The sequence below is a fragment of the Gopherus evgoodei genome, chromosome 6 (assembly GCF_007399415.2).
Source record: "Gopherus evgoodei ecotype Sinaloan lineage chromosome 6, rGopEvg1_v1.p, whole genome shotgun sequence".
Taxonomy (NCBI): domain Eukaryota; kingdom Metazoa; phylum Chordata; order Testudines; family Testudinidae; genus Gopherus; species Gopherus evgoodei.
This window is the reverse complement of record NC_044327.1, coordinates 70,897,038-70,962,636: the sequence shown is the minus strand read 5'-3', so window position 1 is coordinate 70,962,636 and position 65,599 is coordinate 70,897,038. Positions and strand designations below refer to the sequence as shown.

At 42.4% G+C, this 65,599-nt stretch overlaps 1 protein-coding gene across 4 annotated transcripts; it reads right to left on the bottom strand.

Annotated features, from left to right (window-relative positions):
* Window positions 1-6,113: 6,113 nt before the first annotated feature.
* On the bottom strand, window positions 6,114-31,877 carry NUDT12 (nudix hydrolase 12). Of its 4 annotated transcripts, none has more exons than XM_030566428.1 (7): window positions 31,785-31,877; window positions 28,742-28,955; window positions 23,075-23,655; window positions 21,246-21,413; window positions 15,382-15,495; window positions 12,320-12,519; window positions 6,114-8,864 (listed from the first exon to the last, which is right to left on the bottom strand). In XM_030566428.1, exons 2-7 carry the CDS (start codon window positions 28,945-28,947, stop codon window positions 8,754-8,756), a joined length of 1,380 nt encoding a protein of 459 aa, XP_030422288.1. In that variant the 5' UTR covers window positions 28,948-28,955; window positions 31,785-31,877; the 3' UTR covers window positions 6,114-8,753. The 4 variants fall into 4 exon arrangements, with proteins under 4 accessions (XP_030422288.1, XP_030422287.1, XP_030422289.1 ...); XM_030566427.1 differs by lacking the exon at window positions 31,785-31,877 and adding an exon at window positions 31,279-31,775; XM_030566429.1 differs by lacking the exon at window positions 31,785-31,877 and adding an exon at window positions 31,345-31,775.
* Window positions 31,878-65,599: the final 33,722 nt, after the last annotated feature.

The window sequence follows — 65,599 nt, the reverse complement described above, 5'->3', positions numbered from 1 at the left end:
AGGAAAAAAGATAGAGGAAATTAAAGAAAAATATGGAGGAACAAAGTATAGTGTAATAATATGTAACCAGAGAAGAAACAATGAATCAGTATTAATTTTTTTATAGCAATGAAGAAAAATCCTTTGTAAAATGTTTAACATTCTTTCAGGATAAAAATTAGCTTCAAAGTAGTGTTCATTCTTTTTTGTAATTAATTACAGTTATGTTTTAGATGGCCTAGCTGTAGCCATAATACACACGACAATGTTACATTGAACAGTCCTAATCAATCCTTTAGCTAAAATGTTTCACATTCCAGACACATATAATGCTGGTGACTGCACACTAGTCAACTCTCCCAGCTACCCAAAATGTCATTGCTAAAATCACCTGCCTCTCATCCTTCCTGCCTCTACCATATGAATCTCTTACAAGGCCCTAAATCATTTCTTGTCTTCAAATTCAACATCCTTGTCTTCACATTCGAGGACCTACATAAACGTATCCCTATCTACTTCTCTTTCTCATTGCCTTACATTACCTCTCTCACTCCCTAAGCTCCTCAATATCCTCTCTCTCCTTACTGTTGTGTTCATCTCCTTTTCCAACTCGTCTTTGCTCTTTGGATCATGTTGCCAACTACGTTGGGAACAGTCAGTCACTGCTTGTTTCCCAAGTATCCTCTCTCTCTCTCCTTCTTCCTTCGAAGTCATTCTTAAAACCCACATTGTTCCTGAATACTTCCTATGTTGCTCTCCCCACCCAAAATCAGTGGATCTCTACACCCATTTTTGTTCTGTTGCATCTTGTCTGTATTCAAATTTAAACTCTTTGTGTTAGAGAGCAGATCTTTTCCTTCATCTTATAAAGTGCCAGGTACATTGATCGTACTCTACTACTAACACTGATAACTTTAAGATAACTCTAATTAGGGGCCAATCATTACATCAAGTTATGTAGGCAGAAAGATTCATATCCTTGATAGCTTTCATATTTTCTCATATGCCTCCTTCCACACTGCCTCTTATTCTAGGAATGCTCTTCCAACATCTATCTGTTCACCAAACCATCACTGTCAGCTCATTTAAATCACTCCTAAATACCTATTTCTGCAGGATGGCCTGCAAAAAGAATTTTTTTTATGTTAAATGCACAAACTCTCACACCCAAGAAAAAACACGTACTGCCAAGACATGTAGGACTTAATTAAGTAATTTTTTTTCTTATCTCTTGCCTCTACTGCTCTACAGTTTATTCCCACTTATATTGTATGCGCGCCAAAGAAGAGAAGAGACCTGGCTTTCTTTAAAATATCTTCAGTGGACTGCCTGGAACACTCACTGGTACTATAAAATCACCACAAAAGAAATGGGAGGCAAGACATATGGGTGAGACCTTTGTTCAACAAGATCCTGAAACATTTCACAAAACATGAAAATAATTTGCTCACAGAAATACAGCCTCCACTTAGACAGAACTTGTCAACAATCTGAAGCATCCAACAACACTACGTACTGGTTCAGAACAGGCAATAAACAAGAATAGCATATCCAAATGAAAGTGTAGGTATGGGAATTATTCTCAGACTGAGGTCAGGCCAACACACCATGATTAACACTTCTATCCATATGAAATATCCCATGGGATTTTTAATAGCCAAAGATATTTGGGTCTTGGTTTTCCATCTCACCCAAAACAAGGTACCTCCCACTGCACAGTGCCTCTCAACACCATACTGAATTGCAGGAAAGAGTACTACCTACAGAATTAATAACATCACTTATGTAGCACATAGGGTTTGTCCAGAGGTCCCCCAAACAAATTACTCGAACTTAGCATGGCTAATACTGTAACAAAATGAAAATGGAGTAATCTAATATCAGACTGATAGTGTGAAACAGATTTAGATGGGCAGCTTGGAAGCTGGTCATGCCAAATTGATGGTAGCTTTCATGTAGTCCTTCACACAGAGCCAAATCCCTTCATAGTATTACGAGCTGAAAGCAGAAGTTATTTCAATGTTACAAAGAGGACTTTATTTTAACTGAGAATTAGAAGTAGTTTAAATATAGGCAACATTATATTTAAAATTATACTTGGGCTGTCACTAGGGGGCAGTGACAGGAAAGGGAAAACTTTTTTTTCCTTTTCCTTTTAAGAAAGGAAAAAGACCTAGCTTCAGCTTTCAATTGTTCATCATCTCTGACCAAGCCACTTCTGACATTTTCTGTTGTGAAAGCTAAATATATGCTCTGAGTTCCCTTTACTACTAAGCCAAGCTGACTTTTTCTTAAATTATCTTGAAACTTTGTGGGGAAAAAAAAGATTAAGAAATCATAAATAACAAGGGCACCATGTCTTGCCCATGGCAAGGTGTGGAGACCCATTTTAGCCCTGCATCACAAGACTTAGCCTTTGCATAAATTTGAAAATATACATCTCCCTTCGTTGTATAAAAGAATGAAATCAATAAAGATACCACTTCCCCTCCCCCCAAACCTTCAAACATTCCATAAACAGAGCTCCTGTTGACTTTAATGGGAGTTCTGTACATTGAAGGTTCTGGGATGGGACTACTAACATTTTCCAGTGACCAATATTAGTTCAGAAGAATGACAGATGTTCATAGTACCATTACTGTATATATGCCTTGTAACTGACTTAAAGGGCTTCTGCACTTAGCTTAATTTAAAAAAAAAAAAAGGTTATGTTAAGTTCCTTGCCTTACACCCTCCATTATATTGAATCAATTTTTTTTTGTAAAAGTTCTGTCAGTTTAATACATTTTTCGCTGCATTTCTTTTTTCTGTCTTTTGCCATTTTTGTCCCAGATCTCTTGGCACTATCCTGCTCCCAATGAAATCAATGGAAAGACTCCTAATGGCTTAAATGGGAGAGGATTAGCTCCTTTTGATGAAAATGAGTTTGTCAAAGCTCCTAGGGTATTTGTGGTACTGCACACGTGTTTTATAGTAACTTTTATACTCATTTTTGCTTGGCAGATAATCCTTGATAATAAAGCATGATTCTAGAGAGCTGCCAGGTCAGGCGATGCTTTGGCAGGGCAGAAGGATGTGAAATTATTAGTAGCTGTAGGCTAAATCTTCATCAACTTTAATAAGGGAGAGCATGATTCCTGTAACAGTGGCCTGGTCAGTCAGTCACAAATGGGGCACCCATAGCGTCAGCCAGCTCTGGCTTTGCACACCTAAAATGCTTCAGTGACAGTGAGGCTGTTCTGCAAAATGGGACACATACCTAAAACACATTGTGGCCTCCTGAATGTAGTTACTAATATTATGGGTAAAGGATTGTCTGGTTTATTTGGTTCAGTTGGTTACTCACTAAAAGCTACTGTCTATTTGATTTCCAAACCATTGGTGTCTATTGTAACCAGGCACTCAGCAAGTGTCCATTTTATTTTTCCTCCAACCATAACATGCATATTGTTAATCTTAAATCTTTTCCTGATTACACTTACAATTCACAAGTCCCACAGAAGATGACTGTGCAATGCTTGCACACTGTCAGTTACAATTTTCTTTGGATGAGAGTCAGGTTGTCGTTTACCAGAGATTATTGTGACTATTGAACACAGCAAAATAACACTATGATTCTAAGTAAAAAAAAAACAAAAAACAAAAAACCCAAACAATTTTAGATAAAATACAACAGTTAAAACTCCATCCTGGTAGCTTGTGGCACCACAGCTCCTGCAATATCCTCTAGGCTCTCATTTCCTAAGCCAGAGCAGCTCAGTTACATTGTACAGGACCTTCTGCCCATAGAGCAGCACTGATGTAAACTTCTGGGGTCACTCTCTGGAGTGTCTGTATGGGACAGAATTCAAAGGTGAGCGAGGGTGATGATCGTGATAGAAGGCAGTGGTGTTTAATATTTAAGAGGCCTGCCTGAATTGACTTTTAGTTCAGTCAAGATATGTTGAGAAAACACCTGTTTCTTGATTACATTGTTTTTATTAGGATTAATGATAGAGTGCTTGTCTTCTTATACAGGAGTGGGGAAACACTTCCTCTAAAGAGGTTAAATAGGCAGAGAAAAGAGTTGACAAGAAAATATATAACCAGTTAACTTACCATCATATATTGCTGAGTTGGTAAACTAGTAACCAACTCTGCAGTGCAACAGGCACTGCTGGTTAAGCATTGCACCTCTCCATTCTACCTGTATCAGTCCTCACAACCACCATCCGTCGCTCCTATACAGATATACTTCCTTCAAAAAAGTGCTCAGGTAGTATTATAGATGAGGGCAATATAAATAACTGGGCAGACGGACTTTGGCTTTTTATGCCTTCTGCTATGCAAAGTATTTGTATATTAGAATTAAGTCTCATATATAAAATATCAGATTAAACACCAGGAAACAAAATCTACTCAAAATATCTGATGCTATTTAGCAGACCTTCATTCACATTTAATTCACAATATTAGATTACACACTCAAATGTAATTGATTCCTTAAATTGAACCTTTTTTTCTTATTATGTAGAATTACTATAGAACTTCCCTATTTTATAAAAATACAGAAGATGTGAATATGAGCTACAATATTTATATAGCTACACAATCCATTTTGGACATTTAGGACAGTTATTTTAAAACACAAAAGATGTTTATAGACGCATTTACTGTCATATGAGCCATTTTTCTTAGCTGTTCACATTCCCCATGTGTTAACACAGAAGCTTCACAAGTTTTCTAAGATAAAGGACATGCTGAGATCTTGTTGGAGCGAAACAGGCTAACAAGTTAAAACATTTTTCCCTCTGCATTTATCCCTTTCTGTACTCTCAGTCCAGGTCAGCAATAATAGTATAACTATAGACATGTATCTTTCCAATTACTGAAGGAAAAAGACACCATTGGTGGCTAAAATAAAATAGGAAAAACAATAAACAACTCACCTGGGTAAATATTTTATCAACTGTCCATCTTTTCTGGAAAGTCTGAGTCAATACTTAGTTACATTAAAGACAAGAGAAGAGGCAGAATTGTTCAGTGTGTTGGCCTGCTCCACTTCTTTTGATTTCTATTTCTGTCCCTTAAGCACAGAATCTGATTAGTATGTCTAATTCCATGCTGCATCAGGAATGGTCTACCTTTAATCAGCCTATTAGCATCCACCTTCTTTTTCCTTCACATATTTTACAGATTGAAAGATAAGAATTAGAGATGTTTTTGTCACTATTCAAACTTTTTAAGATACTTATATAGAAACGTTTGATAGTTATTCACCATGTTAAAATGTGCAGCTCACCAAAATTTGCAAATTGAAACTACTGACATTTTATTTTTCACAAATTTTCATCTTCACTATAATATATTGTAGTTACAAGAAATATGCTTAAGAGAAGGGTCCTGGTACACATTAAATATTTAGTTTTTGTATACAACTGTCAGTTCTGGAGCCTCAGATCATATATGCTATCTATCTATCTATTGCATGCATTATATTTCTATGTTTATAATAAGGTATTTTATACAGGATAAACATTAATAGTAATCAATGTAAAAGCGATTAAGAAATAAAAAGTATTTATGTCCTCTGAAACAGCCCTTCTGCTCTCACATTTCCATGACAAATGCTTTTCAGTTTGCTTTTGTATCAAAATGAAGTGTTTCAAACAAACTCCAAGGAGGTTTCTTTCATTTCATACATTGAGCCACAGAGATGCATCCTTATTGGGATTGAAGCAAAACCACTAAACATTATTAGTAGTTCAATAGACGGTATTATTCTCTCTCCATTAGCACTGATTCAATGCACTGTCATGGTTCTCAGGAATACTCTGCTGGTGTAAGTGCACTCTACTGAATGAGACACAAAACATTAAAATCGGTCTAATCTTCGTCAAATTCCAATTTGAGTAATTATATTCCATCTACTTTAATTCCCCATGCTAAATTTCAGTTGTGTTCATTCCTAATGTGCTGCAGTGCAGCATTTCATGCAAGAAATGGCAGCATTTCAGTTAGCTGGTCCATATATTTGCAAATAACTATTCTTAAGAAAATTACTAAATATGCGGAGCAAATATTTAAAAAAAAAATCAAAATGAAGATTCCAGCAATAACTAAGAGGCAGCAGACTACAAAGAAAGCCATGGCAAACAGGTAGCTAAAATAGCCTTTATTTCCCATAACAACATACAAGTATTAATGTTTCATTCCAGTCATGTTTGATAAATTAGACAGAATGTAGCCTTTTTGACACATCAGCACCTTCTTGAAATGTACAGCTTTTGGGATGAAGAGAAGCAATGGTCATTTACATGTAGTAGAGAAGAGGGTTAAAAAGGCCTGTCAGTTTAACATTTATGTAATGTAATATTTAAAAAAAATAAATATCCTTATATGTTACAAATAAAACCAGAGAGGATTAAAACTGAAAGATTATTAAACCATTACTTTGTTTTTCACAATTTACCTTTCATTGTCTTTGGGGGAAGAAATACAAAAATAGTGTGACTAGAAAATAATGGATTTTTCCGGTTCTTTTACAGTAGTACATGGATTCTCAAATTTTTCATAGTGTGGTCTGCATCTTAAGAAAGAGATTGTCTTGTGGATGCCCGCCTATGAGCTTCACTATTCATTCTATCCCTATGGCAACTACCATGAAAAACTATTATTAGGAAAGGACTGTACATACATATTTTTAGCTGCTTAATGTGATAAGTGATTTGTCTTTACTATGGCTACATTTGCTCTTCACTTCTTCTACCCCCTCCCATCTATTCCAGTCTTTCCCCTGGCTTATCATTCTCCTGCCCATGCTTACGTAATCACGTAGTCCTCCTCTCTGCTTCACATGCTGCCTATTATTCTTTTGCTTCTCTGAACATGCTGCTACCTGATTCCCTTCTCTCCACCCTTCTGTCAATAGGAGCAGCAGTTCCACAGGTGACACTTGGTTCCAGTCCTACTGGTGGCTCGGGCCCCTGAAAGCATTTCCTATATCCTCTCCACTTGTGTAGCAGAAGCTCCTAGTGTAGGCAGATAGTCTAGCTCACACTCCTCTCTTCCAGATGATTTAACAGACATCCAGGTTCTTCAACAGAAGATGCAGCTGGACCAAAGGTCAGCAACATATGACTTGTTAGCTCCCTGTGGGCCACCAAAAGTGCTGCCTGGACCACAGTTTGAGAACCACTCTGATAATAGTAAAATACTGCAGTGTTTGCACTGCAAACAATATACAGGAAAATTTATTTCTACTGAGATTTGAAAAAGGCCATACAAATATTCCTGTTGGACTCAGACTCTTTAATCAATGAAAGAGCCACTTAAGTCAAGTTTGGTCTCACATTTTCTATATAATTACAATTTCTTCAGGTCATTTGCATTTCTCTTCAGACCACTACATTCTCTGCGTAATCAGTTTATTAAATAAAAATCTTTCCAGTATGATGCTTGCTAGTAGCAACGTATCGGTGCCCTTTTGCTATGTTGCTCCTAAATGGCTATTGCTGTTACTGGGAGTGTTGTCTGACCAAAGGCGTATGAAATGTTAAGTGTTTCAGAAGGGGTGGGGCACAAAATCTGAAACAGTACTGTAATTTACTAAAGTTAAACATATATCACTAAATTTATATTTTATTGTTTAAAAATGCTGGCTTCTCTTCATTACATTTAGATCTGGTATATTGAAGTTACCTAACATTTTTGATTATATATTACCTATATAAACAGCATTCCTTAACATCACAAATTTTAAAAAACACTATTTTGTATTTAGATGAAATGTCATTAATTCTTGTGTCTTTTTTGTCTAGTTTAATCTACTTGTCTTCTGAAGTCTCTACACTAATTTGCACTGACCAAAGAAGCCAATCAACTGCAATCTTGTTTGCTGTCTACCAGTCAACAAGTCTGTGGCTGCTTATAACAGTATCTAATATTTAGGCTTCTGGAGCAGCCATCCTCACCCACATTTATTGCAAACTAATATTGCCAAAGGCCTTTAAAATACTGTTTAGACAATATGTTAATGAGTTGACAGGATCCACATAAGATTGCTGGCTCAAACTCTAGCATCAGCAACACTAATCATATAAAATATAAAAAGCATTATACACCTAGCTTCTAATGAATGTACTACCAGCATGTGATACCTGTTGCTAATAGAGCTTCTAGAATTAAATCCAAATATTGCTGCTAGAACGTAATACTAAGTGTTCCTTGGGGTAGAGGGGAATGACCAACGGTCAAAAGCGAGGAGAGCGTGGAAAAGGAAGGGAGGATAAAAAAAGGGAAAGCGAGGAAGGTATAGAACAAGAAAGAGGAAACGGGAGAAAAAGGAAAAACAAACAACAAACTTGCAGATAAACACAGAGGAAAAGAATCTCAGACATAGCAGGCATAATCAGCGGAGATGTCACAACTTACATCAGGGCTGATTTTAACCTAATGTCTCAACAAAAATAGTAGATCTAGAAGAGCTCAGACAAGTGCTGGAAAATAAAAGGAGGGATAGCGAAGGGCAGAATAACCTGATCATAAAAAAACCCTTCAAAATGATTCTTTAAGGTTGATTTTTTTGTTTGGGGCAATCAGTGGGTGACTGTCCCACTCCAACAAATTTCTTAAAAGAATCACTGAGTGCAAGTATATCTCAGGAGTCAAAGGACTAAGAAACTCAAGAACTACTGTGGTCACCACTTCACTAAAATGACCAATTATTTCAAATTTATTTACATTAGCAGTCACTGGAAACAGTAATTTAACTCTAAGAACTCAGTTCCTTGAATTTAAAGATTAGCATTCATTCCAATCCAGTGTTTTATCAACTGGTGTGCAATAGCTCGACTTGGTGGCACAAAGAACGAACGCTGGTTTCCTTTAATGAGAACGTCCACGACCTGCAATACATACAGATTAGGGTTTTGGTAAATTAATCTTATAAACACACAGAATCTACCATTTTATGAAAACAGAAATTTCCATACTGGAGTGATCTAGTGGTCTTCTCCACGTCCAGTATCATTTCTCTGATGGAGGCCATTACCGGATGCATCAGAGGAAGGTGCAAGAAAAAAGAGGGAAGGCTTTTTAACTCGTCAGGCAGCAAGTGAATTATGCCCTAAAGCCTGCAAGCTTATTATTCTAAAGTAACTGTGTACACTCTCACTAACCATATGCATGACTAATCTTTTTGTGTAGCTGATTGCTAGGGCAGGAATCACCAGATGGCACTGTTACACTATTCTGCAAGTTCTTTTTCTTTGCGTGTGAACAAGCTTTTAGTCTGGGAAGAAAATGCTGTGTTGTTTATTTTTCTGACACAGATTTTTAGGGAGCTGTGGCAAGCAATAATGGAATTTGCTAATTAAATTCTTGAGGCAGAGTTGTTCCTGAAAAGTAGGTATTTGTGTTTGGGCTGAGATCCCTAGAAAAAGGGACTACTCCACATGCTGTTTGTGACCATCTGTGTTCAAAACCTGCATATACTGTTTAAGATAAACAAGTTACTCTAAGAATATATCCAGACTCCATGCCACTGATTTCTTCTTTAATGGGAAACTGACTTGCAATGCCCCAACATTTGCTACTGTTCTGAAAGATGCGTGACAATATTAAGCTCTTGGCCTAATGGTCGCTCGGGGCAATGAGCTGCAGAGATTATATGGTATGTTTATTAAAAGCATTTCTTTTTATCAATTTTAAATTTGCTATTTTTATGAATGGCTCCCTTGGTTTTGTATTATGAGAACAGTAATGAGGTGCTCCTGATTTACTTTCTCTATATCATTCATTAATATATACCTCTATCATGCCCTCTCTCATCTGTATTTTCCTTAAACTGAACAATCCTTTTCAATCTTTCCTAACATGGAAGACCTTTTGTGCTTCTAGCCACTTTCATTGCTTGTCTTAGTATGACTTTCTGTTCTGTTGTTATCTTTCTTCTGGTGGAATGACAGGACTTGAACACAGTCCGGTTGAGGGTGTATCTTTGATATATATATAGTGGCATTATAATAATATTATTATTATTTTTTATTTCATTCTTTTTTCTATCATTTGGAGTGTGAGGCATTGACCTCCAATGAGGACTGAAGATATTTTCACTGAATTCTCTGCAATGTGGTCACATTTAATTTAAAACCCAGAAATGCGTACATTAGTTAAAATTACTCCTTCCAATGTGCATTACCTTACAATTACAGTAAGACAGTCACATAGTACCATCACCTTATAAAATTGTGATTTACATGCTATGGACATATTTGCACTATTTTAAAACTAGTTTCTGGTAGATTCTTTATAATTAAGGATAAGATATTGTCATGGAAGTCATGGATCCTGTGACTTTCAGAGACTTCCGTGACATTTTCTGCTTCAGCCCTGTGCCCTAGGATGGTGGGGGCCCAAGAGCTGTCAGGACCCCACTCCCCCCATTATTTTTAGTAAAAGGTCACTGTTTACTTTTACTAAAAATAACTGTGACAAAATCTTAACCTTATTTATAATACACAAATCTCTTACAACATGTAAAGCCAAATTCAGAACTGGTGTAAGGCTGTGAAACTTCACTGAAAGTTTACATTTGCCTCATAATTTTTCAATCATCTTTTGAGAAATCACTATTGTATTTAAAGTATCCGGTTCATCCTACTTTCTGCTTTATGAAAATAATTGGCAAACAGATATCTGAAGTTAGGCTTCTAAACAAAAGTGGCCTGATTTTCAAAGGTGCTGAGCACTTGCACCTCCCCTTGACTTTCATAAAATTTGTGGGAGCTCAGCATGTCTGAAAATCAGGCCACTCTTACTCAGTGCCTACATACGGGTTTAAGAACCTAATTTTAGACATTCCCTTTTGAAAAATTTGAAAATAAATTATTCTCCATTTCCATTACAAATTTAGACAGAGAAACAAAAGAAAGTAATGCACAGGAAGGCTAGGTTTAGGCCCTATGTATAGTAGAATTCTAATTTACTGAACTCTGATAACCCTAACTTGCCTATTCACTAAACTACAGCATGTTGCCTTGTAAAAATTGAGGTTTCACATACAATTTCAGTACATGGGGAGTGGAGCTGCATGTTTTACTCTTGCACAACTTAGGTAATACAGAAGACTGAAACCAGCAAGGAAATTTACAGTCTGAAAACAGGAGAATCCCAATATACTAAATTTCTGATTATTCAAACTGAAATGGAGATGAGTAGGTGATTCAGATAACTGAAGTTCTGTTGTATTATTCAGACTGCACTGGATGCATACATGTGTTTTTCAATAAACTTTATTTTAATTTCTATCATGACCATACAGGATATAGCCCTCCTTCCCCCCTACCCCCGGTCCTGTTTTAATATGCTAATAAAACACGACTGTTAGCATATAAATGCTGCCCTGATGCTACACACTGACTCCTCCTTATTTCTGATAGTGAAGAATTCCATAATAAAAAAAGTCCAAAATAAAAGCAATATGAAGGTGGAAAAGAATGCATATATCTTTTCCCTTAACTTGTTTCCATGCTTTTAAGGTTTTAGGTGGAAGGATACGGTCTGATGCCACCTTCACTGTTGCTGAATGTAGTTTTTGTTTGCTATTTATACAAAATGTATAGACACACATTTGCTTTACTTGTATAAGACAATAAGGACCCGACTGCAATGTACTTGCCATTTAAAGTTAATATAACAATGTAAATGCTAACCGACAGAAAAGGTGACAGAAGGAATTCAGCAACAACAAAAAAGCCTCACGTAATTTGTTTTATAATTATATTTAAAATTCCATCCACTGTGATTTTCATTAGTTTTCTAGTTTTACCCATTTAGACTCTGATCCTGGAGCATGCTGCACAGTACACAGGGCATGCCCACGCACAGTGAATTGGATGACTGGGGCCTACAACTGTATGAAAAAGATATGCCAAAAAATAACACTCTTTTTTTTAAATCTCTAAAAAAAGTACAAGTATTTCTAAATTTTTTTTTTTAGAAAAAGCTCAAAAATGAATGCTACTTAACAGTACTCTTATCTAGATCCAAATAAAACTCAAGGAAGTAAATAGAAAGGTATTAGAATAACTAACAATAGATACTGCCCAAAGAGAAGCACTGAATAGTTAAGCATGGCAACAATGTCTTGAAATGGGCTTGCAGTGGGTAGAGCATTCATCACACAGCCTTTTATAAGTAGCTACTTCTCTCTGGCTATGTGTAATTTACAATTACAAGGTAATCACTGTATGATGTGGTGCGTATAAACACCTATTCAACTTGCTGAAAAAGGGTGCATTCCTATTGTACACCAGAACTGATACAGTCAATGAGAGAAAGAAATTAAATTGAACTTTACCTGTTCTCTAGTGAACCAACGGGCATCCTCTATTTCATTCTTGTCGACTCTAATTTCTGTAGACACTGCAACAGCTAAGCAACCAATCATTAGGGAGGAGGGCATTGGCCATGGCTGACAAGAGACATACTGAACATGGCCAATTTTGACTCCACTTTCCTCCTCTACTTCTCTTCGAACAGCATCTTCTATTGTTTCCCCTAATCAAACAGGGCAAAGAACAAGCATGTGATGAAAATTCTCCAAGCAAGGATTACATTCTGTGCTTTGAACTGACTCAAAAGATTTAAAATTGCCTTGAACAATTATCTATAAGGGTCCAGTTCCCAGGGTAGGACACAGATTTGAAGTATGAGAAGCAGTAATAAAAGAAAGGCAGGCACCAAAGCAACATTTTCAAAATGAATAAAAATAAAATAAAATAAAATACTATAAAAATATCAGAATATCAACATCGTAATGTGTATTTCCTATGTAAAGCTACCATTACTCCTTGAAATTACTATGCAAAATGTATAGAAAATAACACACCTTACCTCAAATTAACTTTGAAACAAATAATCATTTGTTCACTATAACAGGCAAATAATTTTGTTAACTTTAATTTAAGGTTTGTACTATGACTATAATAGTGGAATGTTACAGTTTAAAATTTAACTAAGCCTTTCAAAGTATGACAATCAAAAGTAAAAAGATGGTGGATATTCAAATACACTCAAACACATGCCTACATTACCCACTCTGACACATTCTTCCTCTCTTCAAGGAGTCTCCTTTGCACCTCACAACATATAAAGAAACACAAAACAGACACTCAATTCCTCTAATTCAAATTTAATGAAAAACTTTGACTCCACCCTCAGGAATATTAATATTTATACACCGTTGGCATATGTGCACTGGATAAGTTTATAATATATTATTTGTACATGGGAAATGGCTGAAGTCAGTTAAATTTTTCCTTAATTTTCCTACCTTCTGGCTCTTATTTTTGAAAATCTTGGCCTACATACTTTAGGATTCTAGTACCCTACATAAGACCCATAACAGGAGGAGTTTTGTTCATCAAAGGATGAGTTGTCAGGTATGATTAAAATATGAATAAATGTCACTTTTACCCTGGAAGATCTCTAGCATAAAGAAATACACCACTTTTCTGCCAAACTGAATGGTGACCAGTACCTCTTGGTACAGTAATATAAAACTCAGAATTCCAGCTCTATTACATCTTGACAGTGCCTCTTGCTACTTTTCTTTTGTGGATAATATCCAATTATTTTCTTCCATTTTTGCTTTAGATATGCAAGTGATATATTCCCTGCCCGAATTAAATGATAACACAGGCATTACTGTTATATGAGATAACTCCTAACCTCTTCCTTAAATTATGTGGGCAAAGGCTCCTTAAAGTAGATAACCCATGCATCAACATAGGGTCTTATCTGCAGATATTTCCAAAATTCCCTTCTCTGACGTTTAAACTGGATCTGCAGTCACTGGAATTTCTCTCAGGCAGATCTTAACATACTGTGCATCTTTTGTGTTTTCTATTCTGACTAGTAAGAGGATAGCCCGTTAATGCAGAAGGTTGAATTCTACCAACTAGGCACTTAGCTGCCAGATACGAGTCTGTCCTTTCACAATTTATGTTCGTTCTCCAATACTTGATTGTTAAAAGGTTTCTCAAGTAAATAATTAGCTGACGGGTGAACCTGGAAGAGTTGGGAAGCTCACTGGTTGTTTAGCCAAACTAGCCAAATCTCTTTGATAAGCAAAACTGGCATGAAGATAGCATGAAAATATGCTGGCTCGTGAGATTTCCAATAATACAGTCTTTAATTCAGTCTGGAAATACTCTGATAACAGGTGTTCTTGTATTTCAGAACTTTATGTCCACTCAAAACCAAAAAGTGCAAAGAGGTATGACAATGAAAAATACAAGGGAAGGTAGGACAAGTGAGGAATTGAAAAAAAAATCTTAACTTTTACAACCTCTAAAATAATATTTGAGTCAATTCTTATTTTACCTGAACCAATTCATTCAACCATATAGCAGAAGTCAGTCACACAGAGAATTTTTGGGCCTAGCTATGCATCATGGTTTCTTTAGTGAATAAGACACATTAGAGTAAATGTTTAAAGAAATAATTTTTGCCCCTTTTTTTCCAAAACAAAGGGAAGTCAATACAGAAAACTATATTTAAATCACAGTTGTGGATAGTGACAAAAAACAAGTAATTCAATATTAAGCCTTAATCTCTGTCCTTAACATCTGTAGCCAAGTGCCCTCCTTCTCCCCTGTTGTTCATTTGTACCAAAACCTCATAGCAGTGAATGCGTACAGTTTATTTGTACCAAATTCTCTAGACAATAATGGAAAAGAGATTTCAGCTGAAAGGGATGCCAACAAACTGAAAATCTCATTTCTGTCTGAAAATATTGTATCCACTATAATTATGTTACTACCTGAGACTATTATTGCTGAAAACAGCTAGCAGAAAAAAGTATCTTCGCTTTACCTTGTGCATTTTACAAAGCTTTTTCAACTTCCACTGTTCCTCTGTATAGTCAATTAGGCCTTGATTCAAAAACTTAAGCACATGCTAAATTTTAAGCATGAGGAGTCCTGCTGAGTTCAATTTCAGTTTCTTCCTGGCCAAAAATATCCTCATAAATACCATGAGGGGAACAGAAAGAAATCCTTATATAGATGCGTAGAGTTTGTTTTTTTTTTAACTTAGGGCCTGTGATGTTCTATCATAAAATGGAATTTTTTGAAATTAACCTAAACAAATATTCAAGTTGACAAATGTTCCTTAAAAAAAATCAACTGCAAATATGTAAGGTGTGTGGAATATTTATTATAAAACATGCCGAATAGATAATATAAACATTTACTTGACCTAATGTGGATCAAACTTCTGACATTCTTTTCAAAGTACAGCACTGTTTAAAATCAATTTGCAGGAAAAATCCTTTTGAAAAGCTCCAGGCAATTTCAAGGGTAAGCTGGGATAGAAATACAAAATGAATTGACATCAAAGCCATGAAGAAAATCTCACCAGGCTCTACAAATCCAGCAAGGCAGGTAAACATGCCAGGAGGAAACCTCTTCTGCCTGCCTAAAAGGCACTGGTTCCCATCTGGATGAAGGACTTGCATTATCACTACAGGATCTGGAATGCACATGAAAGAAATATATTTAACTTTTTTGGGGTTCAAAATATAGTAACAAATTGCAGGCATGTACAATTCTTTGTTCAATATTCATGGTGTAAATACAGATATAGTACAGTTATGAGCTTGAAAGTCCAATTCTGTAGATGTCCCAACTCAGGTATTATCAGGGTGTGTTTTTTAACAAGATCTCTATTCACCTGTTTTTGTAATATACAGGCCTAATGGGGGTACTTAACTAGCTAATGTTTGAGAGCCAGGATAGAAATTACTTGCAACTGTATGCAATTTGTGGAAGTACCCACAGCATTAACCGAGTTACACATCCAACAGAAAGCAACAGTGTCAGCAGCAAGAATGATAAGCCATCACCTCTTCCTCAGTCATGGATCTGTGGGATGTATTTCCAAATGAAAAGCACTATAAAAGAGCTAGATATTATTATTATTATAATGACCTAAATGTTGTCATGTTTTTTCATTTTTACCTTTTTATTTCCTTCTCTTGGTTTCTAGTTCTCATTTTCTCCTTTGGATTTTTTATCCATTTCCCCTCTCCTCTCCCTGTCTCTTTTTCTTTCTTTTAATTTTCTGTTTTGTTTTCTCCCCTTTCCATCAGTCATATCTACATTGAGCCTCTCCCCTTTTTCTATACAGTCTTCAGTTATCTCTTTGCCTTCTTGGTTGCCTCTCTCTCATTTAACCATCCTAATATCTCTGTTTTCTTTTTGCCTTCCCTGTCTCTCTCTGCATTGGTATTCATTCTACTTGCTTTATCTTCCCTGCCTCACTGATCCTTTTTCTTGTATATCCCCCCCTGTTAGAATGACTGATTTATCAATCTCACTAGGCAAATGCTTCTCAAAGATTGGCATCTTATTCAAAAAGTACCTGCCATGGAGCACATTGTAGTATTTCAAGTCCTGCTGGCTACCAGCTTTTTTAGAAAAAGGTACCACAAACAAATCTGGCTCAGCCATTTTTCATCTAATCTTACTCCTTTTCTTAGTGCGTTGTGCTGCAGACTGTAAAGAAAAAATTACTAATGATTTTATTAAGTTGCACTGCAGTCCACAGAGCACAAGAAACAAGTGGAGCAGGTAAGATTAATAAAAAGGAGAAGCAACAGACAAAAGGAGAGAGAGAAGGGCCAGACAAACAACATACTATGATTGGGAGGGACACACTACAGAGTGAGGGGAAAGAAAGAGAGGTCAAAAGGTGAAGATACAAGAAAAAAGATGGTGAGACAATGGAATGAGAGGAAAGATACAGTAACTCAAGCTTTTGAAAGGCTAAGGAGAGGAAGGATGGTCCAGTAATTAAGGCAGTAACTTAGGACTTGGGAGACTAGGGTTCAAGTCCCTGCTCTACCACAGACTTCCTGTGTGATTTTGGGCACATCAGTTAGCCTCTATGTGCCTTAGTCCTCCACCTGCAAAACAGGGATAATAGTACTTCCTTCCTCATAAAGGTGTGAGGATCTAAAGTCTGTGAGGTGCTTAGATACTAAGGTAATGGGGGACCATTTAACAAACTTAAATGGATTAAAAAAAGCATAAATTTCAAGAAAATATATTCTACATATAGTAAAGGGCCAACAGGGAAAGAGAGAGACCAAGAAGGAAAAATATGATGTCAAGGCATAGGTAGGAAAGCTGTTTACTTGTTTAATTTACTTCAAATGTTTTATATTTCCCTGGCAGAAAGTCCACAACTCTAACTGGAAAGAAAGGACAGAATTCTCATTTGTTACCTATGGGCATGTATCTTTTTATATGACAAGGGTTTCAGGAGCAGGCAATTTCCCCTCTGAATTTTACCTGTTTGTTACAAAAGCTTACTACTTAAAATAGTTTTTTCAGTCTTTGAAGTAAGTATCCTCTATATTGCACTGCTATCCTTAGTTTACAGTACAGTTCTAAACATCTTTTTATAATTAAATGAAATAACCACCTTTTGCACAATATGTACAACATTCAGAATGCCAAGCAAAACAATTCTATAAATTAACCTTTATGGTAAAAAGATGCTAGATTATGGATTTTGGCACAAGCTTAAAACAACAAATTCTCAAACAACTTTCCAAGTGCAGATGTTACATGGATAACAAAAGAAAAGATTCCAGCTCTCTGAGATCTCTTGCCAGGGTCACCATTTATCATGGATTTTCTAGAACCGTTGCAGTTTTTATGGGGCAGGCCTTTAAGCACTGATTGCAGAATCATTTTACTGTCTTAAAAAGTATTTCAGACTGTAAGATGTAAGCACATCGTGATGCCACACTGGAATGTTATCTGTATTGGAGTAACACCTAGACTAGAGTCTAAGGCCGTTTGTATGTAGCACTGAACAAGTATATAATACAGAGACAGTCCCTGCCTTGAAGGGTTTACAATCTAAGTACCAGACCACAGACAGCAGGGAGATAAAAGAAACAGATGGCACAAGGAAATAACAACATGAAATAAAGGCATGAAAGAGAGCGCTTGCAGCAGAAATGGTTGCCTAAGCACGGCAGAATTTTTTTTGTAAGCAACATGGCAGACGAGTTTTTAAAAGGATTTGAAGAAGGATGATGAGGTGGCTTTGTGGATATCTATGGCAAGCCTTTCTTATGATGAAAGACAGCATGAGAGAAAGCTGAAAGTTCTTGATGAAAATTTAAAAAAACGGGACAACCAAAACTGGCATCTTTTTCAGAATGAAGGCTTGTGTCAATGTCCCTATATCATCTAAGAGAAGACAGGTTGGGCAGGGTTAGGCCATGAAGGCCCTTAAAAGTAAAGAAAACTAGCTTATGACTGATGCAGTGGAGAAAGGGGAGCCAATGGAGGAACACAGAGAGATGCATCATGTGGTCAAGGCAATGTCCCATAAAATGATTGTTGCATCATCATTTGGAATGGACGTTAAGTGGGAATAGATAGGATTTGTCAAGGCCAGAGTGAAGGAGGATGCAATAATCAAGACCTGAGATGAGGAGGGCCCGGATGCTGTGTGGATGAAGAGGAGAATGTTAATGTTATTTTAATCATTTGCTTACATTGTTGTAACACAGGATTTTTAGTGCTCTGCACAGCAATCAAGAGGCTGAAGTTGAATTAAAACATTTTTTTTTTGTCATGCACAACTCAAAGACAGACAGAGAAGCTTGGACTACTTTACCTTGAATAAAACTGACAGAGTCGGGTCTGGGGAGACAGTTGAAAAAAAGACTTGGAGGGACTGAGTGAAGAGGATGGGAGAATTAAAAGGGATTAAGGTACATGAATACAGTGAAGTAAGTAGTGAATAATAAGTTCATGTGAATAAGATAATGGAGCAAACAAAAATCAAATAATCAATTTGTAAGCATCTAGAAGATAAGCTCAGTAACAGGCAACATGGATTTGTCAAGAACAAATCATGTTAAACCAACCTAACATCCTTCTTTGACAGGGTAACAAGCCTTGTGGATGGGGGTTGAGGGCAGGTAGCAACAGATGTGATATATCTTGACCTTAGTAAGGCTTTTGATACCATTTTGATGCTGTATGATTGAATATGACCATTTATACCACTGTTATGCATTTGCAACAAATCTTGTACAAAGTATATCATTTAAGGTGTCAATACAGAAGTTATGATTTGCTAAATAAGATTATCCTGTTTAAATCCATTTGAAGTTATGAATATTGGCTATGTATCTGTATCTCAAATACATTTGTTCCTGGGGTAACAACAACAGGGTAGCTTACATCCAGTCTTGCCAGCCCACTGTGAGTGGACTAGTCAAGCTTGATGGCTCATTAAGGACACTTCACTCTAACAGTGGGCCACAGAAGAAACTCATCCTGCCCAATAAGCCTTTCTGAGGATGCCTCAGCAAATATATAGGTAATGGCTGCCCATGTGAGTCATCAAAGCATATAAGGATATGTGATATGCTCATGTGACTCTGGGCTCCATCTTGAGCCAGTAATTTTCCAGGCATATGGCAAAGAGTGTAAAAGACCCTTGAGATATCTCCATTTTGCCTTTCCTGCCCTGATTCTCTGGAGTATGGACTTACAACAGAACGGAGCATTTTAAAACTATGGACTGAGGACTTTCCAATCTTTTGGAAATTACCAGGAAGACTTTACAAACTAGCAGTCTATTCCATTCATTGCTTCAAACATAATATAAGGACTTTGCAACTATTTGTATGTATATGATATATTAACCATTTTTAACTGCTGTCTTTTTTCTTTTATTAATAAACCCTTAGATTTTAGTTACTAAAGGATTAGCAGCAGCATGATTATTGGGACACATCTGAATTATATATTTACCTGGCTGTGTGGCTGACCTCTTGGGATTAGAAGACTCTATAGGTGATTAAACTGATTTTAAGTAACCATTCGTCATAGAGGCCAGTGTCTGGGTGGTAAGACAATGGCTGGAATGCCTAAGGAGACTGCATCTGAGACTTCCTGTTAACCAGCCTGATGAGACAGAAGTTTACTTTTGTTACTGGCATGGTGTAGTAAGAATAGAATAACCATCAGTTTGGGGTGAGTCTGCCCAATTTCTCAGCGGTTTGTCCTGAACCTGGTATTCTCAGCTGTGACCCACTGAGGCAGGCTGACAACTGTCTCATCTGACGTTCTCATAAGCATACTAGAGAAATATAGCTTACACAAACCTACTATAAGGTGGGTACACAGCTGACTGGAAAACTGTACTCAGAGAGTAGTTATCAATGGTTCATAATCAAGCTGAAAGGAAATATTGTGTTGGTTCCCACGGGGATCTCTCCTGGGTCTGGTTCTAGTCAATTTCTTAATAAATGATTTGGATAATGGCACAGAAAGTATACGTGTAAAGTTTGTGGATGACACCAAGCTGGGAGGGGCTCGAAGACAGGATTGGAATAAGAAATGGTCTGAAATAAATAAGATGAAATTCAATAAGGATAAATGCAAAGTATTGCTCTTAGGAAAGAATAATCAGTTGCACAAATACCAAATGGGAAATGACTGGCTAAGGAGTATTGCAGAAAAGGATCTGGGGGCTATAGTGGATCACAAACTAAATAAGAGTAAAAAATGTAATAGTGTTACAAATGCAAATACATTCTGTGACGTATAGCAGGAGTGCTGCAAAAAACACATTAGAAGTATTTTTTTTTCTCCTCTGTTCATCACTCATAAGTCCTCAACTGGAGTAGTGTGTCCAGTTCTGGGCCTCACACTTTGGGAAAGATATGGACAAACTAGAAAAAGTCCAGAGGAGAATAACAAAAATGATTAAAGGTTTAGAAACCAAAACCTATGAGGAAAGACTGAAAAAACTGGGTTTGTTTAATCTGGAGAAGAGAAAACTGAGGAGGGCACATGATAAGTCTCAAATAGGTAAAAGAATGGTTATAAAAAGGAAGGTGATACATTGTTCTCCTAATCCATTAAGGGCAGGACAAAAAGTATGGGTTTAAATTGCAACAAGGAAGATTTAAATAGGCATTAGGAAAAATTTCCTAACTGTAGGGGCAGGTAAACACTGGAACAAATTACCTAAGAAGTTTGTGGAATCTCTGTCATTGGAGGTTTTAAAGAACAAAGTTAGACAAACAACTATAAGGAATAGTCTAGATAATACTTAATCCTACCTCAGTGCAGGGGATTGGACTAGATGGCCTATCAAGATTCTTTCCATTCCTACATTTCTGATTCTATGATACAAGCCAGTTTTCTTCAGCCAATTGTTTATTTTTATGATATTCTTACCAACTCTTGGGTATGATGTATTGTGAACACCTTGAAGACTGGGACAGTCTTCTTTTAAGCAGGTTGTCTTGTAGCCTCCTTCTTCAATCTTGGTTGCACTGCCACATGTTGGACAGAATTGGTATCTGTTATGCCATGCTAGAACAGATCTGGCCTGGGCTACTACTCCTTTAAAAGAATGCACCAAAATGATAGAGTCACATAAAAGATTAGAAAGCTTGTAATTTGATTTTAAAATATATAGCACAACAAGAAAATTATTGTAATTTAACAGGAAAATCACACTAAAACCACACTTTTAAAATGTCCTCTTGATAATCTCATATTGTTCAAATTTCCTTATCTATTTTCCCTTGTAACTATGTTAATTTAAGGCCTGCATTGTCCTGAACCCTGTGCGGTCATTCACACTAGTGCAGGACATCACAGTTTCAGAGTAACTGTACCTCTGTTCCCCCTCCCGTGATCTCTAGATAGCACCCACTTAAGGTTTCAGCTCCCGTCAAGCACCTCTTTTGGAGGGAGACCCGTGTCTCTCTCCCTCTTGACCAGGAGTTTTAAGACTGTACAGCTCCCTGCCTTACATGGCAATATCCCAAGCAAGCCAGACTGCCTAAAAGCCAGTGCCTGTGCTTTGCTGTCTCTTCAAGTGCTATAAACAGTGTATTTATTGCCAGCAGCTGCAAATTATACCAGGTATCGGAGGGATAGCTGTGTTAGTCTAGATCTGTAAAAAGCAACAAAAAGAGTCCTGTGGCACCTTACAGACTAACAGATGTATTGGAGCATAAGTTTTCGTGGGTGAATACCCACTGCAAAAGCTTATGCTCCAATATGTCTGTTAGTCTACAAGGTGCCACAGGACTCTTTGTTGCAAATTATACCAGAGATTTTTTCTAGGCAAGCACATTTATCCTTAAGGTAAAAGCATTACAGAGAAAACACAAAGAAAACACTAAACATATTAGGGACTCACCCATCAGTCTTATGGGGCCCTAGTAGGCCAGACTTTCCAATCCTTCTGCAAGGATTGGGGCCCATCTTGGATATAAGGTCCTGTCTGTGTGCTAGTTCAGAAAGATGGTCCTGAGTTAATTTAAACTCAGTCTTTTTATATTAAAAGCTCTTTCTTCGTCTGTTGGTTTCTGAAAAACCCTGTCTGAACCAGTATATGAAAGCCTTCCCCAGAGGTAGTACTTCTCTGGGGGGGGTGTTTATAATTAAGTGATTCACCTTAATCACTCCCTATTGTTTTTAGTTCCTGATGGAGCAGTAGGAACCCTCCCCACTGAGAGGTAAATAAAATCCCCAGGGCAGGATTACATAAACCACTCATACACTTAATGCAACATGTTCCCCACAGATATTGCATACAGTTGCAATATTATTGTCTGGTTTTGCAGACATTAGTATCTTTCAACTGTGTATGCAAATTTTTACACAACCTGTTGTAACTAGTGAAAAAATCAGGTCCTGGATCTCTAATTAAAACCTCTGGAAACAACGTAATTTGCCTGTACTAGTTGGCTGTCATTTTTTAATTCAATCTTTCTATAAAAAACGTTGCACCTTTTATGTGAGGATTGCAACGCATACTTCAAACAAACAACAAAACTCTTATATGTGGAAGATATATATTATTACAGCTTATTATGGGCATCACTGAAGCATACAAATTGGGCAGGGATTTGCTTAAGATCATGCAACTAATCAGTAGGAGAGGGGCAAATAGGAGCCAATACAGAAGCCCTTCCATGGCCCTTCTCCCACTCCCCATTTGCTCTTTTCTGACTAGACAATTGCTAAAAGTTACACTTTGGACATCTTACCAGCTTCTTTTTCAGGCAACTGCAGCAGAGCAGGCATTGGAGGATGAAGAAAATAACAGTCTTCATGCTTCTGTTTAAACTGTTCAGCAAAAGTAGAATCTATGCTGAGGGCAAACCAAGCAACCAGCCCATCATCATCTTCTTCCTTCAGAATTCCTCCATTCAGAGTAGACAACTGAAGTTCTACTCCAAGAAAAATCAAGGTGACTTTTTCAGTCTGGCTCATGTATTCCTTTACATCCTTGTGGCACAGCCTGCAAAGCCTGACTTCAGGCTGCTGGGAACCATCTTCCCCTCCACTCAAAGTGACCAATGGGTTTAAATTTGAGAAAAGGATGTATACTGTGGCTGGATGGTTTTGTTTTGTGTTTAACCATTTAGAATCTCTTCTTTTATCACTCCTTCTATCCAGAAGTGTCCTGCTAAAATAATTTTCATACTCTATTGTATCGTTTGGCAGGAAAAAAGGCTTCTGTCCACCCTTAACATTTGCTAGTAAATTAGCTATATGCTTATACCCCCAAAATTTAGCAATGTCTAGTGCAGTCTGGCTCGATTTATTGACAATGGACCTGTCACACCTATAAACAGAAAAGAAAAATGATGGTTACCATAGTGACTGTGATTCTGTAAGAGTCTTGCTGGAGCATATTCTCACTGTGAGATATATCCACACCACCACTGAGTTTTGGGGGCCTTTAGAAAAGTAGTCCCAATTGGGGCCATGTATGTACTCTTTCACAGCAATGAACATTTAGAAATGTGAGGATAAAATGACCGTATGTTCCCAATACCTTCATTCCCTCCTGCTAAATCCAAATGTTGGAGTCTTAGATTCTACGGCCAGAAGGGACCACTATGATCATTTAGTCTGACCTCCTGTATAACAGCCACAGAAGTTCTTCAAAATATTTCCTATAGCATACCTTTTTGAAAAACATCCAAATATTATTTTAAAATTGCCAGGATGGAGAATCGACCATGACCCATGGTAAATTGTTCCAATAGTTAATAACCCTCATTATTAAAAATGTACACCTTGTTTCCAGTTTGAATTTGTCTAGCCACTGGATCATGTTATGCCTTTTTCTGGTAGACTGAAAAGCTCATTATCAAATATTTATTCCCCCGGTAGGCACTCACAGACAGTAATCAAGTCACCCTGTAACTTTCTCTCTATTAATCTAAACAGATTGAGCTGCCTGAGTCTATAAAGACAGGTTTTTCTAACCCTTTAATCACTCTTGTGGCTCTTTTCTGAACCCTCTGTAATTTATCAACAACTTTCTTGAATTGGACACAGATTTCCAGCAGTGGTCACATCTATGCCCAATACAGAGGTAAAATAACTTCTCCACTTGTACTTGTGTCACAGGATAGTAGAACTCTGAGAAAACCTGTAACTACCTAATTAACTTTAATGCAATACAACATCAGAAATTAAGGGAGTCCTGGATCAAAACCCAGAAATTGCTCCAGGCCTAGAGAAAATAGATTCCCCTGCAGAAGGGGAAGAACTAAGATGGACCACACAGCCCTTTTATAGCTTTGGCTCTGAACATTCAGTGGTGTGAGAGGGAGCTCCTGCAGCTGTAGTGGGCAATGCTTTCTAGAACGATCCCAAAGATCAATGGTACTAAAAGGCATATTCCAAAAGTGAGAATATGCAGAGGAAACAACATCAAAGAAGAATCAGGGAAATAGCCTGTTAGCAAAACATTTCTATTTTCAAGAAAATATTTTTGTTTGTAATCACTCTACTTTTCTTGCCTAATTCATTACAAAAAGAAACATTTCAGCCTTAGTGGCATCACAATGGACTATCTTGGAAACAAGTGTGACACTCAGAAGAGGCAAAGATTCTGGAACCCTTTCTCGGAGGTCTGCAGAATGAGCATTTTAAAATCATGCTCTGGGAGAAGAGCTGATCTACAGAAATCTCTCTCTCTCTTACAGATCTGTCCACAGAATGAAAGAGCTGGAGAAACACTGCTGTAAGGCATATATTAAACTATTCATAAAAAATGTTAGAATACCTGGGATTTCAGTGCATATAATCTGTTTCAGACTAGGAGGAAAAGATCACAGGCATAAATAATATGAAACCAATCCATACTCCCATACAATTTGACTTGTGAACTTTCCTTTTCCAATTAAGATTACTTGTTCATTCAGGGACAAATTCCACCCTCACATATTGACATGCAACACCATTTCTCTCAACTAGGAGCTAAGCACATGCCCTAACAATCATCTTTTATGGGGAAAATCTGATCCTCACTTTGTAAAATGTTTCAAGTTTAAAATATTTTCGTATAAACCAATTTTAAAATCACTGAGCAACAGCATGCTGTGAATTCTTATATTGAAAATAGCAATTTTGATAAACAGAAAGTTCTGAAATACTATGAATGGGAAGTCAGGAAAAGAATGCACTTGTTTTTGTAAATACAAACCCTGGTGGATGATGGACAACAGCATCACCATAAATCATGAAAAAAACAGCAGATATTGGGTCAGATTAACCTGTATGTCCCAACTGCTTTGTATTTCTCCATGAGCTATTTTCTGTTGGTGCTGATGCTTGCTTATAACAATCAGTGGGGAATTTATAGTAAAGATTGGATTGGGAAATTTTTTTTTAAACAACATAAACCAAAATGATTTAATCTTGTAATTCTACTTCCCTGAAGCTTTCACTTTTAAGAAATCTCAGTTGAGTTTTAGCTCCTTAGCAAGAGACTGACAAAACTTCCCTAACTCTTAAGGTTTTTTACCCTTGAGGATAATGGGGCAGAGTGAGAGGGAAGCCCCCTATTTATCATGTTTAGCTCAAATCCTGCCCTTCTGAATATTTCAATAAACTCCTTTGACGGCTTGGAAAGCAACACTCAGAGAAAAAAAGCCAATTCAAGATGAAAATATGCGCCCCAGAAAAATGAAAATAAAAGTGGAAGAAAAAATACTCCATAGATCAGAAGACTTTAAGACCAGAAGGGGCCATTAAGATCATCCAGTCTAACAAACAGGCCAGAGTATTTCACCCCACGAGTCCTGCCTTAAGTCCACTAATTTGTAACTGAATTTGAGCACCTTTCAGAAAGACATCCAATCTCGATTCAGACTTCAGCTGATCGAGAATATACATCCAGGGTAGTCCATTATTTTTTGTGAAGGTCCAAATTTCTTGGTCAAGGTATAGTCAAGGTCCAAACTCCAGAGAAAATAATAAAAATGATAAGTAAATATTTGAGGACCTTTCAAAAAGCCTCTGGCAGTCCAGATTTTGTCCCACGATTCACCTACAGACTACCCTAAGCCACACCTTTAGTAGTCTGTTCCAGTGGTTAATTAGTCTCACTGTTATAAATTTGCCCCTTATTTCCAGTTTTATTTTTTCTAGCTTCAACTTCCAATCATTGGATCTTGTTGTGCCTTGTCTGTTAGACAAAGAGCTCCATCTTCTGCCTGAGTAGGTATCTGTAGATTGCGATTAAGTTGCCTCTTACCCTTCTCTTCAATAAGATAAAAAGACTGAAATCCCTTGAAATCAATGTAAGGTGATTTTGCACATTTCAAATAATTCTTTTAGCCTAAAAACTCCCTTTAATTTTTCAATATCTTTTTTGTGTGGAAACAAAACTGGATACAGAATTCCAGTATTAGTCTCATCAATGTTCTATACAGATGTAATATCAACTCCTTACTCTTCATTTATACCTCCAACGATCGCATTAGTCCAGGGGTACAGCCCATAGGCTGGATCTGGTCCATGTGATTGCCAGCCCCGAGCCCCAAACCCCCTATCTTGAGCCCCCTGCCACACCCCAGAACCGTCACATCCCACGCTGCACCCCTCCTGTGCCCCAACCCCCTGCTGAGCCCCCTCCCTCAGTCTGCAACCCTGCCCTGAGCCCCTCCTGCACTCTTCACCCCTCCTGCACCCCAAACCCCTGCCCTGAGCCCCCTGCCACACCCCGCACCTCTCCTGCACCCCAACCCCCTGCCCTGAGCCTCTGAGCCCCTTTCTGCACATCACACTCCCTCCCACACCCCGCACTTCCTCCCACACCCCGGTCCTACATTCATGGCTCTGCATGTAATTTTTCCACCCAGATGTGGCCCTCAGGCCAGAAAGTTTGCCCACCTCTGTATTAGTCCCTCTTGCCATAGCATCACACTAGGAGCCCATATTCAATTCATTATCTAACAAGACTTTAAGTTGTTTTCAGAATCACTGCTTTCCAGAATCCTGTAAATATGATTTTCATTCTGTGACTTGATGTGATCTTGCATTTGGCTACATTAAAACACACTGTTTGTACCCAGCTTATCAATCAATCCAGATTGCTCAGTATTAGCGATCTTGTCTGTCATTTTTTACCTCAAAGAAGGTATCCTCCAAACTCTAAGGCAGGTGTAAGGTTTCCCATCATAAAGAATACACACTGTTGCTTGAGGCAATCCAGTAGTAGGAGAGGGCCTCCTCAGTCCATGACGGGCAAAGAGGGTGTAATGAGTTAAAAAAAGATGTGGACAGACCACCACTGAGTTTGGCCAATTTATAGCTACCAAAATGGTCTCTTGGGGCTGTGGATAGCTTTGTGCAAATTACAGAAGCCATCAGATGACCTATTTAGCCAGGGATTGGATCAGGTATGGTTGGTTCCAGAAATGGGGGAACAAAAAGGTTACAAAGTCAACTTTGCTTCCCTCTGCTCTGATGCAAAGTACAGCTCAATTGCATTAGAAAATCTGTCCCTTACTCAGGCTTTAGTTTTGAGGGTTTTATACTTCATGACATTCTAGTCCAGCTTTGTGTTGGATTTACAATAGTATGCCTGGGATGTCCAAACAAGAGCTTTGAGGCAATCTTTATGTTCCTTCAATGCTCACAACGTTAGTAGCCATATCTAGCAGTACTGTGGTTGACTTGAAGGCAGACAACACAACACATATGGTAGTCAGTCTTTGACATTGGTTTGGTGTGCTGACATGGTACGAAGATACTGCATGGTTTTCCTCTCTCCTTAGAAGCCACACTTAGAAGGCAGTGGTGCACAGAGAGAAGAGCTGAACCAGCTGAGAAGTAAGTGCCATTTGACAAAATAAAGAAATTAAGCATCAAGTAGTATTAAGATCCTCTAATAAAAGGCATGGCACAGTAGTGCCCTAACTCCAGTGAGAACAGTGCTAGCACTGGAGTACTAAGAAATACAAGTAAAAGAAAATACCATAGAAGTACTGAGGTACTAGTCAACAACTGTGCCAAGAAAAGCACTTAAACAAAACTGTTTGCACTACAATACAAAGGCAAGTGCTGGACTACAGTTAAGGCTTTGAGGAAAAAATAACTGGAATATTTAGATTTATTAAATTTAATATATTCAACTTACACATGCAAGGGGAGTTGCACAATGGTCAGTTTAGGGCATGGCTCATGCTTTACCCTGTTACCATTACTCTCAGGAATGAAAATAACCTTACGTGATAGGAGAGTTCCACCAGTTTGGCATGAGGAACTGAGTGAGATCCCAACACAGGAGGTAACTTCAGAGAAGAAAGATGTTCATATGGACTATATATAGTGGTCACTGAGAGACATTGATCAACGGGGCAGGAAGGGTATAATTAGATCCTAGGTAAAGGATCCTCTAACTTTCTTACCCTTTTTCAAGAAGAATTTGTACAATCTCAAAGTGTCCATTTCTGGCAGCATACATCAAGGCTGTCCAACCATTCTCAGCAGCTTCATTGATAAGGGATGGAGAATGATTGCATAGCGCTGTCAACCTGATCTTGTCTCCAGTAGCAGCAAAACTGTGCAGTTGAGAAATCATTTGGTGCCTGTGGTTCCTTTCAGTGTTTGTCATTGTCTCACCTATGTTAAAAAAACCAGAAATATGTCTGAACAAAATTTGGATTTTATATTATTTAAAAAAGAAAGAATAAAGAAAAAAATATAACTTGTAGAACAACAAAACTCACCCACAATTATCACCAGGAAAAATGATACAATTGTAACAATGTCATGTGTAGTATGAAATTTAAGAAAACCAATTAAATTCAATGTTGATAAATGTCAAGTAATGTACACTAGAAAATATATTCCAAACATACAAAATAATGGGGCCCAAATCAGCTGTTACAGATGAAGAAAGAGAACTTGAAGTCATTGTGGATAATTCTCTGAAAACCTCTGCTCAACATGCAGCAACAAGTCAAAAAAGCTAACAGAATGTTAAGAACCATTAGGAAAGGGACAGATAATACAGTAAGTATTATAGCGCCACTATATAAATCCATGGTATGCCCACACTTTGAATACTGTATAAGTTCTGGTTTCCTCATTTCAAAAAAGATATATTAGTATTGGAAAATATACACAGAAGGGAAACAAAAATGATCGGGAGGTATGCAACAGCTTCCATTTGAGGTGAGATTAACGAGACTGGACCTGTTCATTTTAGAAGAGATGACTAAGTGGGGATATGACAGAGGTCTATAACATTCTGAATGGTGTGGAGAAAGTGAATATGGAAGTGTTATTTACCCCTTCATATAACACAAGAACTAAGGGTCACCCAAAGAAATTAATAGGCAGCACGGTTAAAACAAACATAAGTACTTCTTCATAAAACCCAGTCAACCTATGGAGCTCACTGCCAGGGGATGTTGTGAAGGCCAAAAGTATAACTAGTTCAAGAAAGAATTAGGTAAGGAGGAGGATAGATCCATCAATGGCTATTATCCAGGATGGTCAAGTCAGGGATGCAACCTCATGCTTTGGGTGTCCCTAAGCCTTGGACTGCCAGAAGTTATGACTGGATGACATGGGATGGATCACTTTATAAATTGCCCTGTTCTACTCATACCCTCTGAAGTATCTGGCACCAACCACTGTTGAAAGACAGGATACTGTGCTAGACGGACCACTGGCCTGACCAAGTATGGCCATTAATTTCTAATGAAATTGTCATCACCAAGCAAGTTTCTTTATATCAAAACTCACATGACAAAATCTCTTTCCTTACACATTTTCCTCCAGGAAAGAAAACTAGCTTTCTGAGAGGCTTGAAGATACAGTGAATTGAAGGTAAATAATGGTGCTCAAATAACAACAGACACCATCAAATATTTCTTGACTGTCTTGGAAGCTGAGACAGAAGACACAGCACTGAAGGGCCAGGAGTGACGCCCCTGCTGGCACCACAGCCCCAGCATCTGAGGGGGAAAGAGAGTCGGCTGTGGACTAGACACCCCCCACCCCCAATCAAGCTATGAACGTCTGGTGTGGTCAAAGGAGCTGGCCCATGCAGCCAGGCTGTGGACAGCTCTGCTGGCGGGGGAAGCAGTGTAGACTGGATTGGAGGAGGTATCCCAGGATCCATGCAGGAAGTGGGGAAGATGAGGGGCGATCTGGGGACCCACATGCATGGATGGTCACAGAAATGGAACCATGTCACTCAGAAGTGGTCCCCTTTATTTAGATTGTCAGAAAGGCACACTAACAGGTCAGTTTGGAAGCTTGCACAAACATTGCCTTGCTCTGAACATGCAGGACTTTCAAAGCACTAAATAGCTAATTCAACAACTCTCACCATCACTAAATTTATTATATATATAGTTTTATAGCTCCAAGAAAACAAATAAAGTTTCAGCCTCAGATTTACCAATAACAAATCTAGATTCTGTATATGTTAAATGAAAACAATGAAGTTCAGAATTGCGTGTGGTCTCTAGTGTATATATAAAAGAATATATATTGATTGCCATGTTAAAAGGCTCAATGACAGGCCACAGAGGATGCATCCTCCTAGATACCAACTGTGAAGTATAATGGAATAAAATAAACCTCCCTGGACCAAGGCTTAGAATCATAGGACTGGAAGGGACCTCAAGAGGTCATCTAGTCCAGTCCACCTCCCAAACTGTGATTCTTACTAATTTCATTTTGCTAGTGTGCCACACAATATGAAAAAAAATACTCTAAAAAAAATAGCTGAGATAAACTTTTTACCAAGTCTAAAAAACATATTTAAAAAACATTAAAGATGGAAATATTGATACATGTACCTTTTCAGGAAAGAGTACAATATCAATCATGTATCGCAATCAACCTATGTGATTTATTAAAAACATTTCTGGTCATGTTTCTAAAAAAACAATATCTATTAAACTGTAGATTTCTCCCATGTTCATACTTTGCCAGCCTCTTTGTACAGGCCAATGAAACGGGAATAGGAAGCGCTAACCCTCCCCAACCTTACTCTTAAAGAAGGAAGACAGGACTTGGGCTTCCTTCCAGGGGGGATGGGACAGAGCATGAGGAGAACCACGGGGACAGAGTCCGTTCCTGGTCTTGTTGAGGCTGCCCTGGAGAGGTGACAGCCGCACCTCGCTGGCAGCTGCGTGACAACCGTTTTTCAACAGGGAAACCCCACGTGCCCGCGCTGCACCAGCCAGGTTTCCGTTAGGCAGTTTCTGGTCTGATCATCGCTAAGGCGGAACGGTCCGGCTACGAGCCCCCAGGAGCCTGAGCAGGGGGCGCCGGGCCTGCAGCGGCGCGAAGGGCCACACTGCTGAGAGGCGAGCGGCGGATCACGTGAGGGCGGGGTTGGGACGGTGGGAGCCTCAGTCCCCCCAGCACGGGCGGCAGGACGGGTTCGGGGCGCTCGACAAACCCTGCTCCCCGGGGCGCTGCCGTTACCGTTATGGAGGAGGCGGGCGCAGGCGGAAGAGAAACAAATCTCACCACGGTCCGCTTCCGGTCGGGCAGAACAGAAGCGCCCGCACGTCCGGCGGCTCGCGTGCTGCATCCTGGGAGTCGTAGTTGGTGCCGGGCGGCTGGCTGCTTTCGCTTCGCCCGGCCGGACTGGGGCGGCGTTGCAGCGCCCCGCGCGCCTAGGTGCCCACTGGCCGCAGGTCCCGAGTCCGTTTCAGTCGCAGCTCGGGCGCCCCGAGCTTGGTTAGTGCAGGGCCGGGGGCGGAAGCCTGGCTGCCCCGAGCCTGGTTTGTGCCCTCAGGCCCGGTCCTCCCATATGCGCGCTGCCCGCTGGCGGGAGTAGCAGGCTGAGTGCGCGTGGCGCTGGGCTCAGCCCACGGGCTCGGCTCTGTGCCTTGCCCCGCACTGGGTGCCGGGCACTGGGGCCTGGAGCCGCACAGGGACTTGGAGGTTGCAGCACTGAGCATTATGCTTAGAAAACATCAGAGGAACGGCCCTGTTAGCTGCAAAGCCTGAGTTGGGAGCCTTGGCTCCCCCCATGCAATGAATGGGGAGAGTTTGGCACCTAATTATTAGGGTGGCCAGTTTTGTTTGGATGTATTCCTGGAGATTTAGCTGTGTGATATAATCTTGAATTCCTGGTGGGTTGGCAACCCTACTAAGAATGGGATTAACAGAAACAGCATGCTAGGTGGGGGGCTGCCTCAACTAGCCAAGGGGAGATTCTGGCGAGGGGTGTATGAAAAGCCCTTCCTCTTGCACTGAGCTAGGCACCTAAGTTGCGGCTGGCAGGAACTGTTTGTCTCTGCTAGGGATCCACAGACTGGGAACCCTTCCACTGAAGTCAGATGATATAGGCACCTAAGCCATTTCTTGTGAGAATGAGTTAGATGCCTGCCTTGCTCCACACAAAATGGCTAGAGGTGGGAGAAGGTGATGCTGCTGCCCACCTTATAACTTTTAGACTAGACCTGGGACACCAGGTCAATTCTCCTTTGTCTTATGAGAAGAAAATAGGTAGGAAACTCCTCTGCTAAAAGAGTGCTGTAACCACTGAGCTATGGATTATTCTGATGAGGCCCCCTCATTCTCTCCTGTTAAAACTGTTCCACTGTGTACAAATAATAAGAGTCACTGGTGCAGGAGGACTGGACCCTGCATCTCACACCTTGCAAGTGATCATGCTAACCGCAAATGTACAGATTCATATTATCTCTTTAATGGCTGTCTTTGGCCTAATGACTCTTAATCATTTATCCAAGGAGCAACAGCTTCATCAGGAAAGATCGTGAGTACCCAATGTTAGAATAGCCATAGCTCCATGGTTAGAGTATTCACCTGAGAGGTGGAGAGACAGCTCTTCAAATCCATCCTTATCAGTCAGAGAGGGAAATTGAATCCAGGTTTTTCTCATCCCAGATGACTGCTTTAACCACTAGGCTGAAAGTGGTAAGGTGGATACCATCTTCTCCTTTGGTTAGATTTTGAATGGGACCTGATCTGGTATGTGGCCCCTTACCATGCCAGCTGGATGGGCCCCTCTGCCTATTTTTCCTTGTTCCTGGATTGCAGTGGGACTTAATGGGGAGAGAGGGATCCAGACACCTAGAATGAGACAGCAGTGCACATGTTCAGGGGCAAATGTATAGGCAGCTAAGGAATTTTTACAGTGGAAATTTAGGTGCCAAGTGAGTTTAGGCACTTACAGGATTAGATGGCAGCTGTGCAGGGATTTTGTCAATTGCAGTGGTGTCTAAAACTGATTTAGGCATCTTGATTCACATTACAGAGGCTAGATGTAAAAGCAAAGTTTCTTAAATAATAATTGAGTTAATTACAGAGCAGTATGTCCAGTGCTATGCAAATTATTTAAATAGTCAACATTAATGGTTAAATGTTACATGCTTCATTATAAATGATTTCATGAACATATTAAGTATTTCAAAATGTATGTTTCTTAAGTATTTACAACTGCCTGATAGGCTTTCAAGTCCCTGCTGAGTATTGCAAGGCACTGAATTCTGCTACTGGTCAGTAAAGTAGCATCAGTATCAAGCAAATACCACAGCTTGGAATATTAGGCACAGTTTTATAGGCTTTAAATTGTTAATATTCTTTTTGGCTATACCTTTATTATCCCACGCACGTGGCAACTTGAAATAGCATTTGTGATGGGAGTATAGCTAAGTGAACTCATATCTCAACACTCAACCTGTGAAAGCAGCAAAGAATCCTGTGGCACCTTATAGACTAACAGACGTTTTGGAGCATGAGCTTTCGTGGGTGAATACCCACTTCCTCAGATGTATTCACCCACGAAAGCTCATGCTCCAAAACGTCTGTTAGTCTATAAGGTGCCACAGGATTCTTTGCTGCTTTTACAGATCCAGACTAACACGGCTACCCTCTGATACTTGACACCATGCAAGGCACTCAACCTGTGAGACACTCTACAGTTTTCTTGCTCTTAAAATAGCTGATTTATGTTCTCTTAAGGTACAAACACACAAAAATCACTCATATCAATGGTAATTTTATCTGGGTCTTGAATTTATTTTTATGTGTGTTACGATTTTTCTTCTTGCATGTGCATGCTAATGTACCTATATATGTTAAACTACCCCAGTCTCAGTTTATTTCTAAATAAATACTTAGAAGTTGTTATTTTGGCTATGTCTACACTATGCAGCTTTTAGCAACATGGCTGTGTCACTACAGCCGTGCTGCTAAAAGGCATGCAGTATAGCCACTCTGTCAGCAGGAGAGAGCTCTCCTCCTGACAAAAAACTTCCACCTCCAGTGAGCAGCGTTTCTGCGTTTGCTTTGTCGGCAGGAGAGTGCTCTTGCTGACAAAGCGCTGTTCACGCCAGTGCTTGTTTTCAGCAAAACTTGTGTCTTGTGGGTGTGTGTGTGGTTTTTTTTTAAAATCACTTCTGAAAGACAAATTTTGTTCAGTTGCCAGTTTAGACAAACTGCCTTAGTGCCATATACTGGGACCCTGAGCAAAGCCTGAATAAATAGGCCTTGGACTATAGATCTCTGTGGAAGCTGCATGTATGAAATCCTCCTCACAAAGGGTATGGAATGCACATCAGAATCTGCTAGGCCCTGTGAACCTCCTCCCTGATTTATAATTGCAGACCCAACCTTTATATCTCCCATGGTCTACCTGAACTCCCCCATTCTGTCTTGCTTAAGAGAACTGCTGTGGAACAGTTCCCCTGAATGACCTCTCCATGGACAAATCTCCCCTAGTAGAAGGGAACTGTGGCAATTGTACAGTCATTAAGGGCCTTCCTTACTTACACAGGGGTAGGTAGCAGGATTTGGGTCTTAAATCATAAGCTTTTGGGAAGGGGGAGGGAGATTTTGCTGTTAGTTATGACCAGTATCTTTGCTGTTATAATAATCTATGTACCACTCTTTGCTGCTTTTACAGATACAGCCTAACACAGCTACCCCTCTGATACTCTGTACCACAGTAGTGCTATATAGATAGTGATATTTCATTTTGTTGTGTATTTAATTAGCCACCATGACACAGGAATGTGCCTGAAATGGAGCAAAATTAACATCATTTGAAAGATTTTTGTGCGCATGTTGAGGTTAATTGATACAATAAATTCATTGAGTTGTACACATTTCATGTCAGTTACTTGGCTTGATTTCTTCTTCTGAATATTTAGACTAAATAGCTCTTTGGTGGCTTTGTATTTTAATCTATTTAATGTAAAGTATTACAAAACTGACTGTAGCACTTCAGTTACCATATTCAAATTGAGTCAGTATATTTAGTCCAAATACTTACCCCTGTGAAGCTCTGATTCCCCACTTCTTTTTACATTTGACTCCCTTTGCTTATATTTGTATGAGTGTTAATGAGGGTTTAAAATGTTATTTAAATCATGTGTTTAGGCTTTAAAATAATAAATTTTATTACTATTATTAGATATGGATGTGAACAGGAAAATCAAAACTACTCACTCGCTCTAGAAAGTTTTAGGGGTGGTCAGCTTAAAATCTGTGGCTACACACCCATCTCTACACTTTTGATTCTATGTTGCATCCAGACCAGAAGGGGTCTCTTTCCTGGGTCTGATCGGACACATCCTCTGCTGGTAGAAATATTGCAAAAATAGCGTGTGTGATTTCATCTGTTACAAATCCTAGAGCCTACACTTAATCCAGATGCAAACTGCATCCTCCTAGCTTTAGTTAATATTTTCAGGCAGTTAGGTACTGTATGTATGTATGTCTTTGAATGCACACACAAGCAGAGTACATTTTCTTAGTATGTATTTTTTGATCTATGCTTTTGCCTTTAAATTTGACTTGAGTGGGATTGCAACACCCAATCTTTCACCTGGAGAGAGACAAAGCAGTTCCTTTCAAGAGTAGTGAGTGCTCAGTGTATTCTTTAAATTGGCTGGCAGGGAACGTTGCCCAGGCAATGCAGTCAGTGACCCTCTATTGAGCAAGTATCTGCAATGCACATTAATTCCTTCCACCCAGTGATTGAGAGCTCTGCATCTTCTACATTCTGCAGTGCATGGAATCCATGCCTGTTGCACTGTAGGGACAGATGATTTAATATTTAAAACTACAGGGCTTTTGCCTTGCTATGTATTTTCTATTTCTATGTACTGGTTAATTTATTATTAGAGAATAGTAATGTTTCTGAATCACAGAAGTAAGTGTTGGGAATGTATATCTGGAAATAACTTTTTAAAAGGAAGATTTCTTCATGCTGATTGAAGGGTACCTGGCATCCTGAGAGTTTCACTGTATTATCTTCTAGTACTCCAGAGTCAGACAAATTATGGAGAGAAAGCTTGTCCTCTGCTCGTGCAGTGAGGAAACAATACACACAAGTGGATAAAGCACATTTGTTTTATAAATAAGACAGTTTTTTCAACAGATTGTGTTATGTTGATTACGTAGATTCAGAGTTGGTAGTAAAAAAAAAAAAAGCATGAAATGTGATTTGTCTAATAAAAAATAGAGGAAATGAAGAATAAATCACATCCTAGCCTGAATAAAGTCTCAGACTTAGCAGATTACAGACAAAAATAATTTCTTTTGAAGTTATTCAGACTCCTTCTGAAACAGCAGCATAATCTTAAAAGGTTTGCTAGTTCTGCATTTGGGTCTGTATTGCATTCTTATTATCTCATTTTAAGATCTTTTACAGCAACTCATTTTCCCCAAGGGTTACCACACGAGGTGAAGGCTAAAAGGCAGCTTTCATTACAAGTTCATTGAAAGTGAAGAAAAGTAATAACAATGGATCTGGGAGAGCAGTATATTGCCAAACCTTTTGGTTTTTGTACAGTGCATTATAATGGATTAATCTTTTAACACTTTGGCTTCAGCTCAGAACCGTAAGGCATACCTAGGGATTTAAGGCTGTATGAGGCAGGTGGAAATCAATATGATCAGACAGGAATTCTTGAATAGTGATTGTAATGCCCCAGAATAATCTTCTCTGTGTTTCTAACCATGACTGTGCTATAATCAAAGTGGACAGTCCCCACAGACTCCATCCTAAGAACTGATCCTTGCTGGCATAGGACATGTAGGGCCTGATCCAAAGTCCACTGAAAACAACAGTTAGTTCAGTGGAAGACCTTATAGCAAAGTTGGATGTATTCAATAAAGCTGCTTATTCCCTCAGTCAAATGAGTGGTATTAATGGAAGGCTTTTTGTTAGCTTTGACACAACCATGACATTCTATTCTTGACAAGATAGAATGAATCAAATATCATTTGAGTTGGTTATTTCTTTGTTTCCTTATATGAAAGGCATTGCTGTGTTGAAACCTTGGCCTTTTGACTGTTTAATAACTATAAATATATTTGACTTCTGTAGGCACTACATTTTAGGCAGGGCTGGTCACTTCTAATCTTCCTAAAAAAGATGCAGATTAATAAATAGTTTGAATGGAGCATAAAACAAAATTGACTTGCACATATTTGATTGAATTGTTATTTTAAAGGAAGTAGGTAAAACTGCTGATGTTTAAATGTAGAGGATCAGCCTCTGGAATGAAAGTTGGTAAAAAAGGCAAACCTATTAGTAAACTATGAGCCATTAGTCATGATGTTTCAGAAGTAGATAAAACTCAGCATTATGAATGTCTCTCTAATATTCAGATTTAGAAAAACTGCAACACCAATGAAATATCTGTAATTTTTGCATTCGGCCTGCCTGATGCGCTCAAAGACCTTTTCCAGGTGTAGTAGGTGTTCGGGCCAGGAGCCTGAAAAAATGGCCACATCACTGAGGTAGGCAACTGTATATTCTTCCAGTCCTGCTAGTAGACCATCTACCAGCCTCTGGAAGGTGGCCGGGTGCATTTTGAAGGCCGAAAGGAAGGACATTAAATTTATACACCCCCGCATGGGTGACGAATGCTGACCTCTCCTTGGCAGGTTCATTTAGCGGTACTTGCCAGTACCCCTTGGTTAAGTTTATTGTAGAGATGAACTGGGCATGTCCCAACTTTAATAGCTCATCGGTGCGTGGCATTGGATAGTTGTATGGACAAGTTACCGTATTTAGCTTTCGGTAGTCCACGCAAAAGCGTATTTCCCCATCTGGTTTGGGTACCAGAACCACTGGAGATGCCCATGCACTGGTAGATGAGCGGATTATACCCATCTGTAGCATGTTTTGGATCTTCCGTTTTATAGCAGCTTGGGCATGAGGAGACACCCGGTAGGGTGGGGTTCTAATGGGGTGAGCATTACCTGTGTCAATGGAGTAATATGCCCGTTTAGTCCGTCCTGGTGTGGCTGAGAACAATGGGGCGAAGCTAGTGCACAGCTCCTTGATTTGTCGCCGCTGCAGATGTTCCAGGGTGGTTGAGAGGTTCACCTCTTTCACGCCACTGTCTTTTTTTCCTTCGTAGTAGACACCGTCAGGCCACTTAGCATCATTTTCCTGGACTGTAAACTGACAAACCTGTAAGTCTCTGGAATAGAAAGGCTTGAGAGAATTAACATGGTACAATTTGGGCTTTAGTGAGGAATTGGGAAATGCTATGAGGTAGTTTACAGTTCCCAGGCGCTCTTGGACTGTGAATGGTCCTTCCCATGATGCTTTCATCTTATGGGCCTGTTGTGCCTTTAAGACCATAACCTGGTTTTCTACCTTGAAGGAACGTTTTGTGGCATGTTTGTCATAGCAGGCCTTTTGCCTTTTTTGAGCATTCTTTAGGTTTTCTTTAGCAAGGGCTAAGGAGTGTCGGAGGGTGTTTTGTAGGTTGCTTACAAAGTTCAGAATGTTAGTTCCTGGAGAAGGCGTAAACCCCTCCCATTGCTGCTTCACCAACTGTAATGGCCCCTTAACCTCGTGACCATACACAAGTTCAAACGGTGAAAACCCTAAACTGGGATGTGGTACAGCCCTGTAGGCAAACAGCAACTGCTGCAACACTAGATTCCAATTATTGGAGTATTAGTTGACGAATTTACGTATTATGGCCCCCAAAGTTCCATTAAACCTTTCCACCAGGCCATTGGTTTGATGGTGGTACGGGGTAGCAACCAAGTGGTTCACCCCATGCGTTTTCCACAGTTTTTGCATGGTCCCTGCCAGGAAATTAGATCTTGAATCTGTAAGGATGTCGGAGGGCCAACCTACCCTGGCAAAAACGTCTGTTAGGGCCAGGCACACAGTGTTAGCCCTGGTGTTGCCTAGAGCTACTGCTTCCGGCCATCGGGTAGCAAAGTCCACAAAAGTCAGTACGTATTGCTTTCCTCTGGGCGTCTTTTTTCGGAAAGGACCCAGAATATCCACAGCTACTTGCTGAAATGGGACCTCAATTATGGGGAGTGGCTGGAGAGGGGCCTTGACCTGGTTTTGGGGTTTTTCCACCTTTTGGCATACCTTACAAGACCGGACATACTTGGCAACGTCCTTGCCCATCCCCTCCCAGTGGAAGGACTTCCCCAACCGGTCCTTGGTTCTGTTCACCCCAGCATGGCCACTGGGATGATCATGGGCTAAGCTTAAGAGCTTCCCCCGGTACTTAGTTGGAACCACCAACTGTTTTTGCGGCTGCCATTCTTCCTGGTGTCCACCAGAAAGAATCTCCGTGTATAAAAGTCCTTGGTCTATAACAAACCGGGATCGATTAGAAGAGCTGAGAGGCGGTGGGGTGCTCCATGCCGCCGCCCAAGCTTTCTGAAGGCTGTCATCTGCTTCCTGCTCAGTCTGGAACTGTTCCCTTGAGGCTGGGGTCACCAGTTCTTCCTCAGACTGTGGACTTGGTCCCTCTGGAAGCGATGTAGGTGATGGGGTTGTTTCCGTTGCTGGTGAACCGCTCTCCACTGGTGCACCTGAGGGTATTTCAGGCTCGGGCTGAGCCTTTTGGGTATGGCTGTCTGTTGCTTCTGCCAGTTTTGGCTCGCTGGCGCCCTCTGGCGTTGAGTTTGAAGATGTGGTTGCAATTGCTGGTGCTGGTTGCTGTTCCAGTTCCGGGCCTGGGACGGGAGGTGCTGTGGCTGTTTCAGTGGTAGGCATGGAATCCAGGTCCACTACCTCTGTCAGGATCTCGTAACACAGACGGGGCGTCTGTGGATGGCTCAGGAACAGGAATGGGTCTGGAAGCTTGCCTGGTTTGGCTACGTGTAACCATTCCCACTCGCTTGGCCCGCTTCACCTGGTTGGCCAAGTCTTCCCCCAGTAGCATGGGGATAGGATAATTGTCATAGACTGCAAAAGTCCACATTCCTGACCAGCCTTTGTACTGGACAGGCAGTTCAGCTGCAGGCAAGTCTACAGCTTGTGACATGAAGGGGTAAATTGTCACTTGGGCCTTTGGGTTGATGAATTTGGGGTCTATGAAGGATTGGTGGATAGCTGACACTTGTGCCCCCGTGTCTCTCCACGCCGTAACCTTCTTTCCACCCACTCTCAAATTTTCCCTTTGCTCCAAAGGTATTCAAGAGGCATCTGGGCCTGGGGATCTTTTGGGTGATGGTGGTGTAGTGAACTGCACTCGGATGGCGTTCTTTGGACAGTTGGCCTTGATATGTCCCAGTTCATTACACTTAAAGCATCTTCCATCTGATGGGTCACTGGGTCGAGGTGAGTTACTGGAGACTGGTGAAGTGGAAGAATAGGGCGTCTGTGGCTTTACTTGGGTTGTATGTGGGGTCTTTGGCTGTCCTCGATTGTAGGGTTTATGGTCGGTGTGCCCCCTGGGGTATTCGTTCCCCTTGACCATAGCTTTCTTGCTTTCTGCCACTTCCATCCATCTGGCTCCAATCTCCCCCGCCTCAGCAAGATTTTTGGGTTTTCCATCTTGTATGTACCGTGTTATGTCCTCAGGAACACCATCCAAGAACTGCTCCATTTGTATGAGGAGGTGCAGTTCTTCCAAGGTTTTAACATTGTGTCCTGCTATCCAGGCCTCATAATTTTTCCCAACGTAGTAGGCGTGTTTGGGAAATGACACATCTGGTTTCCACTTTTGGGTTCTGAAACGCCGACGGGCATGATCCGGGGTTATCCCCATTCTGTATCTGGCCTTGGTTTGAAAAAGTTTATAGTCGTTCATTTGCTGCTTAGGCATTTCAGCTGCCACCTCTGCTAAAGGTCCACTGAGCTGTGGCCTCAATTCTACCATGTACTGGTCTTGAGGGATGCTGTACCCAAGACAGGCTTTATCAAAATTTTCCAAGAAGGCCTCGGTGTCATCACCTGCCTTGTAGGTGGGAAATTTCCTGTGATGTGGAACCATAATTGGCGAAGGGTCGTTAGGATTGGCTGGCGCATGCAGCCCAGCTTGCGCTAAGTCCAGTTCATGTTCTCTGTTTTTTCTTCTTTTCACTTTTTGTTGTTTTTCCATTTCTTTTTGTTGTTTTTTCATTTCTCGGCAGTAGGCTACCTCTTCTTCTGCTTGTTTCATTTTGTGGGCCACCTCTTCTTCTTGTAGTTTTCTGTGGTGGGCTGCATTTTTGGCTTCTTCTTGTTTTTGTAGCCTTTCCATTTCTTGTTTGTGAGTTGCCTCATCTCTAGCCATCTGTGTTTTGAGCAGTTCTGTTTTTCCATTGCTTCGAGCTGTACTGCGTCTGGTTTTCGTGACATCCTGTTTTCTTGTGTTGGAGTGCCCTCCGGTGTTTGTTTTCTGAACTGCAGGTTCTCTGTTGCCTCCTGGGGTCTGCCTAGCAACAGTGCCTTTTTCCCTTTCTTCCTCTAGCTAATTTTTTCAATGTAAAGTAAACCAGAAAAACCACTTTATTTGCATGTATATAGTGCTGGTATTTGACTCCTAATGGGAGTGCTATTGTGTGACAAAAGACCCGTAACAGCTCCTTAATGGTTTCTTGCTTAATATGCAAGCCACAACTGCCAGAGAGAGCAGAAAAAACATCTCTCTGGTTCCCTTTTAAAACCAAACTGTTTCTCTCTGCTAAAAAGCCCTTAGCAGAGAAAAGAAAAATATAATATTCCTACTGGCTTCTATCTTTCCCACAACGCTGCACACCATATCATAAACCTAGTCCCAGATTTGAAAAAGTCTTGTTTCCTGATTGGTCCTCTGGTCAGGTGTTTCAGATTACTTCTTTCCAGGTGTAAGAGACATTAACCCTTAGCTATCTGTTTATGACACATGACTATTGGCTGCAAAGTTCCAATCACATGGAGGTATCCAGTACTGTAACATCAGCCAAAAATTAGAGAGAAGGTAGATACTGAAACTTCCTTGTTCTTCCTTAATACCTGAACAAGCTCCCTTTCTAATAGCCCCCTCCCGATACCATCTCTTTTCTCTGAGTACTTGTTGGGATACCATAGTCTACCTACTTCCTCAAAGTGGCACCTCTGTCATTACAGTATTAATCATATCAGTAACCTACATAAATTATTAGAATACTCAATATTTGCAGTATCACACAAAACTATTAAAAGATTACTAAGGTTGCAAAGACAAGCACTCAACTGTTAGGAAATGCCAGAATTAAGATTGTCTGTACAACCTTAACTTGGCCCTTTTGTTGTGTGTTCACGTTATGATGCAGTCTTTAATGACTTGATTATTTTTTCCAAACAACCCCTGCCATATGAACCCTGCCCTGACGATGAGTTAGGACTGTGTTGTGGAAAAAAAGCTGTTGTCTGTAAGACTCCTGGCTCATTTATTGTAGAAGTTGTAGCATGCGTACATAGTATAATGGGCAGGGGACTGTAGAGAGAGAGAGACACACACACACACACACACACACAGATAGAGACACAGACACGGTTAAGGCAGTCAAATGCTAGTGCAGAGAAGTGGATTCTCTCCCTCTGACAGATTTCAATCCACAAAGCCTCCACAGATTCTTCATGCAGTCACCCCCTCTCTAGCTCCTTTTCGCCCCCAAGGCTCACCCCTCCCTGGTTTCTTGTCCTAGACTCTTTACTCAGGCAGTCCTAGTCCCCACCCCAGCTCCTTGTCAGATCTCTCTCACCTTCCCACTCCTGGTAGTGTTCTCCCCCTACTGGTTTCCAATACCCTTGCTGAGCCAGATCCCAGATTCTCATCCCTGGCTCCCAGTCTTATAAATATCCTTGGCCACCCAGTCTCCCTTCATCCCCTCCACTCAGCTCCCAGTCTCCCCTGCAAAATCCCAGTCAGTTTCTCTCCTCCCTCCCAGTTTTCCCAGGCTCTGTGTCCCAATCTTCTCCTTGACTGCCTCCCCATCCAGCTCTTGTCCGCTGTGCATTTGAGTCAGGTAGGTCGCTGCTGGTGTGTGGATGAGGAAAGGGTGCTGGGTACTGACAGAGGAGGGATAGTCTTCCTGCTCTTAATTCTAGTGCCTGGCCCCAACTTGGCCTGAAGCAACTGGGAGCACCAATTACAGGGAAAGTCCAGCTTTGTCCCAGTAGTACTGGGTTAGAGCATGCGCCATCCCCACAGAGTGAGTATGTAGTCTGGTCACACATAGGACATGTTAGGGGCTGGAGGATGCTCAGTGCACATGTATTCTTTGGAGAGTTTAGCTGCTAAACTCTGCAAAGTTTGTGTGTGTGCGCATACTGAGATTTTTTTCAAAGGCATAACTTAAATCAAAATTTGGCAGATTTTCACAGAAACAGCAAGAGGCACATTCTTAACAGGAGGTCCACCTCCTTCCATCCTTGCTCCAAAACATGGTGGCACTAAAGCTTCTCAAAGAAAAATGTCAACATTACAAAACATTTTTCCTTAGCTTCATTCTTATAAATGGCTGAACTGTTTTGGCTGAAGCTTTCAAAATAAATAAATACTCAGCCTGAGACAGACACCCAGGATGGAAAAATTAGCCCAAGCAGTTAAAGTTTGGGAAATCCATAAGCAACTGAAGACATGGAAAGTGCTAGAGAATATTGATAAACAAAGAAAGTACAATTACAAGCTACAATTTTAGCACTAAGAGTAAAGTTATACACTGAGGTAAGAGAAAAGAACTACTAGCAGCTCTCAAAAATGGAGTTAGTGGACAAAAATAAGCCTTCAAAATTAAGAAATGTGACTAAAGCAAAAATTAGTCTTCGAAACTAACAATGTAAGGATTACTTGTGAATGTTATGCGGTTTTATAAATTTATCATATACTATTATTACTCATTTAATAGAGACTTTACTTATATCTATCCACTTGTGTTTATCATAGTATCAGACTTTTGTTGTAACTTTGACTTACTGGCTGGCTGAATTAATGTGTTACTTGTATCTTTAAGGTGCTAGTGGAGTTTACATGTTATTTGTATATCAGTATTGCATGCCAGCAGCAGCAAAGAATCCTGTGGCACCTTATAGACTAACAGACGTTTTGGAGCATGAGCTTTCATGGGTGAATACCCACTTCGTCAGATGCATGTAGTGGAAATTTCCAGAGGCAGGTGTGTGTGTGTATATGTATATATATATGCAGGCAAGCTAGAGATAATGAGGTAGTTCAATCAGGGAGGATGAGGCCCTGTTCTAGTAGTTGAGGTGTGAAAACCAAGGGCGGAGAAACTGGTTTTGGAATGGCTTGCCAATTAACAGTCTTTGTTCAATCCTGAGCTGATGGTGTCAAATTTGCAGATGAACTGAAGCTCAGCAGTTTCTCTTTGAAGTCTGGTCCTGAAGTTTTTTTGCTGCAGGATGGCCACCTTAAGGTCTGCTATAGTGTGGCCAGGGAGGTTGAAGTGTTCTCCTACAGGTTTTTAGTGTTGCCATTCCTAATATCTGATTTGTGTCTGTTTATCCTTTTCTGTAGTGACTGTCCAGTTTGGCCGATGTACATAGAGGGGCATTGCTGGCATGACGGCATATATTACATTGGTGGACGTGCAGATGAATGAGCCGGTGATGGTGTGGCTTATCTGGTTAGGTCCTGTGATGGTGTTGCTGGTTTAGATATGTGGGCAGAGTTGGCATTGAGGTTTGTTGCATGGATTGGTTCCTGAGCTAGAGTTACTATGGTGTGGTGTGCAGTTACTGGTGCGAATATGTTTCAGGTTGGCAGGTTGCCTGTGGGCGAGGACTGGCCTGCCACCCAAGGCCTGTGAAAGTATGGGATCATTGTCCAGGATGGGTTGTAGATCCCTGATGATGCACTGGAGAGATTTTAGCTGGAGACTGTATGTGATGGCCAGTGGAGTCCTGTTGGTTTCTTTCTTGGGTTTGTCTTGCAGTAGGAGGCTTCTGGGTACACGTCTGGCTCTGTTGATCTGTTTCCTTATTTCCTTGTGCGGGTATTGTAGTTTTGAGAATGCTTGTTGGAGATTTTGAAGGTGTTGGTCTCTGTCTGAGGGGTTAGAGCAGATGCGGTTGTACCTCAGTGCTTGGCTGTAGACAATGGATCATGTGATGTGCCTGGGATGGAAGCTGGAGGCATGAAAGTAGGCATAGTGATCGGTAGGTTTTTGGTATAGGGCGGTGGTAACGTGACCATCACTTATTTGCACCATGGTGTCTAGGAAGTGGACCTCCCGCGTAGGTTGGTCCAGGCTGAGGTTGATGGTGGGGTGGAAGCTGTTCAAATCGCGGTGGAATTTTTCCAGAGTCTCCTTCCCATGGGTCCAGATGATGATGATGTCATCAATGTAGCGTAGGTAGAGAAGGGGAGTGAGTGGACAAGAGCTGAGGAAGCGTTGTTCCAGGTCAGCCATAAATATTGGCATTGTGGGGCCACATGGGTGCCCATAGCGGTGCAACTGATCTGGAGATATATATTGTCATCAAATTTGAAATAGTTGTGTGTGAGGATAAAGGCACAGAGCTCAGCAGCCAGTTGTGCTGTGGCATCATCAGGGATACTGTTCCTGACAGCTTGTATTCCATCTGTGTATGGGATGTTTGTGTAGAGAGCCTCTACATCCATGGTGGCTAGGATGGTGTTTTCTGGAAGGTCACCAATGTATTGTAGTTTCCTCAGGAAATCAGTGGTGTCATGGAGATAGCGGGGAGTGCTGGTGGCATAGGGTCTGAGTAGAGAGTCCACATATCCAGACAGTCCTTCAGTGAGAGTGCCAATGCCCGAGATGATGGGGTGTCCAGGATTTCCGGTTTTGTGGATCTTGGGTAGTAAGTAGAATAACCCTGGTTGGGGCTCTAAGGGTATGTTGATTTGTTCTGGTGTTAGTGTAGGGAGTGTCCTGAGTAGATGTTGCAGTTTCTTAGTGTATTCCTCAGTGGGATCTGAGGGAAGTGGCCTGTAGAATTTGGTGTTGGAGAGTTGTCTGGCAGCCTCCTTTTGGTAGTCATTGCTATCAAACATTTAACTGTTTGTGCCTAGAACTTTTTATATGGGTAACTTTTTTGTTAAATCTAAATAAATACATAATAAGTTATCAAATTCAGAGGGTTGTCATACATTCTAGTGCTCCTCTACAATGTATGCACATATGCCTCGTGCAACCTCAACTGTCAGCAACTTCCATCATAACACCTGTCTTTTTATAGTGTTTTAAAGTGATTTTCATTACTGTTGCCACAGGACTTATGAAATATGCTTAAGTATTCAGTATGATGATTTAACCCATAGTCCCTGTCACTTTCTAGAACACCATTCAAAGCTTCATTGAGCTGCCTTATGTGCTTGTGTAGGGTAGGATGATTACTTAATCCCCCCATATTGGATGGGGGGGCAGTCCCCTCCACTACTCTCTGTACCAAGAGTGCTGGAACAATTTTTATAGTGGGGATGCTGAGAGTCATTTAACCAAACTGTAAACCTTGTATATGATAGAAACCACTTCAAACCATGGGGTGCCAGCTGCACCTCCAGTTCTAGCAACAATGTTCTGTACCAAGGTTAACTACCTTCTAGTTGCACACTCATGTAAGGGGGAAACTTCACAGGCAGGGGCAGCTTCAGACCCCAGCATGCCAAGCGCGTGCTTGGGGCAGCGTGCTGCAGGGGGCGCTCTGCCGGTCGCCGGGAGGGTGGCAGGCAGATCCAGTGGACCTCCCGTGCCTGCGGAGGGTCCAGTGGAGCCGCGGGACCAGCAGACCCTCCGCAGGCATGCCTGCGGGAGGTCTACCAGAGCTGCGGGACAGGCAACTGGCAGAGCTCCTCCTGTGGCATGCTGCCCTGCTTGGGGTGCTGAAATGTCTGGAGCCACCCCTGTTCACAGGCACGCTTCCTCTGTTAGCCCCTCTTGCAGGCTCCTTACAAGTTCCACACAGTCTAATTTGTGGCTAACAGTGCCTCCATCTAGGACTAGTTTAACAGAAATGGTTCAAACAGAGTCCCAACAAACATAACACAAGTTCATACTCAGACCTGGTTCTTCTGCCACACAGAGCTTTTCTTCTGTCCCAGTCTGCTTCACCCAAAATTGCCAGTCTCAGCCTTTCCTGATTGGAGTTCAGTTCTGAGCTCTAATTTACATACACCCTCCAACCTGGGATGCAGACTGTGGACTAGGCTTAATAGGCTGCCGACTGGAACAGCCAGAGTGGTTGCAACAATGCAGAAATTTGGCTCAGTCCAATCTTCACAATGTGACTGTAGGGCAGCAATGTGGATGGTCAAGCATGTGGTGGAGGGAGGGCACAATTAGATGGGTGGGTGGACTGCAATACCTTGCTATCCTTGATGATGTGGCAGTTAAATTGCTGAACAATCTATATAAACTTGTGACTCACAAGCTGTCTCTAATCAGGGTTTGTGTTAACTCTGAAATCTTGCTGTAAAAAATGTGATTGTAATTGTAATCATATTCTTTGTATTGTAATGCATATGCACTAGGGAACATAATTATGCTGTGACAATAGTTCTTGATGGTCAAACCAGGGCTCTCTGGATCTAAAAATGTGAGCCTCTCCTGCTAGAGCTGAAGGACCAGCTCTGCTAGTTTGGAGACAGTAGCTGATTCCTAACTTCTAAATGTTATCTAGCTACTAGAGGTGGACAAAAAACCCAAACAAACCCACCCTATTTGCATAGCATTCTTAGCTTTTGCATCTCTAGACTTCTAATTGCTTAGCTGAGCAAACTGAATACTGCCCTAATACAGTTTATGCATGTACTATGTAAACCTAAAACAGTATTACATTGTTCTCTATATTGCTTTAATACATAACATAGGCTAAATTTTCAAAGAAGAGTCCAGTGAGTGCAATTACAAATGTATGCAAGTATATATTCCTGCATTGGTGCATACAGGCTGACATTGGAGGCAAAAATTGGAAATTGTGTATGCAAATGAGTAGTTAGCTACACAGTTACCTAATTTGTCCATGCATATATCAAGTTGTATGGGTGCAAAAGATGCAACAGCATTTTTTAAAACAAATTTTTCCTGAGAAGCTTATGGATGTGATGTAATAGATATACAATGGAATCCATTACAGCGTCCTTTAAAAAAAAATTGCTTCTGTATGATACAGTATGGTTAAGCCAGTGATGCTGGGGAAATCAGAAGTTAATTTTTTTACTTCATCTGACAAATATTGTTAATGCACAGATTAATAATTGTACTTAATTTCCTTGTTTCAATTGAAGCCCCTTTTCCTCCCCACAAACATGGAGGATGGTTGAATACAGTGCTGTCCTTAGGCATAGGTAGCATATGCAGCTGTTTGGGGCACCACTGGGTCTTAGTGTCCGCCCTTCTACCTTTTCCTATCCCTGTTCTGACCCTTCCTGTAGGCTCCCACAGCTGGCTGCTGCAGCCTGGTGACTCTTACTCCAGAGGGAATCTAGTAACATAAAAGTGAAAAGCCTTCCAGACCTATTAGCACAATACTGAAACGGTTAAAGAGCCATTCAAGTGCTAATGAAGCCATTTAACAGGCATTTGCCAACCTCCAGGTATATACTGTAGTTTCTGAATTTACTGACAAAACAGTTGTACATTAGTGTAATATTTATTCAGAACATGTTAGTCGGCAGGACCTTAGTTTAAAATTTGCTTTAAAAATATTTAATTGAGCTGGTGAAGACTATAAAAAAAAATCACATCTATGCAAGGATTTTTTTCAGAGATTTTTAGATGCATAATCTTTAGCCTTAAATGCTTGGATCTTCAGACCTAGTTTTTAAAGTAAATCCTTCAAAAAGACCACCCTTATCTAAAATACACATTTTAATTACTATAGTAAAAAAATTTGCTTCCAAGGTCTTCCTGTCCATCCTTTTCTCCCTTCACTCCCCGATCCCCTGGTGGAGAGCCCTTAAAGGGACAACACCCCTTTCCTTCCAGACAGAAGTAAAGAAAGCTGGATAAAGGGTTTTCCTACCTGATGAAGTAGTTTTAAGAGAACCTTCCAGCAAAATCAGTACCTAGCAAGATATAAAATCCTTTATTATGCCTAAAAATCTTTGGAAACATTTTTTAAAGTTGGTGAAATTTCATAAATATGTCTAAACCTCTGATTAATTTAAATCAATGTCTTCATTTCAGTGAGTTAAATATGTAGCAGTCTGAAATAATTACTTTATGAAGGCTTAAGAGTACATTTAAAATATAAAATCAACTTAGAAATACTGATTAAGAAAATGTAGAAACAGAAGAGCTGCATCATGTATTCCATGAAATTTAATGTATTCAGCAAGACAGCTGACTCACCCTTACTACATAGTTTTTGCAAATAAATCTGACAAATTTCAGGGCATATCAAAACCCGTGACTGACATTTTTTATTCCCAAGTTTAGTGCTTTTAATTAGGTACCTTCTGCATGTCCAGTCTTCATCCATCTAGCATGCAGTGGAAAACATGCTCCATTTTCTTTAGAAAGAAACTGCAGAAGAGTGTTTTTAAAATGTCATTTGCTTCATTTGTGTTCAGGGATTTGGCTATAAGGGAGTGAGCAGGGTGGGGGAGGGAAGAGAAGAGGGAGACAGTGGGGAAAAGGGCAGGGCCTAAGGTGGAGCAGGAGTGGAGTATGGTTGGGGCCACAGGCAGAAGAGGTGGGCTGGGGAAAAGACGGTTACTCACCTTTGTAACTGTTGTTCTTCGAGATGTGTTGCTCACATCCATTCCAGTTAGGTGTGCGCGCCGCGCGTGCACGTTCGTCGGAAACTTTTTACCCTAGCAACTCCAGTGGGCCGGCAGGTCGCCCCCTGGAGTGGCGCCGCCATGGCGCCCAATATATATCCCTGCCGGCCCGCCCGCTCCTCAGTTCCTTCTTGCCGGCTACTCCGACAGTGGGGAAGGAGGGCGGGTGTGGAATGGATGTGAGCAACACATCTCGAAGAACAACAGTTACAAAGGTGAGTAACCGTCTTTTCTTCTTCGAGTGATTGCTCACATCCATTCCAGTTAGGTGACTCCCAAGCCATACCTAGGCGGTGGGGTCGGAGTGAGAAGTCGCGGCATGGAGCACTGCAGTTCCGAAGGCCGCATCCTCTCTCGACTGCTGTACCAGGGCGTAGTGGGAAGCAAAGGTGTGGACCGATGACCAGGTCGCTGCCCGACAGATTTCCTGGATGGGCACACGGGCCAGGAAAGCCAGCGACGACGCCTGCGCCCTGGTAGAATGCGCAGTCACACGGCCCGTAGGGACATGGGCCAAGTCATAACAGGTCCTGATACAGGACGTAACCCATGAGGATAACCTCTGGGAGGAGATAGGAAGCCCTTTCATACGGTCCGCTACCGCCACGAAAAGCTGGGGGGATTTGCGGAAGGGTTTGGTCCTCTCTATGTAGAACGCGAGAGCTCTACGGACATCCAGCGAGTGGAGCTGCTGCTCCCTGCCTGAGGAGTGAGGTTTTGGGAAAAAAACCGGGAGGAAAATCTCTTGGTTGACGTGGAAGGCTGAGACCACCTTGGGTAGAAAGGCAGGGTGCGGTCTAAGCTGCACCTTGTCTTTGTGGAAGACCGTATATGGGGGGTCCACCACAAGGGCTCGGAGTTCCGACACCCGTCTAGCTGAGGTGATGGCTACTAAAAAGGCAGCCTTCCAAGAGAGGTAAAGCAGGGAGCAAGTAGCTAACGGCTCAAAGGGGGGCCCCATGAGTCGGGACAACACCAGGTTAAGATCCCAGGTTGGAGCAGGGGGACGGACGTTAGGGAATAACCGTTCCAGCCCTTTAAGAAATCTCGACACCGTCGGGTGAGAAAAGACGGAGCGACCGTCCGCACCCGGGTGAAAGGTGGAGATAGCTGCCAGATGGACTCGCAACGACGATAAGGCCAGACCATGTTCTTTGAGGGACCAAACATAATCTAAGATTTTGGATACCGAAACTTCCATAGGGCGGAGATTTCTCTCTACGCACCAACAGGAGAAGCGTTTCCATTTTGCCGAATATGTGGCTCTTGTGGATGGTTTCCTGCTGCTCAAGAGCACCTCTCTCACAGGCGTGGAGCAGCGCAGCTCGGAACCAGTTAGCCACGCAGGAGCCACGCCGCTAGGTGCAGCGACTGCAGGTCTGGGTGACAGAGGGACCCGTGGTCCTGGGTAATCAGGTCCGGATGAAGGGGCAGGGGAACTGGGTCGGCTACGGCCAAGTCTAGCAGCATGGTGTACCAGTGCTGTCTGGGCCATGCCGGGGCCACCATGATCACACGAGCCCTGTCTCTGCGCACCTTCAGGAGGACCTTGTGAACCAGAGGGAACGGAGGAAACGCATAGTACAGGTGGGTCGACCACTGGATGAGGAAGGCATCCGCTATCGACCCCGGCTCCCTGCCCTGAAAGGAGCAGAACGCTTGGCACTTCCTGTTCCCCTTGGACGCAAAGAGGTCCACCCGGGGATAACCCCACCTCCGGAAAATGGAGAGAGCGACGTCCGGTCGAAGGGACCACTCGTGTGACAGGAAGGATCTGCTCAATCGATCCGCCAGCGTGTTCCGTACTCCGGGAAGGAAGGAAGCCCTGAGGTGAATGGAGTGGGCTACGCAAAAGTCCCAGAGTCGTATCGCCTCGAGGCACAGGGAGGAGGACCTGGTGCCGCCCTGCTTGTTGATATAATACATGGTCGTCGTGTTGTCCGTGAACACGGCTACACAACGACCCTGAAGCTGATGACAAAACGTTTGGCAAGCAAGGCGGACCGCTCTCAACTCCCTCATGTTGATATGTAGCCCCACCTCCTCCTGGGACCATAGGCCCTGCGTCCGCAGGGTCCCTAGGTGGGCCCCCCAGCCTAGATCTGAGGCATCCGTTGTCAGGGATACCGAGGGCTGAGACGGGTGAAAGGGAAGACCCGCACACAATACGGACTGGTCCACCCACCAGCCGAGGGAATCTAAGACCTTCTGGGGGACTGTGATCAACATGTCTAGCGGTTGCCTTGGCCTGTAATGACTGATAAGCCACAGCTGGAGAGACCTCATGCGGAGCCGAGCGTAGTCGGTCACAAAAGTGCACGCCGCCATGTGGCCTAACAGGGTTAGACATGTCCTCACTGACGTCAACGGGGCTGACCGCAAGCGTTGAACGATCGCCGCCATGGTCTGGAACCGCTGCCGAGGCAGCGAGGCCCTGCCCACAGTGGCGTCCAGGACGGCCCCGATAAATTCCACCTTCTGAGTGGGCCTCAGGGTGGACTTGTCTGTGTTTATCAAGAGGCCCAGACTCGCAAACATGCCGGTGATCACGCGGACATGGCTGTACACCTGCTGTTCCGACGTGCCCCGAATCAACCAATCGTCCAGATAAGGGAACACGTGGACACGGTTGCGCCGAAGATGCGCCACGACAACTGCCATGCATTTTGTAAACACCCTCGGGGCCGTGGACAGGCCAAACGGGAGGACCGCAAATTGATAATGACGAGCCCCCACAACGAAGCGGAGGAAGCGTCTGTGGCGTGGCCAAATGGCAACGTGGAAATACGCGTCCTGCATGTCGAGGGCGGCGTACCAGTCTCCCGGATCCAGGGATGGAATAATGGTCCCCAGGGATACCATGCGGAACTTCAACTTCACGAGGTATTTGTTGAGCTCTCGCAGGTCGAGGATAGGCCTGAGGCCCCCCTTGGCCTTGGGGATCAGAAAATAGCGGGAATAAAACCCCTTGCCTTTCTCGTTTTCGGGAACCGCCTCTATAGCTCCTTTGCTGAGGAGCGTCTGCACCTCCTGCCGAAGGAATTGCTCGTGAGAGGGGTCCCTGAAGAGGGACGAGGAAGGAGGGCGGGAAGGAGGGAACGAAACAAACTGCAGGCGGTACCCCGTCTGCACCACGCTCAAGACCCAGCGGTCCGATGTTATTTGGGACCACGCCGGGAGGAAAAACGAAAGGCGGTTGGAAAACGGAGGGGAAGGATCCGTAGGGGAAACTGTTACTGCGCCCTCGAGCGCACCTTCAAAATGAAGGCTTAGGACCAGGCGGGGGTTTTGAGGAGCCTTGGTTCTGCCCCCCTTGGTTCCCCGACTGCCTGCGCCTCCCGTTCCTGCCGCGGCGCCTGTAAGGGTCCTGCCGCTGGCGGAACTGGGAAAACGGCCGACGGTGCTGCTGTTGTTGCGGCCTAAAGGGTCTACGCTGTGTCACGGGGGTGTGCATCCCGAGGGACCGCGCAATGACCCGGTTGTCCTTTAAACTCTTAAGTCTGGGGTCTGTCTTATCGGAAAACAGGCCCTGACCTTCGAAAGGAAGGTCCTGTATCGTGTGCTGGAGCTCTGGCGGAAGGCCGGAAACCTGCAGCCAGGAGATGCGACGCATCGTAACTCCTGACGCGAGGGTACGGGCAGCCGAGTCCGCAGCGTCCAAGGAGGCTTGTAAGGCCGTGCGCGCGACCTTCTTGCCTTCGTCCAGGATGGCCGCAAACTCTTGGCGAGCATCCTGTGGCAGCAGCTCCTTAAATTTGTCCACTGCCACCCAGGAGTTAAAGGCGTATCTGCTCAGCAGGGCCTGTTGGTTAGAGACCCTGAGCTGCAGCGCCCCAGCCGAATACACCTTACGGCCAAGGAGGTCCATCCGCCTGGCTTCTCTGGATTTGGGGGCCGGAGCCTCCTGGCCATGACGCTCCCTATCGTTCACCGATTGCACTACCAGTGAACCGGGAGTCGGGTGAACATGTAAATATTCGTACCCCTTAGAAGGGGCCATGTACTTCCTCTCTACTCCTTTCGCTGTCGGAGGGATGGAGGCCGGGGACTGCCAGATAGTATTGGCATTGGCCTGAATGGTCCGTATAAACGGCAGGGCGACCCTGGTGGGAGCATCGGAAGAGAGGATGGTGACAATTGGGTCCTCTATCTCAGAGACCTCCTCTGCCTGCAGACTCAGGTTTTGAGCCAATCGCCTGAGGAGGTCCTGGTGCGCCCTGAGATCCAGCGGGGGGGGACTGTTGGAGGAGGTACCCGCCACCGCCTCATCCGGGGAGGAGGATGATGAGACCCCAGGCACAATAGTGTCCAACTGAGGGTCTTCCTCAGCCCTCGCCTCTGTCTCCGGAGCCGCAGCGGAGTCCTGCTGTTTGGACCCTTCGTCCCCTTCCGGGGAGGGAGGGGGGCGAGACAAAGAGGCTTCAGGGGCCCTACGCTCCGCAGTCGCCGGCCTAGCAGGGAGCTGCTGGGGGCCCTGGGCCTGATGGTACGCCCAGGGTGTCCAGAATCCCCACTGTGGGGGGCCTTGGTCCTGCAGCGGCGGATCAGCAAACAGCGCCGCCTGCCGGTCGGTGCCCAGCGCATAGCCGCTGTCCGTCTGGGAGGACACGGACGGCTGCCTCGAGGGCCACGGCGGGGCCGACCCTGGATGGTACGGGTCTGCGCGGGCCGGCACGGAGGATCGTCTCGGTGCCGGGGACCGGTGCTGGGAGTCATAACGGTGCCGGGATCGGGACCGGGACCGGGATCTGTCACGGTGCCGGGCGCTGCTTCGGGACCGGGATCTGTCACGGTGCCGGGCGCCGCTTCGGTACCGGGCGCCGCTTCGGTGCCGGGACCTACTACCAGCTTGGTGCCGGGAGATCGACTGGGACCGGGACCTGCCACCAGCTCGGTGCCGGGAGGTCGAGCGAGATCGGGACCGGGACCGGGACCTGCCACCAGCTCGGTGCCGGGAGGTCGACCGGTGCGGCGAGTAGCGTCGGGACCTGCTCCTGGAGTCGCGGTGCCGGTGTCGACTGGAGCCTGACCGCGACCGTCTCGATGCCGACCGGTGCCGCGAGTGCGACCGGTACCGCTGAGGGGAGCGGTGCCGGGACTGCGAGCGGCGTCGGGATCTGGAGCGCCCAAGACGTCGGGGCCTGGATGGCGAACGACTGTCCGTGGGCGGTGCCGACATCATGGGCTTGCCTCTGGATGTGACCCGCACCGGAGGAACCGGGGGTGGCAGCCGAGTAGGCTCCGTCAGGGCAATAAGGTCCCGAGCCGAGGCGAAGGTCTCCGGTGTGGATGGGACCATTATCTCAACCCCAGATCTCATGGGGGAGCTCGGCGGCACCGGACTCAACGGACCCGCCGGGCCCGGAGTCAACGGTGCTGACGGTGCCGGCGGCGCCGCGGCCGATGTCGAGGCCGGGCGTTCAAGCCGGGTCTGCCTGGCCGGAGTATTAGACTTCGACGGCCTAGGCTCTGATTCCGGTGCCGGAGAAGGTCGGTGCCGAGGAGTCTTCTCGGTGCCGGAGCGATCCGGTGCCGGTGCCGAAACCACGGTCTGCGAAGTCGACGGGTCAAGTGCCGCCTCCATTAGGAGAGTTCGGAGCCTCTGATCCCTCTCCTTTTTTGTCCTCGGCTTAAAAGCCTTACAGATGCGGCACTTGTCAGATCTGTGCGATTCCCCGAGGCACTTCAGGCACGCTTCGTGGGGATCGCTGGTAGGCATGGGCTTCTTGCAGGCCGCACACTGCTTGAAGCCTGGCGAAACAGGCATGAGCCTGGCGCCCGGTGCCGGGAAGGGCTAAGCCCCCGGCAAGAAACTACTTAACAGCTATTTACTAAACTATCTACTTAACAATACTAATTAACAACTATATAGAACTAGAGATAAGCGATAAACAAGCGATAGAAACTAGGAGAGCTAGGGACGTGGAGGACAGCTATGCCGCGCTCCACAGTTCCAACGACCGACACGGCGGTAAGAAGGAACTGAGGAGCGGGCGGGCCGGCAGGGATATATATTGGGCGCCATGGCGGCGCCACTCCAGGGGGCGACCTGCCGGCCCACTGGAGTTGCTAGGGTAAAAAGTTTCCGACGAACGTGCACGCGCGGCGCGCACACCTAACTGGAATGGATGTGAGCAATCACTCGAAGAAGAAGCTAGCTTTCCCAAGCAGCAGCTTCACCCACTGCCCATGAAAGTGGGTAAGAGCTCCAGCACATCTAGCTCCTGTACACCCAGTGCATGCTCCTTAGGCAGGGGCCGTATTCACAGAACTGACTGTGCCAGCGCTGTTCATTCTGCGTGTCAGGGACTCTAACCCCGACGGCAAAGTTCGTTGTCTGACCGCGAGAGAGACAGGCAACACCAGCAAGGTCCGATCAAAAGCTCTTTATTGACAAGTGCACGCATCAATAGAGAGCAGCTCGTCTCCAGAGAGAACCAGCCCCCTCTTACATCTTAGTATAAGCCTATATAGACAGTTCCGTCGCGTCATAAATTATTCACTGGAGCAACCCACCCCCTTCTTTTAACAACTAGAAACTAGACACCTTTAGTATACATGCATGCCTAAAGTTAGAAATGTAGGGGAGTTAAAAACAAACAAAGAACAAAACCAGGGAGTGAAAACAAGGAGGCTGGGAAACTAGGGCTCTTATCAGTTCTTCGAAGGAGCTGCCCGAACACAGCACATCTGGTACTATGCCAGGAATGCAGCTTCTCTTTTATCTCACTTTTTCCCAGCGCTTGTGAGACATGCTGCTGCTTCTCAGTGTTTTCCACTCAGGGATTACCCACAAACCTCTGTTAGCCTGACTTTGGTCAGGTTGGCATACCTGGTTTTGTCTGCTATATCTTTATTCAGGCCTAACAATCCCCCCTTTGTCCCTAGAGGACCATAATGGGACTCTTGGGACACATATTTATTTAACAATTGTACGCGGGAGGCTAGTAAACCATGACCCAAGGTCTGAGTGGAGGTCCTTAAAACTAAAAGTGTGATCAAGAGATATAGCATGGAAAACAACAGCAACATTCTTAATAGCTTGTAAATCCTTGTCAATTAAGCCAGAGTGATTAACAGAAAAGCAACATTTTTCCCCGATGCGAGCACAAGCTTCTCCCTAATTTAGCATTCATGGCATTTAGCACACGTTTATTTTGCAAAGTTACTTTTGCTACTTCATCAGTCTTTCGTTGCAACTTTTGGAAAGCGTCTATTAATGCATTAGCTGTTTTTTTTAAGCTCTGCAGAAATATTTACAACTGCTCTCTTGAGCTTAGCCACCCACAATCCAGGAATGAGTGCACGGACAAAAGAGTGGAATTCTGTTTGTCTGACAACTAAGGGATTGGGGCACTGACTATAAATCAATCAGTTAGGTATACCAAGTGGTCCAATTTCCCAGATGTTTCGGTGAATAATCCAGTTTCATGTGCATCCTCCCCATGGACCCGTCAGGATTCGGTATGTGGAAGCCCACACCCCCCGGTCCAAATGCTTGGAAGGAGCACTGTAAATGTTTACACTTCCACCCAGAAAGTTTTTAGTATATTTTTATGACCACAGATCAGATGGTACTTCTGATGTTTCTGTAAGGGCAGTGGGCCAAGTCTGGTACTCAAGATCACTCCGAATGGCCATTAGCTGGTCATTCAGGAAATTTTGAATCTCCAAACATACTAGATCCCACTGCAATGCCTTCCCAGCCTCAGTGATATTTAATACCATCTTTCCTTGGTGTAGTACTATATTACATTTGTTATTTAACTATTTTAGGTACTTTTAAAAGGCATTGACATTAATAGCATAGGAGGGGGTTACATTATTAGTCACCGGAATGGTTTCAATACAGGTAAAATTTCCAGTGGCAGAACAAACTCTTCGGGTACTTGTTATTTAAAATCCAATACATGCTGAAGAATTTATCCAGAACACAGGGCACAGCCTGTAGAATAAACCCCAAAATCCAATCAATACCACATTCCCAAGCATGGGTCCCACAAATTTTTTCTGCCAGTGTACAATTCTTTGTTTCTTCACCAGGGTCAGTTCTTAATGTCCTTTCTAGTCAGGAGTTCCTGGACTTTGGCAATTTCAGTGGAGTGAGTGTTTCTTCTTCTTTCCCAAAACAGTCGTGGTGCAGCATCATATAGGGCAGAGGTTACTAGCACATAACCCTGTAATGGCTTTGCTTTTTGTAGAAAAATTCAAAGGCACAATAGATCTGTCAGTGGATAAGGGAGAGGTTACTAGCACGTCACTTTGTACTTTTTCCCTACTGTCCAGAAGACACAGTGGAGCTAGAAGGAGAAATAGGCTAATCATCAGTAGGAGAATTCTCCCGAGTTGGAGGGGTCTTTTTTGCAGTGAGAATCATGGGTCCAAACAGTCAGTCTTTGGCACTTCACAGCGGTGTTGGTAGTCATCAGGACTTAAGGGCCTTTCCAGCATGGAGCCAAGGCAGTCTTTCGTTGGTGGACCTTTACATCAATCCCGTCTCCTGGTTGTAAGGAGTGGCAGGGCTGCTAGGGTCTTTGGGTAGTGATTCCTTACCTGTGAGAAAAGAAACTTAACACATTTCATTAGTGCCTGGCAGTGTTTTTCAGATCTCATAGCTGCATGGGCAAATTGAAGCTCTCCTTTTCCTGGTTGTTAACCAAGTCTAAACTGTGAGCAGTGTCCTTGAATGGAGTCAGTGTCTTATCTATAGCCTGAGCTTGCTATTTTATTTTATTTTATTTTTTCAGTTAATTCATTCTGTTCTTTGTCCTTTTTTTCTTTTTGGCTTCTTTTAACCTGCAAAGGAAACTTTCACTTTTTACTTATACACCTTTTTTCCAACAATGAACACCTACACATTTTTATTATACAGTACATTAGTCTTATTATTTAATGTATGCCACATATACCCTTTCACTAAAATAACTTTATTACAGAACTTTGGAGCAACAGGCCAGGACAAGCACACCCACTTTGAGGAGTTCACTTAATACAACCTGTACTCCAATAGTTTCCCACCATCCCCAGCCCTCTGGCTAGAAATCTGAGGTAGCCAGAAGGATCCCATGTTCAATATGGGGAGTGGGTTAACTTTTCATGTCTTTGCTTTCAAAGACTGTTGGTATGCAAATTTTAACAACAATTTTTGCAATTAACAATTTGGCCAATGAAGTTTCTTTTTCTTACTTAAGGAAATGCATTAGACTTTAATATATCACATTGTCCTGATTTATTTAAACACTTTGTATTCCAAGTTGAACAAAACAAGTATGTGCATTTAATTTAACCTTTTTTTTTTGCCTGATTCCAAACCAGACCATCCCATGAAAACACTAAACACAACAATTCCAGCCACAAGACAAACACCACAAGACAGAACATAGAACACAAAACATAATTCCTATTGTGCCAGTAAATACATGGTACGTTGAATGCTGTTCAGCTGGCATCAGTTTTCTCTGATTATCTGAAAGACAAAAAAAAACAGAGGTCTACCCCTTCTGGGCAGTCAATCATTGTTTAAAATAGACAATACCTTTGTTGATTTCAGGAAAAACAGAGGATTTATCCCATATTTTATGTGTTTCATAGGCAGCCCAGGTTTCAATGGCTCCTACCTTATCAGTTAGATAATTTGCATTAATACAGATGCTTTCTGGCTTGCTTTTTACTTTTAACTGTTGCTTTCAAACACTGAAAGAAAACATCACTACTTATAGTGCCCTTACAGCCTAATAAAATTTCAATTACATAGCACTATATACATTCTTCAGCTAATTTAACTAAATTCTAAATGATTGCAATTAACAATTTCTTTGCCTCAATTTATTTACAAACATTTCAAAGACACCAAGAACTTTCCTCTTTAGCATTTTTACAAAAGTTCAACTGCTGTTTTCTTCAGCAGCTACAGAGTTAACTTCTTACTCTCCCTTAAATCACTTGCTTGTCTCCCAACAGCCACTTTTATTAACTCAAATCACCATTCCAAGTAAGTCCTGGGTATTTGAAATCCCCATGCTTACACTTACTTACTCCTTCCTTCCACTACACCCTTAAAGTTTTCCAACCTGTTTTCCAATCTCTCTGTCTGTTGCCTGCCCGCCTGGGCCCGATCTTGCTTTTCTCACTGAACCGTTCCTTCCATAGGCACCAACTTGTTCCACTACCAGTTTAGCTAGGAGGGTGGGCTTCTCAACTAGCCCCCACCCCTCCTGGTCTCTTCCCTTAAACTTTCTCACTCACAAGACTACCCGAGTCCTCCTTCATGAGGCTTGCCACCTGGACGAAGACACATGGCCCATTGGGCAAAGGCCATTTACTTAACATATAAGTTAAAGGACTATTCTTAGAGGGTTTACCCAGAGACTCATTCATCTGTTTGACACTTAAACAGAAAAGAGAATTACACAGAGAGCAGAGGGAATTACAGTCTAAGCCAGATTTTCCCACTTCTATACACTGACCGCTACAGGGGACGGGACAGAAGGATCTCAATTCCACCTCAGAGCTCTTTCGCACACATGGCTTCCACTCCGAGGAATTATGAACGAGAGGTTCAGTTCAGCCCACACTCCTAACACCCAAATGAACAGAGCAAAAAAACCCAACAGTAACTGGTTAAATAGAACAGAACCAGAACCAGATAGTGTTTCCTTATCCTATTAGGACTCACTTTTACTCATGCAGTTCTCAGCATATAACACCAACAGTACCAAGCAAAACAAACACAAAATAACAAGGGTAAAACAAATAGATGGTGTAAATTCTGCAGGGCTCCCCTCTTCTTAATTGCTCACCAAACTGTGACAAATTTCTGTTACCAATCTATCCCTCATGTCAGGTGATCAGGCTGACACTACAGGATCGTTGGGGAAAGATAAAGAAAACACACCATATAACTGAATTTTAAAGCTTCATTAATAAAATAATAAAACAACAACGGAGAGTGTTGGGAACACTCCCACATCACTCAGGAAAATATTAATGCCCCAAGCCCGAAGCTCCTTTCATACTCACACACGTACGTTCAGACTGGCCACTTCTGTGTATAATGTTCAGAGGAGGGGGAGAGGTGGAAGGGAGATTATCCTGTTTACAGCTCATCCAGAATTTCCAACATGCTTCTGCTCTTGGGAGGGCTGTTCTTTTACACTCTGGAATCTCCTGCGGCGTCTCTTTCAGAGATTCCAGTCCAGGTCGGCTGCCTGTGGCTTCTTTGGTGTCACCAAGCCACACCGACTCCAGGGTCACAAAGGCACACTGTTGGATCTTACTGGACAGTTAAGCTTTGCAAATGTAATTTCAGTTCTGTAACTTGTATTTCCTTTGCTTCGCCTCTGTCTATATTTTTTCCTTCACAGCCAGCTGGGGCCGAAAGCAGCCCCTCCCTGCACCAAGCACAGTCCGCGCCGATTCCTGACCCTGAACGCAGAGCAACCCCCTCCTTCCATCCCGGGACCAAGATGATTTTTAAATTAACCCGTTCCTTATGTCTTTTTCTTTCTTTTTCTCTTTCCCATTAAACATTCTAGTAGCAATGCTAACTACTTTAGACAAACTTTTCCCTTGCGTACCATCTGGATGCTCTCTAAATCTCTTTGCAATATCCTTTGCACATTGTGACATGAAAACCATTTTAACCATCTCCTTTCCATGATCAGTTTCAGGATTTAAATTCCCATGCTTTTTAACTTCACAAATCAGTTGAGCACAAAAGTCAGAGAGGTGCTTATCTGGATGCTGAACACAAGCAGTCACCTTGCTCCAATTTGGAGTAGCCTCCCCTGCATCTCTAATACCATTCAAAACAGCTTTTAAAAATCCATCCAACTTTGTCTTTTGAGCTGGATTATTGGGATTCCAGTTAGGGTCAGTAATTAGCCAAGGTGCATTCAAATGAGCTGCAGATTTTTCTTTTACTTTTTGTCTTTCATCTTTTGTCATGAGAGTATCTAATAACTGATTTACATTTGCCCAAGTGGGCACATGAGTGAAAGATTGTGCAGAACATTCTTTCCACTGCCTCAGGATTGTCTCATAAGTGAGGCATAGTGCACTGCCAGTTAAACAAATTTGAAGTTGCAAACAGGATATGGGTAAAACCATCTCATGTTCCCCAGCAACCAGTAGAACCAGATAAGTTCTCAACGAGGCTTTCATATCAGGGGTGTCTCAGAAACATTCTCCCTCATGGAGTTAAGTAACCTAGTGGGGGTCCACAAGGGCAAGGACGAGGGCTGCTGTAATATTGGGGGTGTTTGAAAAGCAGTCCCTGACCAAGTTTGCAAAAGGCTGGCTGGAGGCTGCACAGAGGGGGTGAGGCTGCCTGATTCTTCTGAAGATGAGGGACCATCACTCTGAGCTCCCCCTTGATTCTCCTCTGTCCCTGAACTGTCCCTAACCTGCTTTTGAATCTTTGCACTCCATCAGGCAGGGAAAAACAGGAACAAAATTGTCCTCCTCCCGGTGCGGCTCTGGGGCATATGGTGGGGGATTTTTTTTTTTTTTTTTACAAGAGCTCTCCATACAAACAGCTTCAAAAGCTATCCATCCCTCCATGGGTTCATAATTATACCATACAAACAAGTAATCCATTTGTCCCGGCCTAAGATCAACCAAAATATCCCTTAAGGAGTTCATCCTATCTGTGGAAAAGGTTTCACCCTCCGGTCAGTCTCTAGTCGGGGACAAATGAAAGGTAAATGATGGCCATTGGATCCAACACAGATTTCTCATCTTAAATTTAATTAGACCAGCTGTCTCAGAAATCTCTTTCCAATCTCTAAGTATCAGAGACAACGGGGCGTCCCCCGGGCACTTATTGCCAACTTGTCCCATTTTAATGAAGGGACTCTAACCCCTCTTTCCCGGGTCGAGGTAAAGGGACTCTAACCCCCACCTCCCCGCGTCGAGCACTCGCTTACCTCTCCAGGGACTTGAACACCTGGACTGGGACTCAAACCCAGACAACTTGGATCCTGCACAAACCTGGACTGGGACTCTAACCCAGACCTGGACTGGGACTTTAACCCAGACCTAAGTTGTCAGGGACTCTAACCCTGACAACCTGGACCCTACTCAAAGGGTAGGTGGACGTTGCTGGATTTCTACGAGCTTCAGCTGGTTCACAGAACACGCCTTATCGCCAACGCAGAGATCAGATCACCAGGCAAGGCTCCTCTAAACTGGAGGATGCGCGCTGCGTTGCCTCAGGGTCCGATCCCCCGCCGGAGAGTCAGACGGGTCCCGGCGGAGTCGCCAAAGATGTCAGGGACTCTAACCCCGATGGCAAAGTTCGTTGTCTGACCGCGAGAGAGACAGGCAACACCAGCAAGGTCCGATCAAAAGCTCTTTATTGACAAGTGCACGCATCAATAGAGAGCAGCTCGTCTCCAGAGAGAACCAGCCCCCTCTTACATCTTAGTATAAGCCTATATAGACAGTTCCATCGCGTCATAAATTATTCACTGGAGCAACCCACCCCCTTCTTTTAAACAACTAGAAACTAGACACCTTTAGTATACATGCATGCCTAAAGTTAGAAATGTAGGGGAGTTAAAAACAAACAAAGAACAAAACCAGGGAGTGAAAACAAGGAGGCTGGGAAACTAGGGCTCTTATCAGTTCTTCGAAGGAGCTGCCCGAACACAGCACATCTGGTACTATGCCAGGAATGCAGCTTCTCTTTTATCTCACTTTTTCCCAGCGCTTGTGAGACATGCTGCTGCTTCTCTGTTTTCCACTCAGGGATTACCCACAAACCTCTGTTAGCCTGACTTTGGTCAGGTTGGCATACCTGGTTTTGTCTGCTATATCTTTATTCAGGCCTAACATGCGTGAGGGAGAGGGTATGGGAGTCTCTGTGGGGAACTGAAAGTCTCTGCTGTCATGAGGTGGCCCCTGTGTCTCGGTATCTTTTGCTGCCTCGTCCCTTCCCCCTGGGCTGCAAGCCCAGACTACTGTTGGGCAAAAGGTCACTAGTTTAATAATACTGTGTAGGGCCCCATAAATCCTAAGGACTTCAAGAAGGGAAGATTTACTTTTGGTGTGTGTGCAAAGTATATTGTCCTTTGTGATACCAAATGTGCCAAGTTTGAACTTTAAAACAAAACTAATTCTTGATTTTAGCAGAATATTGCCTGTATAAGAACTCAGGATAGACAGTACAGGGGAATTATTAATCTCAGACTCAGTATAGGTGAGTAAGAGGCATTTCAGCTTAACTTTTAAATACAGTGCACTTCTTGCATGAATTGTTCAGTGTTACATTAGCATTAAAAATGTTAACAATCCAATGACATGGCCTGAGAAATAATAAAAATCCTACTATATCCTCCTAATATTTGTTTACTTTGATCAGGGCTGGCTTTAATCACATCATATTTCTATAATTTAAGGGTTATTTATGGCCTTACTTTACTCTTCAAAAGTTTTAATTTGAAATACACATTTTTTCCCCCACAAACACTCAAGAACCACAAAATTACAAGTACCAGAAAATGGGCTTTTTAATATCTTTTTTCGTTTAATCATCTGCAAAAACAGGACACACAAAGATTGTCACATAGCTGCTGCCAGTGGAATCTGGAACAATGGTGCTCAAAAGGTTTAAAAAAATCAATATAGATAATGCTTGTTCCTTATTGATTAGGCCAGTTTAACTATGCAATATTGGTGTTCAAAAACTAGTCAGCTGAAAACTAAAATATCAACAGCAGCTGGCAGTGCTAGCAAACTTGTGTCTGTAATCAGCCAGGGCTGGGAATAGGATAGCTCAATCCAGAAATGAGTTAATTTTGCATAGAGCCAAAGTCATGTGACATCTAGTAAATGACTAGATGGACTCTACTTACAGCTGTTTCAAAAGTTTTCAGTGCTGAAAATGTACACTGATAAGGAAGGTATATGCACCTAATAAGACTCTTATCCTGAGTTCTTTCAACAAGTTATTGGTGATCAGCCCTATCTTTAAAATACCAAGCTTGGTTCCTTGCTTGCTTTTAAAGTATAATTGATTGTTATTTTTGATACTTCCTTTCAGAGTTAATCAGAGCTGGGGCTCAGAGCCCTGGGTCCAACCTAAGCCTGAATGTTTACACTGCTGTTTTTAACCCTGTAAGTGAGCCCCAAGAGCCCAAGTCAGTTGACCTGAGCTCTGAGACATGCTGCCTTGGGCTTTTTTTGGGTGCAATGTACATGTACCATCTGTCTACAGCCTTGGTTTGTTACATGCACAGGAATTACAAATATGTTTGTTTTGAGATGTATTTTTCTTGCTTCTCTATGCATACACAAGGAAAGTCACAGGCATCTCACACTGGTGTAAAC

Bases quoted from the DNA above. Each gene is read 5' to 3' on its own strand.
- NUDT12 (XM_030566428.1), bottom strand. From the start codon at position 28,947: ATGACAAACACTGAAAGGAACCACAGGCACCAAATGATTTCTCAACTG. The intron at 12,520-15,381 runs GTGAGATTTTCT...CTGTTTGATTAG, and splicing joins TGCTGGATTTGTAGAGCCTG to GGGAAACAATAGAAGATGCT. The intron at 8,865-12,319 runs GTAAAGTTCAAT...TATGTATTGCAG, and splicing joins GTTGGTTCACTAGAGAACAG to GTCGTGGACGTTCTCATTAA.